The 69,649-nt window shown below is 52.2% G+C and overlaps 3 protein-coding genes and 1 long non-coding RNA gene across 6 annotated transcripts; 1 reads left to right on the forward strand and 3 right to left on the reverse strand.

The window, feature by feature from the left end:
• Window positions 1-3,818: 3,818 nt before the first annotated feature.
• Window positions 3,819-19,514, reverse strand: Kcnn4 (potassium calcium-activated channel subfamily N member 4). 2 transcript variants are annotated; one of them, XM_052169485.1, is made up of 9 exons: window positions 18,883-19,505; window positions 14,664-14,759; window positions 12,139-12,560; window positions 10,651-10,786; window positions 8,089-8,199; window positions 7,295-7,413; window positions 6,987-7,056; window positions 5,093-5,260; window positions 3,819-4,308 (listed from the first exon to the last, which is right to left on the reverse strand). In XM_052169485.1, exons 1-8 carry the CDS (start codon window positions 19,039-19,041, stop codon window positions 5,096-5,098), a joined length of 1,278 nt encoding a protein of 425 aa, XP_052025445.1. In that variant the 5' UTR covers window positions 19,042-19,505; the 3' UTR covers window positions 3,819-4,308; window positions 5,093-5,095. The 2 variants fall into 2 exon arrangements, with proteins under 2 accessions (XP_052025445.1, XP_052025450.1); XM_052169490.1 differs by lacking the exons at window positions 3,819-4,308; window positions 5,093-5,260 and having other exon boundaries at window positions 7,003-7,091; window positions 18,883-19,514.
• A 12,685-nt stretch (window positions 19,515-32,199) lies between these two features.
• Window positions 32,200-36,868, reverse strand: LOC127683135 (uncharacterized). Its single transcript, XR_007977481.1, has 3 exons — window positions 36,476-36,868; window positions 34,435-34,488; window positions 32,200-33,482 (listed from the first exon to the last, which is right to left on the reverse strand). It is a non-coding gene; the product is annotated as an uncharacterized LOC127683135 (long non-coding RNA).
• Window positions 36,869-37,726: 858 nt separating this feature from the next.
• On the reverse strand, window positions 37,727-41,506 carry Lypd5 (LY6/PLAUR domain containing 5). Of its 2 annotated transcripts, XM_052169500.1 has the most exons (5): window positions 41,428-41,506; window positions 41,214-41,342; window positions 40,234-40,410; window positions 39,804-39,950; window positions 37,727-39,478 (listed from the first exon to the last, which is right to left on the reverse strand). In XM_052169500.1, exons 1-5 carry the CDS (start codon window positions 41,471-41,473, stop codon window positions 39,219-39,221), a joined length of 759 nt encoding a protein of 252 aa, XP_052025460.1. In that variant the 5' UTR covers window positions 41,474-41,506; the 3' UTR covers window positions 37,727-39,218. The 2 variants fall into 2 exon arrangements, with proteins under 2 accessions (XP_052025460.1, XP_052025457.1); XM_052169497.1 differs by having other exon boundaries at window positions 41,214-41,506.
• A 19,176-nt stretch (window positions 41,507-60,682) lies between these two features.
• LOC127683140 (calcineurin B homologous protein 3-like) lies at window positions 60,683-61,458 on the forward strand. Its single transcript, XM_052180126.1, has one exon. It carries the CDS (start codon window positions 60,683-60,685, stop codon window positions 61,361-61,363), a length of 681 nt encoding a protein of 226 aa, XP_052036086.1. The 3' UTR covers window positions 61,364-61,458.
• The last annotated feature ends 8,191 nt before the right edge of the window (window positions 61,459-69,649 follow it).

Genomic DNA, 69,649 nt, shown 5'->3' on the forward strand with positions numbered 1-69,649 from the left:
GCTGTGTTGCTGTGGATGGGTCCAGGTGTGTGTGTGTGTGTGTGTGTATGTGAGGCTGTGTTGCTGTGGATGGGTCCAGGTGTGTGTGTGTGTGTGTACACGGGGCTGTGTTGCTGTGGGTGGTGTCCAGGAGTCGGCACGTGCTGCAGAAGCACTGTACCATTGAGCTGCTTCCCCACCCCCATCTCCACATCTGATTTCTCTGAAGGCAGGGGTGCTCCCCGCTACCCAGATACATAAAATGTGTTTCTTTGGGGGACATGTACTGAGGCCCCTGGTGTGCTGGGACCTTCGACACTGAGAGCGTTGTGGAGAGCCGGCTGGACTCCAAGCACAGTGGTCATCTTCAGCAGAGCATCTCTGAGCACGTGCTGAAGGCCCTGGAGATTGGCCCCCTGTCTGTCCCCTCATAGAGGGGGGCTTGGAGACGCTCATCAGACCCTTGCCCAGAATTCCAGCCCCCCTGCACCCCTGGCCGGCTGGATGCACACGGCCCAGTGGCCCCAGGAGTACACAGACAAAGGGGTGCTCTGTCTGTGGGGTTGGGGGAAGCCTTCATCCAAGCTGGGGTTAGACCCCCCAAGTGGCATGGCTGCTTTGGGGTTACCCACGCGCTACAGTAAGCCCCCACTCAGGCTCTGTAATAAACCCAGTGAACTCAGGGTTCCCCAGTTGGACCTGGGTGGACTCGCGCCGTGGTTTATCATTGGCACCCTGGGATGGGGACGGGGAGGCGCTTGTTCCCGGCTCCCTAGTTAAAGAGATCCAGAGGCAGAACAAGGAAGAATGGACGACACTAACATATAGTCTAATGGCTGAGCGAGTGCTTGGGATGCAGTGGGATGCAGACCACATCCCAGTTCCTCCCCTCGTAGCACAGGCTGGCCCTTAGCTTATGATCCTCCTCCCCCAGGCCCCTAAGTTCTGGGGTTACAGGCATGTACCCCCATCTTCCCCTATCTCTTTGCTATGGCGTTGACAGGTGTTTCTGACTTCTGAAAATTTTTGTCTGGTGTCAGAGAACTTGAACTCGGGGCAGGGCACAAACTAAGCAAGCACTCTGCCACTGAGTTACAACTCCGGCCTGTGCAGATTTATTCATCTTTCTGTGAGTCAGTTAACTCACGTGGCAAACTCAAGCCTCTAATGCACCCTCTTTCCCTCCGTTTGTGAGTCATATAAAGAGCTCAGCGAGGTGTTTGGCCAATCAATACCCAATCAATATTATGGCAGGACAGGATACTAAGGAGGGCTTCCTGGAGGAGGGGGCATCTAAGCCCCTAAAGGAGGATTAGCCAGCTGACTGTGATCTGGAGGGGAGCAGTGGTTCCCAAGGAACGGCTAGACAGGACATGGCCCTAGGCCCGAGGGCTTCTCTCGGGGGACATCTTTGGAACCTCTCCAGTCTCTTTCTGGAACCACTGCGTGGCCTGCAGGTGAGCCGGCAATCAGAGGAAGGTCAGCGGAGGCAGTGGGTGGTGGACCCCGATTTAGCCCAGGGGCGAGACTGACAGGACTTGTAGGGAAATCCAAAGATAGCTCAGCCAGAATGACTCGAAGCCTGGGTTTCCCCTCCCAAGCCAGGATGAATCAGCCTGGGTAGCAGGAATGCAGACCTGGGTCCCAGGCCCCAGGCCTGGTCTCTGACTCACTCGGGGCAGGGCTGGCGGGCAGAACAGCCAGGGGACAGGCCGGCTGGGAAGCTGGCCTCTGCAGCCGGATGTGTGGCTTCCTGGCTGGAACCTTGGAGCGGGCCTGCATGCCCTGCACACTCAGTTTCTAGATCTGTGAAATAGGGAAGTTGAGGCCTGGGGGGTGGTGGGGGTGGTGGTGGTGACTGGGCTGGCAAGAGAGTCCGTGAGCAAAGACGTTTGTCACCAAGAGCTTTGACCCCTGGGACTGACATAGGAGAGAGAAAGAATTGACTGTGGCAGTTGTCTTCTGACCTCCACATGTGCCCATGGTACACCTGGGCACACGTGTGTGTGCAAACACACACACACACACAGTATTAAAAAAAAAAAAAAGATTGCTTAGCCAGAGGTGGCACATGACAGTAATCCTAATACTCAGGAGGCTGAGGCCCAAGGATTGAGTTCAAGGCTAACCTGGACTACAAAGTACCAGGGTAGCCTGGGCTACATAATGACCCTGTCTCAAGTACAACAGCAGAGCTGGGGAGATCCCTCAGCTGGCGTGGGGATCAAGCATGAGCCGTGGGCCCCTGAACCCATGTGAGAGCACCCAGGCTGCGCGTGCCCGAGAAGGCTAGCACAGGCTAATGTCTGCTGCTCTCCGACCACGCATACTGCATGGGAGCTGAACCCAGCGACGCCCCCGCACACCGTTGATCTCAGCACTTGGGAGGCAGAGGCAGGCGGATCTGTCGGGTTCGAGCCTGGCCGGGTTTACATATGGAGTTCCAGGAGAGCCTGGTGAGACCCTGCCTCAGAAAAGATGAAAAAAAAATGGGGGAACAGAGTCCTAGGTTGACACTCAAGCTTGACTCGGGGCCTCAAGAACATACACAGACACATAAACCAAACCAAAGCATTACAAAATAAAAAGAGAGTCTCAAAACGCTGGGCACACAGTAGGTCCTCTGACAGTCCGGGGACCCAGCCGGCTCCGTGTGTGTGTGTGTGTGTGTGTGTGTGTGAGAGAGAGAGAGAGAGAGAGAGAGAGAGAGAGAGATGGATGGGAGAAGTTATGAAGGGTGTGCAGCCTCACACACCATGATCAACACGGGTCCAAACGGTCCCTCGAGCTCGGGACGATACTAACCGCTGATCCGCCCCCCTCGTCACGCCCAGTGGCACTGTGTTTTCATACATCATCACAGTGGTTCCATGGACACACAACATTTCACGAGTGAAGTGGAATGTTCAGAGAAATGGAGCCTAGGTCACACAGCAAGTAGAGGGTAGAATGAAGAAATGAAGATCTCCACGCCCGGCTGCCTGAATTCAAACCCTTTGCTCTGGCTTCAGACCCAGCAGGAAGTTGATTTCAACCATCCCGATGTTATAAAGCCGGGCGGGCACTTCAGGGGACTTGGCTTTTTTTTTTTTTTTCCCCGAGACAGGGTTTCTCTGTGTAGCCCTGGCTGTCCTGGAACTCACTCTGTAGACCAGGCTGGCCTCGAACTCAGAAATCCGCCTGCCTCTGCCTCCCAGAGTGTTGAGATTACAGGCGTGCACCACCACCGCCCGACTCTTTTCTTTTTTACCGCGTATTTATTTGTGGGCGGTGAGTGGGGCCTGCCACTCCACACATATCAGAGGGTAACTTGTGGGAGTCAGGTCTCTCCCTTTACCCACCTGCTGGTCCTGGGGACTGAACTCCAGTTGTCAGGCTTGGCTGCAAGTTCCTGTACCCACTGAGCCGTAGTGCCAACCCATTTTGTTGTTTTTTGAGGCAGCATCTCATGTGACTGAGGCTGGCCTTTAACTCCTAATCCTGCCTCCACCTTGTAAATAAGTGTTGGGATTATAGGTGAGGCTAGCCCCAAACTCAAGTTCTTCCTGCCTTCCACTGGTTTTGTTTTTGTTTGGCTGTTTTGAGGCCAGGTTTTAGTATGTACACCTAGCTGTCCTGGAGTTCACTAGGTAGACTAGACTGGCATTGGACTGACAGAGATCCTCCTGCCTCTGCCTCCCTAGTCCATCTGGTAACCCAGCCTCCTGAGTAGTGTGAACATATGGGTAAGCATATGCCACCAGACTCCTCTACAGCTGGGGAAACTGAGGCTCGGGACAGGGCAAGTGCCTCCCGCAGCAAGATCGGAAGGATTTGGGTGTTTGGAAAGAAACGGCAGCTTCTGACTTTGTTTACCATTTATTACAAAGTACAGGGCGGAACGGTGTGCGGCACCCGCACCCTCCTCCCGCGCAGTCTCCGGATCCGGGGGAAGCGGCGTCTTCCCTGGCGTCCACCAGGGGGCAGCACCTCCCACCGCTCGGACCTGGTTCCTTCAGCGAGGCCGGCCCGCGGTTAACTGAAGTTTCCTAGCATCCTGGACCCCAGGCACGTCCTCCTCCAACAGAGATCGAGGGGTCGCGAACAGCAGCACAGCAGAAAGGGCTTCTGATGAGGGCCTATGTGTAGTGGTGACCACGTTTCCATTGCCGTGGGAGGTCCAAGCCAGTGTCCACTCACGGCTGCTACCACCAGAGTCCGTGCATTTCAACGTGGATCACTTGGGTCCTGGCATCTTGAGGTGATTTATTGTGGGGCTTGGTCGGAATTGGCAGGGAGCACGTCGTTGAGCTCAGTCCTTGGGTACATAGCCTGATTCTTTGGTGAATCCTGAGGAGAGGGTAGATCGGTAACTGGCTAGAAATCATAGGAGCAGGGATGCCGGAGGCGGAGAATGTCCGGAGGTGGGAAGACAGAAGGGGCCACAGCCAGGCGAGGAGAGACAGGTGTGCAGAGGGACAGAGAGCAATCCAAAACAGGGAGAGGGCTGGGAAGCCGGAAGCCACTAGTTAGGGGACAGAGTAGAGCCCCACCTAGGATCCCCCAGGGAGGAGCTGGGGGCGTGGCTCAGTGGTAGAGCCCCGCCTAGAATTCCCCAGTGAGGGGCTGGGGGCGTGGCTCAGTGGTAGAGCCCCGCCTAGAATTCCCCAGTGAGGGGCTGGGGGCGTGGCTCAGTGGTAGAGCCCCGCCTAAAATCCCCCAGTGAGGGGCTGGGGGCGTGGCTCAGTGGTAGAGCCCCTGCCTAGCATCCCCCAGGGAGGAGCTGGGGGCGTGGCTCAGTGGTAGAGGCCCTGCCTAGAATCCCCCAGGGAGGGGCTGGGGGGCGTGGCTCAGTGGTAGAGCCCCTGCCTAGAATACACAAGGCCCTAGATTCCTAGATTCCTTCGTCAGTCCTTTGTCCACGCCCCCTCGCACAAAAGCGTGAGAAATGAGGCTGACAAGTGCAGAAGGAATCGCTCCCCTTTTTCCCAGCCCTGAACTCAGGAGTTCTAAGAGGTGAGACAGCTTCAGAGAAAGGGCGGCCGTATCTATAAGCAACAGCCGCACCAGGCAGCGGCCATGGGTGCCTGTCTCTTCCTCGGGATTTTTCCTGGCCCGCTCCCTGCCCCCTCACCAGCTATGTGGCCTCCTGGCTGGGTTCTTGTAACTGCTGCTGCTGCAGAGCCGCGCCGAGCAGCTCGGTCAGGGCATCCAGCTTTCCTGCCAGCCCGTCGATTCTCTTCTCCAAGGCCCGGTGCGAGGTGCTGAGACCCAGCTGCAGGTCGCACAGGATCATGTGCATCTGAGTGGGAGAGGGACACCGGAGTGAGACCTCGAGGAGCGCTGCCTGCTCCTCCGAGTGGGAGAGCAGAACACGGCCGAGCGCTCTCTGGCCCTGGAGATCTGTTCATTTTTTTAAGGGTGTGTGGGGCAAAGTCTGTTGTAGCCCAAGCTGGAGCTGAATGTACTGTGTTACTGGAGTTACAGACAGATGACAGCTGCCTTCGGGAGCTGGGAACCCAACCTGAGTCGGCTGCGAGAGCAGGAGGGGGTCTTAACTGCTGAATCATCTCTTTAGCCTGAATTCCTGATCTTCCTGCCTCTGCCTCCCAAATGCTGGGATTATAAGCATTGCACTGCCAAGCCTGGTTTTTGCAAGGCTGGGGACTGCAAGCGCTCATCTCCAAACTTGTCTGTGAGCTTGCTGTGGGAACCTTGGGATTCTGCGCTCAGACCCTATAACCTCCATCCACAGCGGCCCAAATGCCGGCTGATCAGAGCCACCCTGTTTCCTGAGACGTGTCATGTCCTGTGGGGACCTGTGTCTGTGACTATGTTTACCGTGGCCTTAGTGCCAACGGTGGCTGTTTGAACTGTGCTGGGCTAACAAGAAAAGGCCACCACATAAAGAAGGGTCCACGTGAGCCAGGCCAAAGGGGCATGACGTCACCAGCGCTGGTGGAGGCGATGGCTCTGAGCCTTAGCCGGGAGGGGACCCCTCTGCCCTCCGGGACCCGCTTCACAACAGCGCCAGGAACTGGCTTTTGCTGAAACAGTTTCATCACCTGTCGCGGTGTCCCTTAATTTTTTAAAGTTGGGTTTGCTGTCAGTGTTTGAGCTGCTCTGTTAGTTTGCCCGGTTTTATTTGCATAAGAGTCGCACCTGGAAGGAAATATATATCCGTCCACATGTAAGTGATAAAGATAATTTGAAACCAAACATTGGCGCTCTTTGGTGGTTTTCTTTTTTTCCTTTCTTTTTCTTAAGTCTAAAAGGGGGGGGGGTGCTGGCGTCTTCCAAGCGTGGGAGGTTTTTTCCTCTGTCTGGTAACCCTTCCTGCACACCTGTGCCTTTCACCTCCCCACGGTGACCCCCCCCTTTCATCCAGTCAGTTTGTTTTAAAAACAAATCCTTTACTATTGTACGTGCAAAGATTAGGGGAGAGGGGCCCGTGACTGGAGGTCGCAGAACAACGTTGTGGGGTCCACTTTCCAGTTTCTTCTACCTTTATTGTGGGTTCTGGGAATACAACTCAGGTCACTAATCCTTTTCACTGGGCCTTCGGGTGGGGCTACTCGGTTTTTGTTTGTTCGTTTGTTTTTCTTGAGACAGGGTTTCTCTGTGTAGCCCTGGCTATCCTGGAACTCACTCTGTAGACCAGGCTGACCAGGAACTCAGAAATCCACTGCCTCTCTGCCTCAGGAGTGCTAGGATTAAAGGTGTGTGCCACCACTGCCAGCATTTTATTTTATTTTATTTATTTTATTTTACTTTATTTTATTTTATTTTATTTTATTTTATTTTATTTTATTTTATTTTATTTTATTTTATTTTTGAGCTAGGGTCTCAGGTAGCCCAGGCTGGTCTTGAACCCACAATCCATCCACTTCCCCAGTATTGGGAATCCAGGCCTGGGCTACCCTGTCTAGGTCTGCGAGTCCCTCCTTCACAGGTTCATGTCCCTGTCTTCCATCCTCAGTCCCATCTCTTGCCCCTTCCCCAAGACCCCCTCCCCAGGGCCCTGGTACCTTGGAGATGTCCACCATGGAATTCACTTGCTCCCGGAGCTTCCGGTGTTTCAGCCGTACCTGGCGGAACCTGCGGGGAGGTGGGCTCAGTTCTAAGCTTGGTCCCTGGGTAAGTCAGAGGGTAGGGGTGAGGGGAGGAGAGCTAGGACACAAACGAGCAGTCTGCCTCAGAGCAGGAGCCCACCCCCCGCCCCCCGCCCCCGGGGAATCCAGGGCCATTAACACCCAGTCGGGTCCGTCTTGGGCAGGCCTGGGCACACACACATGAGCTGGGCAGAGAGGTGACAGGGACACGGGGAGGCCCTCACGTGTGGATGGCAGCCAGCATCTTGCGCTGGTGCCTGCGGGCCGCTCGGGAGTCCTTCCTTCGAGTGTGTTTGTAGTACATCCAGGCTTCCTGCAGCAGCCGCGCGGCTGACTCCTTCATCTGGCGGGGCGGGGCGGGGCGAGGCGGGGCGACAGAGTGTCAGGGGAGAGAGGTGCCCGGGATCTCTAAAACCTGGCTTAGAAGTGGGGGCACTGGATTTTTTCATTTAAGGTCTTGCTATGTAGACCAGGTTGGCCTCAAATTCCCTGCCATCAGACTGTCTAATCCTCCTAAGTAATGGGCTACACGCGTGAACCATCACGCTCTAAGGGGACCTGGCCTTTTTTGTTTTTTGTTTTTGTTTTTTTGCTTTTTGGTTTTTTCGAGACAGGGTTTCTCTGTGTAGCCCTGGCTGTCCTGGAACTCACTCTGTAGACCAGGCTGGCCTCGAACTCAGAGATCCGCCTGCCTCTGCTTCCCAGAGTGCTGGGATTACAGGCGTGCGCCACCACCGCCCGGCTCCTGGCTTTTTTTTTTTTTTTTTTTTTTTTTTTTTAATACGGGGCAGTCTCCTGCATCCCAGCTGGCCTCGGACTCCCTACATAGCCGAGGATTACCTTGAACCCCTGATCCTGATCCTCCTGCCTCCGTCTTCTGAATGTTGAGATTACAGGGCCACACCACCATGCCCGGTTTACGCGGTGCTTGGGGTTGAACTCAGGGCCCTATGCAAGCTGGGGGGAGGCTCTAACCACTGAGCTACAGCCCCGGTCTGCGTCCCGTGCCCGGTCTCACCTCTTTGGCGTAATGGATGTCCATCATGAAGTTGTGCACGTGTTTCTCCGCCTTGTTGAACTCCAGCTTCCGGGCCACCACCGCCACTAGGAGAGCCGTACAGCAGACCCCCTGTGGGCACACCAAGCGAGGCGTGTGATTCCGTAGGACTCAGATGAGACGGTGCCATCAGGGCATCAGCCACACAGGGCAGGTACAGCCACCGTCAACGGGACTATCGGGCTGGCCTGAGTTCACTGTGTGACCAAGAATGGCCTCAAACTTCTGATCTGCTGCCTCCACCTCCAAAGTGCTGGCGGTAGAGCCACTTATCATGATGCCCAGTTAATAACTGGGGACCCAAAACAGGTCTTCACGAATGCTGGACAAGCCAAATTCCCAGCCCTGTTTGTCTTGGGGTGTGGACAGAGTCTTTCTATGTAGCCCAGGCTACCCCCAAACCTGCATCAATCCTCCAGTTCTGGATTCACAGGCATGCTCCCCCCCCCCCGCCCCCGCAGCTCAAACGCCTCTTTCCTTAAATAACTGATTAGCAGATGAGAGGACAGCCTCTCTAGGGGACAGATATGTCCTCCCAGTATCTGTGAAAACGCCACCAGTTGCCACTGGAAAACATCAGAGCAGAGACTGGCACAGAGGACCAGTCTGCTCCACAGTTAGGCTCTGTGACAGACACCTATAGACCCAGTACCAGGGGACAGCACTGAGGCAGGAGGATCAGCCTTTGTTCTATGGCAGGCTTGGGGCCAGCCTGGGCTACATGAGCCCTTTGTCCACTCCCTCCCCCCAAAAACAAACAACATGGAAATGTTATTGAGATGACTCTGAGGACAAGAGGCACTTGCCACCAGGCCTGGTGATCTGTGATGTGTCCCCGTCCGCATCCAAACCTCTCAGGGTAGAGGAGGAAACCCACTCTCTAAAAGTTGCCCTTGAGCCGGGCAGTGTTGGCTCACGCCTGTAATCCCAGCACTTGGGAGGCAGAGGCAGGTGGATTTCTGAGTTTAAAGCCAGCCTGGTCTACAGAGTGAGTTCCAGGACAGCCAGGGCTACACAGAGAAACCCTGTCTCGGAAAAACCAAATCCAAAAAAACAAAAAACAAAAAACAAACAAACAAACAAACAAAAAGTTGCCCTTGGACTCAATGTGAGGGCCCTGACATGCAGGCTACCCCCAAATAAATAACTAAATATAATGTAAAAGTATTAAAAAGATGCTATTATCTCGAGCCGTGGAGGCTCTGAGCCAGGCAGTGTGTGCGTGTGCGTGCGCGTGCACGTGTGTCTACTGATCATGTCTCATACTTTCCGTTTCTCTTTCTGTCAAGCAGACACAGTCCTGAGGGGCCCCGAGGGGCTCAGGAACGTTTTTTTCTGGCTTTTCTGTCCACCTACTGTGTGCGTAACCAACCTGCCTCCTGCCACGCCATCGCTCCCCCATGGCTTACGGGACCCAGCATGTCCTGGGGCCGCATCAGGGCTGGGAGGGAGCTGGTGGCTTAGGTCCCCTGTGGGAAGGCCTAGGCCAAGGCACTTGGGGCTGGGGCTCAAGAGGGAGAAGGAGCTGGGTGGAAGGAGCTGGATGGTGGGGGTGGGGTCTGTAGTAGGAAGGAGGGTGATTGTGATTGTAGGGCGGACAGAGCCTGGAGGTAGGAGGCTCTGCCTGAAGGGCTCAGGAGCAAGGGTGGCAACAGCGGACTGCAGAAATGCGTGGGATCCATGACAACAACTGCCCCCAGCCCCCACTTCCTCCCAGAGAGCTCAGGGGCTGGGGTCGGAACAGATGTGTAGCCCCGCCCCACCGCCGCCCCCGCCCCGCCCCCTCTCTGCTGTTTTTACTGAACGCCGCCTGTGCTTCCTGTTTGAACCCTTGACTTGATGTTGCTCACTTGCCCTTTCAACAACCCCATAAGGAGGATGCTGGGACTGCACCCACTTTGCAAATGGGGCCACCTAGGTCCAGAAACATCACGTAAGGTTTGCCCGAACTCCGAAGCCAGCAAGGGACGAAGTGGGGCTTGAGTCTATGAAGCCTGGTCCCCCAAACATACTCCGTACGGTGACTTTCCACCCAGCTCTCCCTAGGGGAGGAGGGGAGACTGGATCCTTGGACTCAGGAAGAAATGGGACTGGGAAATCGGGGCCTGGGTTTGAGGAAATGAACCCTGGGTTCTAGGAAAGACCAAGAGACAGCAGTCTCAAAATAGGTCATGTGCGGTACGCAGCCGGCCTGAAAGGCCAAGCAGGAGTACCGAGGGTTTAAGGCCAGCCTGGAGTACATTGGAGGCTTGAGGCTAGCCTAGGATACAAGCCCCTTACTTAAAGGAGGAGGAGGAGGAGAGAGGAAGGAGAAACGGGAGGGAAGGAGGAAGATGAAGGGGAGAGAGAAATGGGACTGATATCTGGGTCTTGAATAAAGAATGAAGCTGGGGGGGGGGGCGGCGTCTAGATACCCACATTTCTCAGGGATGTCACGGAGGACCCGTGTTGGCCCCTGGTGTCCTGAACCACGGATAGCAGCAGTGGCCAGGAGAGAGTCTTGGGGGGCGGGGCAGTACTCACCATGACTCCAGTGCACAAGCAGACAATCTTGCCCCACATGGTGCCAGGAACCACGTCCCCGTAGCCGATGGTCAGGAACGTGATCGGGATGAGCCACAGTGTGTCCGTGAGGTGCCCCGTGGCATTGACAGCCTGCCTATGGGCAAAGAGAGCTTAGTTCTGAAGCCCCAGCCTGGGGGGGCTGTGGGTGAGGTTTACCCCCAATACTGTGCCTCTTCCTGAAACATCTGGATAGAAAGCCAGAAATTCTGCCCCTGTCTCTGCTGTGTGGCCTCTCTCAGATGCTCAACCACTCTGGGCTGCAAAGTGTAAATCTAGGCTTGGCAGGTCCTGGAGCGGTATTTCTCAACCTGTGGGTCGCGACCCCCTGGGGTGTTGCAAATAATCTTTTAACAGAGGCTGCATGTCAGATATCCCGCGTATCAGATGTTTACATCACAATTCATAACAGTAGCAAAATTACAGCTCCGAAGAGCAACAGTTATAAATTTCTGGCTGTTGGGTCACCACAGAATGAGGAACTGTACTAAAGGGTCGCAGTGTTATGGAGGATGAGAATTCCAGAGCCTGTTTGAGTTCAGCTGGACTCAAGAGTGTGCGGGTGAGGGCTAAGACGGGGCTGCGATCCGGCCTGAAGTTCACTTGGCAGGAGCTGTGCAGAGGAAGCTCCACCTTTATCTAACTCCCACAGAGAGGCTTCAAGTGATAGATCAGGATCAAAATGATTGACGTCTCTTTAAAAAAAAAAAAAAAGGCCCGTGTGGAGTAGGACACAGTAATCCTGGCATTCTGGAGGGCGAGGTGCTGGGGTGTTGGACTCAGCCCTGTGCTCCAAGAGGTTTGGTTTTGTTGCCCCAAGGCCCTGTTACCAGCTCTCAAGCGACAGGCTGGATTTCTTGGTGAGACCCTGAGGATCTCAGGGAATCCAGTAGCTTCCCCTCCCCCATCCGTTTACAGTTGCTAAGCAACAGCTAGGTCCTGCAGGGATTTCCCCCAGCAAAGCGGTTCCAAAAGTCTGCTTTCCAGACTCGGCAAGCACTTACTGTACCCGCTAATTTGGAAAAGCTGTTTCTTTCAATGAGGCAAGTTACTAGGATTGGTCCTAATACCAGAGTCTGTTCTGGGCTCACTATGGGAGCTGGAAAAGTGGGTTTGCCTGGGCTTGGTCTCTGTCTGTCTGTCTGTCTGTCTGTCTCTCTCTCTGTCTCTCTCTCTCTCTCTCTCTCTCTCTCTCTCTCTCTCTCTCCCTCCCTCCCTCTTCCCCTCTCTCTCCCCCATCCCTGCCAACCTTTGTGTGTGTGTGTGTCTGTGTGTGTGTGTTTTAGGTGGCTCAGCAGTTGGGAACCACCTCAAGGACTCGCGATTTCCCAGCCTAGAATATATGAAAGTGTGAGCCTGCCCTGAGGTTGGCTGGCCCCCAGCCTTGCAGCCTGCACCACCATATCTAGCAGACTCTGGTGTCTCCTCTCTGTGCTCCAGACCCCTCACCTCTCAGCCACTGACAGCACCCAAGCTGTGGTGAGCCAGAGGCCCAGCGTGAGGCCCAGCAGCAGGCGACCCGGGTGCGTGTTCATGTATAGCTTGGCCACGAACCAGTGGCGGAAGCGGACTTGGTTGAGCGCCCCGATGCTGCGGTAGGACGCGTTGAGCAGGACCCCGCTGCGTAGCAGCACCGCGCGGGGCACCAGGTAGAGCCGCAGCAGCATGGCCAGCGACAGCAACGCCTCGCCTTCGCCCAGGAAGCCCGGCCAGGGCTGCGCGTCCGTGGCCTCCCCCGCCAGGGCGCAGTGCGGGCTCCGTAGGGGCACCGGGTGCACCCCGCACACCAGCAGCTCCAGCAGGATCTGCGCCACCTGCCGCCGGGTCAGCGCCACGCGCCAGTCCCGGAGCCCGTTGTCAGTCATGAACAGCTGCAGGGAAGGGACAGACAAGCGGAGAGAGGTCAGGTGCTGGGCAGACGGTGGCACACCCGGTCTGCGCCCTGAGATAAGATGTGGGGGACGCCCTGGGCCTGGAAAGGGTGGGACAGAGATAGCTGTGCGGGACGTGGGGCTGGGAAGGAAGTAGGCGGGATCCTGGCAAGTTATCTCTCCATATTCTCCACTTTCTCCAACTCTCCTGGCTAGTTCCGGCGCACTTCGCACTTAGGGAAGGAGGACTCCACGATCTGAGTGCCTCTTGTATGCACCGACAAGTTCTATAAGCTATGATTTGTAGCGGCTGAGACAGAACCATCGACCTCCCAGGGCTTATGTGCCCATCCCTGAGGGTTCTGCCCCTTACGGCTCTGGGGTAACGCTGCTGGCAAAAATAATAGTCAGAGCCTGTGGGATGGCTTAGTGAATAAAGGCATTTGCCACCAAGCCTGACTCCCCGTACCACCCCTAGCATCCACGTTGTAGGAGAACTGACTTCCGCGCGTACACGGTGGCGCCAGGTAATTTATGACCTAGGCTAGGCTCAAATGAATGCTCTACCTGCCTTACACTCCCAAGTGCTGAAACTACAGGTGGTTGCCACCACACTTAGCTCCGTTTATGCAGCATTTGGACACCCTAGAGACTGCTCTGTTCCCTGTACATGTGACTCAATACATGCTCATACACAAAGATTCATGTACTAGCGCTCCCAACTTAGAAATCGGGAAATTGAGGCCTGGGTCTCACAACAGGGCCCTTGAGCACTGGGCACAGAGCATGAACTGCTCTCGGTGAGGTTGGTTTGTTTCAATGAGAAGGTAAAAACCACTCTTCAGTATGCTAGAAAAACACTCTACCACTGAGCCACGCCCCCAGCCCCTCACTGGAGGATTCTAGGCAGGGGCTCTACCACTGAGCCACGCCCCCAGCTCTCACTGGGTGATTCTAGGGAGGGGCTCTACCACTGAGCCACGCCCCCAGTTCCTCCCTGGGGGATTCTAGGCAGGGGTGTTACCACTGAGCCACGCCCCCAGCCCTTTCACTGGGGGATTCTAGGCAGGGACTCTACCACTGAGCCACGCCCCCAGCTCCTCACTGGGGGATTCTAGGCAGGGGCTCTACCACTGAGTCTCGCCCCCAGCCCCTCCCTGGGGGGTTCTAGGCAAGGCTCTACCACTGAGCCACGCCCCCAGCCCCTCACTGGGGGATTCTAGGCGGGGGCTCTACCACTGAGCTACATCTCCAGATCTCTACCCTATATTACTGTGTCCCTACCTATTGAAATCACAAGTCATCTAACGCTTAGCATCCCACAGTAGTGCCAGCTCCTCACGTGAGATTATTTTTCCCTCCTCTAGACTTAACAGCGCTTTCCTAGCCATCTCTGAACGCTGGCCTCACTGAGACACAATGCCGGTCCTACTTCCATTTCTCTAGATCTTTTCCCATATAAGACAGTGATTCTCAGCCATGTACAGTAACACCCTAGGATGCGCTTGGCACCAAAGAGGCACTCAGTTAAATACACATTCTTTGGGCTTCTGAGATGGCTTGGTGAGCCAAGGTTTGATTCCTAAAAAACTCACGTGGTAGAAGGGGAAAACTGACTTGTATAATTTGTCTTCTGACTTCCAAGTGTGCCCCCATGAATGAATGAATGAATGAATGAATGAATGAATAAATAAATAAATAAATAAATACATGTTAAAAATTTTAAGTACACATTCATATTCTCATTAATAGCAGTTGTAAAGAAATTAGGCATGTAACTCAGTGGTAGAGCCCCTGCCTAGAATCCCCCAGTGAGGGGCTGGAGGCGTGGCTCAGTGCAAGGTCCTGACTTCAATCCCCAAGACCAAAATTAATTTTTAAAATGTAAGTGGTCTCGGGACTGGGAGCTGGGAGGGCAAGCATTGCCCCATCTCTTATGTGGGCAAGGAAACATGTGGGGGCTGCACTGGAGGATGGATCAGCTACGCCAGGGTCTGCCTGTCTGCCTGTGGCTCGTCCCATCCCAGCGGACAAGGGCGCTGCGTCTCAGGGAAGGAGAACGAGGACACAGAGAGGGCAACGCCGAGGGTGGGGCCAGCTTACCTGGACCTCCTTGGCATGGAAGACCACAATAAGACAGAGGAGGAAGGCAGTGGACAGGGTGATCAGACACTTAACCAGGAGCAGGTACAGCACCCACTGTGGGGGAACAAAAGACGGTCAGCCGGTGCTTCCAGTCCGCCCACCCCACCCCTCCCTTCAGAAACGCCGCCTCTACATTCCCCACCACCTGGCTCTGGAACCAGGCCCTCATGACAGGGTATCTCAAAGCCGTTCTCGGGTTTAGTGTGTAGGTCGTACGTGTGATCCCTGCCCTCAGTAGGCTGAGACAGGAGGATTTCTAATTTGGGGTCTACTTGGTTTATATATCAAAACCCTGTCTCATGGACATAGTCTAGCCAGACAGTGTCGAGTCTCAGATCCTCAGTACCCGCTACTCCCCAACCACTGGGGAGCCTTGAAACTCACATCCTCTCCCTTTCCCTATGAAAAGTAGTTCCTCATTTGTGTATGCATGTGATGCCTAGGAAAAGACTTCCAGCTTCCAGAGGATGCCCCTTCCCTCTCCAGCAGGCAGTGCCTGCCCCGAACCCCAATTCCAGAGACGACACGAGAACCCCAAGTCCCTCGAGCCTCCTAGAGCCTCATCCTGCCCTTCTCTAATCTGGGTAATGAGCCCCAAGACGCCCTCGGGCCCAGCTCCCCAGAGGGGAGGTCCTCAGTCCTGCTTCGTGAGCCCCTTCTTCCCTTCTCCTACCACTTCCCCTGGCTGCGCGCCCAGGGCACACGGGGCGGAAGTTCAGGGCTTGCATAAAACACCAGAAGTATTTTTTTTTTTTTGATTTGTTTTGTTATTTTTCCTCTCTTTGTGTGGCAATGCCTCGGAGGGATCTAGAATTTAAGGAGGAAGGAGGAAGGATTTAGAGAGTTGCGGGTGAGAACTGCTGAGCTCCTAAGATGGGCCGATGCCCGCGGGAGATGCTGGCCCAGGGCAGGGCTCGCCCGGGCTCCCTCGGTGAACCCTGCACCTGTTCCTCCGCAGCCCTCTGCCAGCTTCCCTGGCTGGGCCCGCGCCAGCACCCCGCCTCTGAGCAGGGGAAGAGGGCCAGTTTCCTGCCCCCCGGGGGGAGGGGCTCCCCCACCCGTCTGAACAATGGCGCTGTTGTCCCCAGCCCTCCCCTCCCCCGTCATCCTTCACCCTTCCTCAGTTCCCCGTTCTTCTTTTCAGTTTGTCTCAGCCTCTACCTCGGCAGGCACCAGCCACTGTCCCACAATGCAGTTCATTTCTCCTAAGGCGGGGGATGTGTGTGGGGTCCCCTTTTACAATTCTACACCCAGACTGGGGTCTCTTACTTCCTTCTCTCTGAGAGTTCCATCTGCTTCTAGACCTCCCAAGTGCTAGGGACAGAGGCATGCTTCATCACAGTCCAGTGCGGGAGATGGAACTGGGGGCTTTGCCCATGCTAAGCAAGTACTCCACCGAATGAGCTCCTGCCCGGCTCTGGTGTGTGAGTGTGTGTGTGTGAGTGTGTGTGTGAGTGTGTGTGTGTGTGTGTGTGTGTGTGTGTGTGTAGGGGGTTCATGCATGCACGGCCTTTCTGTCCTCTATGTGCATCTCTCTCTCTCTCTTTTTTTTTTTTGGATTTGGTTTTTCCGAGACAGGGTTTCTCTGTGTAGCCCTGGCTGTCCTGGAACTCACTCTGTAGACCAGGCTGGCCTCGAACTCAGAAATCCACCTGCTTCTGCCTCCCAGAGTGCTGGGATTACAGGCGTGCGCCACCACTGCCCAGCCTTCAGTCACATATTAAAGATATCTATCTATCTATCTATCTATCTATCTATCTATCTATCTATCTATCTATCTACCTACCTATCATCTACCTATTTTCTTGAGACAGGGTCTCAAGATTTATTTATTCATTGTTTTTTTTTTTTTTTTTTTTTGGTTTTTTTGGTTTTTTTTCGAGACAGGGTTTCTCTGTGTAGCCCTGGCTGTCCTGGACCTCACTCTGTAGACCAGGCTGGCCTCGAACTCAGAAATCCGCCTGTCTCTGCCTCCCAGAGTGCTGGGATTACAGGTGTACGCCACCACCGCCCCGGCTATGTGCATCTCTTAAACTGGGGTTTCTCAGTGGCTCTGGAGTCTCTCTCTCTCTCTCTCTCTCTCTCTCTCTCTCTCTCTCTCTCTCCTTCCTTTCCCCCTCCCTTCCTTCCTCCGTCTGTCTTTCCCTCCCCAAGTCTCTGTCCACCCCTTCTTCTACACTTCACCTCTTCCAAAGAGCTGTCTCTTCCTTCCCACAGTCTTGGCACCCGCCCTCCTCCTGAGGAGCAGGTGTCTTCCTTCGGTGAAAAACAAGTGTTAGATTGAGATGGAGTTGGAGAGGGAGGGGGTGTGGAGGTCACCAAGGCGGCCATTGGAAGGGGCTTAGGGTGGGGGCGGGGCACACTTGGAAGAGCGCTTGCCTAGCACGCAGAGCATTAGGTTTGACCCTAGTTCTTCTGTAATCCCTGCACTCGGGGAAGTGGAGGCAGGAGGATCAGAAGTACATGGTCATCCTCAGCTCCATAGCCAGTTCAAGGCCAGCCTCGGCTACCAGAGGCCTTGTCTCAAACAAACATAGCAAGAGCTGCGAGGGTGCTTATGGCTGTGTTTGGACAGATGGGGAAACTGAGGCTCGGAGAGTGGTATCTGTTCCTTCAAGAATCACAGTTGGAGGAAAGGGTCTGGGCAGGTAGTGAAAAAGGTGATATGAGGGCTAAGAAAGACCCCCCCCTGGTTCCTTCCCCTCTGCCAGGACTCCCAGGTTCACACCTCCTCTGCTGGGTGCGGCGCGCAGGAGCGTGGGAGCGCCGGGCAGGCCCCAGCCATGTTTCCTGTTGGCACGGCACTGGACAGCCCCACCCCCTCGCAGTAGCTGCCCTCTCCTTGGCCACTTGGCTGAAGGAAGCTGGCCTGCCCTGACCCTCCGTGTGGCTGCTGGTCACTGCACAGCGGCTGTTGTCCACCCCCAATCCTCAAATGCAGGCCTGAGCCCTGGGCCCAGAAGTTCTCCCAAAGGACACGCCCACAGCCCCTGCCCCAGCTTTTCTGTTGAACAAGTGTGCCACAGACCCAACCTTGCCCTCCATCTCTCTTACACCACGAGCCTGACCAGGGTTGGAATATCTATCCTCAGGACTTGCTGAGACCTGTTCCAGCCCTGCCTGTACGCCCATCTTCCAGAGATTGATCGATAGCTCTCTTGAGTGTGTTCTCCCTTCCCCCACCTTGCTTGGATTTATTTCTGTTTTCGAGATAAGGTCTTGGGTAGCTCAGGCTAGCCCCCAACTCAGTATGTAGCCTAGGCTGGGCCTAACCTTCTGATCCTCTTGCCTTCCACTTCCCCAGTGCTTGGGTCCCAGGCCTGGTGAGGTTTTTTGAGGTTCCTCCTGCAGACTCTTGAGTCTGAACCCCAAGTCTCCTGTTCCACAGGGACAAAGGGGTTCAAGCCACGGTAAACCAGTACCGGCGAGTGGATGGCAGGTGCTTTCTGGGGGTAATGCGCTTCTGGATGGTAGAGGTGGGGTGGAGGCTCCCCTCCCCACGGCTCCTCTGTCGGTTACCTCAAGGCACTGCCTGGTGGCGCTGGGCAAATGGCAGAGGCTAGATAAGGAGCCGCCTAATGACAAGGCCTTTCTCCCCGCCTCTCTTCACCAGAGCTGGGCTATCCAGGGTCAGCCGGCCCCCAAGGGTCTGATAACACTTACCCAAGGGCTAGCACTGAGAACTGTCTCCCTTCCGTGCGGGGGTCGGGGGAAGGGTTATGATACCACACTAGCTCAGGTTTAGGGGTGCAAACCCCCCATCTGCCTCCCCCACACCAGGGGCCAGCCCCAGCCCTCTTCCCTTAGAGCTTAAGAAGTGTTAAGACTTCAGATCCCTTCCTTAGACCCAGGAGTGTAAGACCTCAGTTCTCCGCCTTTAGACCCGAGCGAGAGTCCAGACCAGCTCTCTTCTCCCACTCCCAGGGGTGCAGACTGCAGCCCCCCTCCCTCACACCCAGGGGTGTAAGACCCCCCACCTCTCTCATGTCCGGGGGTGTAAGACCTGCCAACTCTCCTCTCTCCTTCACACCCAGGGGTCCAGGCTCCAGCCCCCCTGCCCCACACGCAGGGGTCCAGACTGCAGCCCCCTCCCTCGCGCCCCGAGGTGCAGACCCCAGCCCCTCCCCCGCGCCAGGCTCCCTGTCCCTTCCCTGCTCTGCGGAAGGGCTCCACTCACCTTGCAGCCCAGGAACCACAGCATCTCAGCGTGCAGGACCATGAGTGCGATGCCGGTTCCCGCCAGCACCAGCGCCCAGCCCGCGACTCTCTTCTCCTGCTCCAGCAGGCGCTTTCTCCGTCTCAGGGCCCCCAGGCCAGACAGCAGCTCCCCGCCCATGGCCCCTGAGGTCTTGGGGCTCAGCCAGCTTCCTGCCCAGGGTCCCCCACCTCTCAATACGCAAATGGCAGCCAGCTTTGCTTCCAGGCCAGCGGCCTGTTGCGCTCACTCTGGCTGCCACTTTGGCTGGAAGGCACAGCCTAGCCCTGTGCCCTCTGGGGAGTGGTAACTGCAGCAGGCAGGGCAGGGCGGGGAGGGACGGGGAGGTCCCTGGGTCGGGGGAGGCTGCCCATCCCACCCCCTTTCTGAGACTAAGGAGGGGCCAGGGTGTGTCTCGTGGCCCCGGGCAAGGAAGAAGAGTCCATCCACGTGGGCAAAGACACACTCTGACACAATAGGTTGTGACTCTTCAACGGTTTGCACCCTGTGGTACACACCTACAACCCACCACACCCAGACACCGCAGAGCGCCCCGCGACAGACCGGAGATGGAGTCCAACACACCGCCACACACCACACAACCTCCACAGAAGTGACTCACACTCCCGAAAGTTCAGAAACCCACAGCCACACCCAGACACCACACACACACACACACACACACACACACACACACACACACACGGTGTGACACACGCCAGCACTTAGCAGGGCAGTAGCGTCCCGTTGCACACAGGGCCACCCAAAGGTTGAGCTCACTCAGCCACACACAGCATTCAAAGTGGGGCGGGGGAGGGGCGGGCAAGTCGGGCACAGCGATTGAAAGCGAGCGCTGCTCTCCAGAGGAGTCTGACTTCTGTTTCCTGCACCTACTTGTTCAAAACCACCTGCGACTTCAACTCCAGGAGGTCTGACACCACTTTTCTGGTCTCTGCGGGCTTCCCGACACCTGTGGCTTATGGTCACAGGTATAAATAAAAAATAAATCTGAAATAATAATTTTCAAATGGGGCTAGGGATGGAGTGTAGTCATTAGCTTGACTTCTTTGGATCACAGAAGCCCCGAGGTGGATCCCAGCACAGCGTTAGTGGGCAGTGGTGCATGCCTGAATCTTGGCCCTAGGAAGCTGGAGTAGGAGGATCAGCGGGTCTCAGTCCTTGTTGTTGTGTTTTTCCTCGAGACAGGGTTTCTCTATGTAGCCCTGACTGTCCTGGAACTCGCTCTGTAGACCAGGCTGGCCTCGAACTCAGAAATCTGCCCGCCTCTGCCTCCCAGAGTGCTGGGATTAAAGGCGTGCGCCACCACCACCCGGCTAGTCACTGTTAACTATGAGTTCAAGGTCAGCCTGGGCCACATGAGACCCTTTTTCCAAAACCCAAAACCAAGTAAAACCCTATAATATTCTACAATGCAAAGAACTAAGCGTCAACGACCACACTGACCATGTACCAGGAACGACACAGATACACAGTGGGCCTGGACACACTAATTTGTTAGAGTCACCCGACACGACACACACTTGTCATCAGACACACAAGGGGGCGTGGACGTGAAGCAGAGAGACACCTGATATGTGCAAACCCCTGGGGTGGCAGACGCTGTCGCCGCACCTAAAGAACAGGAAATGCACGATAGCTCGCATCATTGTGTGTGGGACTCAAACACACACCCCTGACATTGATCCTGACACACATTGGTGCACTTGACGCTCAGCATAGCACATGATTCAAACGAGAGAACAGTCTATGCAAGTGTGCAAATGGCTTCTACCCAAAGCCGGACATTCTAGGACATTCTAGCCACACCAGACACAGTCCAGGATGATATATCATTTGGAGGGGTTGGGGTTGGATTCAGACCCACAAGAATGCCAACGTCCAGATTAGCACACCACCAATGCAAAGTCACACACAATACCCGTACACATTATACTCCAACGTGCATGCCACACACACATTGAAGAGAAAGACCCTCAGTGTGGCCATATCCTGATACGAGTAACAAGGCCATTTCACCGAGTCAGACAGGGTGGTACACTCACATTTACACACTCACACACACATTACATACACACTGGGAAGATAGTCAGTTGGTAAAGTGTTTGTGCACAAGTGTGAGGATCTGAGTTCGAATCCCAAGCACATTTGTAAAAAGTCAGGTGCAGGGCTTTTTAGCAAGTAATAGCCCACGTTCCTCTTGCAGAGGACCCTGGTTTAGTGTCCAGCATCAATACTGGGTGGCTTACAATAGCCTGTAACTGCAGTGAATCCAGTGCCCCGCCCCCCTGGCTTCCACTGGCACCTGCACACACATGCCACGCGCACACACATACACTTGCATGCACACATGCTTACACGCATTTATGCATGCACATATACTCAAGCACAAATAAGACTAAAATGAAACAAGTAGTTTTTAAAACGTTAGATGCACAGGCACACACCCGCGACACCCCAGCCCCGGGCGGGGAGGTGATGTAGTCAGATGGCGGAGGCATTATAGTCGAATCAGTGAGTTCCTGCTGGTGTGAAAGACCCAGTTTCCAAAAAAAAAGAGGGGCAGGACTAGTGACAAGACTCACGAGGTTTAAGGGCACCAACTGCCAACCCTGAGGATCTGAGCTGAATTCCCAGAACCCGCGTGGTGGAAGGAGGGAACGGACCCCTGCAGGTCGTCCTCTGACTTTCTTATGTGTACAGTGGTGTGCACACACAGTGCATGAAAATATAAGGTGCAGAGCAATTGAGGAAGATAGCCTTATATCAACCTCTGATCTCCACAGATGAGCACACCCTGTGCACCTTACTCCAACACAGAACACACACACACACACATGCACGCATGCACACACACACATGCACGCATGCACACACATGCACGCATGCACACACATGCACGCATGCACACACATGCACGCATGCACACACACACACACGCATGCGCGCGCACACACACACACACACACACACACACGCACACGCGCGCGCGCGCACACACACGCACACACACACCACCTCACGAGAGACAGAACAAAGGCACACGGGTGAACGTGTGACTCTGGAAATGAGATGTTGTGTGATAAAGAGATCCGAACGGGGACACACAACGAAGAAAGCAAAGCAGACACATGAGTCTAGACACCATGTACCAGGGCCTTACGAGTTCCCACGTGCACCACACAAGACACAACAGGGACACCAAGACAGGTCGTGAAGGGATCTGGTGACATGGTGCTTCACCTCACGGTCCCCAGGCGCAGAGAAACGCTCAGTCACAAGTCTGTCCCACCCTGTGTCCCGTGACATTGAGGACTATGCACCCTCCAGCCACAGGGAAATGAGATACCCGTGGACAGATGAGTCTGGCACCAAAGCAGCCCACACAGACACACCCGGAGACTCCCAACCACACACACACACACACACACACACACACACACGCCCAGTGACAGAAACACACCCCGTGGGGGTGCCCCACCCCATGGCACACATGATGATCCTACTCAGTGACACATGGCTGGAGAAGGATGGAGACACACCCAGTCACACCCGGACACCACACGTGTGTCTACTTGGAGAAAATGCTGCAGTCCGGGACTCCTCATGCTGCAACCCAGGCATCCCTGCCTGCATGCTGCCTGGAACCTGAGCCATCTTGTGTCCTCCTCCCCAGGGACATCTCTCAGCCTTGCACACAACTCTGTATTAGTATCTCCCTCGCTTTATGACTTCATGGACATTTTATTTTATTTTTCACTATTGGAATGGAACGTAGTGTAGTCTGTGTGCTAGACGTGTGCTCACCACTGGGACATACTGGGGCCCCTCACTGGGGGATTGTAGGCGGGGCTCTACCACTGAGCCACGCCTCCAGCCCCTCACTGGGGGATTCTAGGCAGGGGCTCTACCACTGAGCCACGCCCCCAGCCCCTCACTGGGGGATTGTAGGCGGGGCTCTACCACTGAGCCACGCCCCCAGGCCCTCACTAGGGTATTCTAGGCAGGGGCTCTACCACTGAGCCACGCCCCCAGCCCCTCACTGGGGGATTGTAGGCGGGGCTCTACCACTGAGACACGTCCCCAGCCCCTCACTGGGGGATTCCAGGCAGGGGCTCTACCACTGAGCCACGCCCCCAGCCCCTCACTGGGGGATTGTAGGCGGGGCTCTACCACTGAGACACGTCCCCAGCCCCTCACTGGTGGATTCTAGGCGGGAGCTCTACCACTGAGCCACACCCGCAGTCTTGCCTTTTTCCCCTCATCTTTCCTGTCTGTGTTTCTCTCCTATGGCTTCTGTCTCTAGCCTCCATCTCTGTGCACTCGCCCGGTGTCTCAATGTCCTTTCTGCTTCCAGTCCTCTCCGGTCCTCTGTGTCCCCATCTCTTCTTCTTTCTGCCTTTGTGGCCCTTGTCCGTCTGTCTGTCTCTATCTGTGATCCCTGCTGTGTTGTTCCATTCACTCTCCTTTTTCTGCCTCCTCCGTTCTTCTGTGGTCACCATCTTCTGTTGTTTCCGCTTTCTTCAGCCTAGTTCTGTCTGGCTCTGAGCTCCCGTTCTTTCTTTTTCTGTCTCATTCTCTCCTCGCCTATTTGCTTCTCTCCCCCCACCCCCTCTCCTGCACCCCGTCTGGCATCACCGGCACAGGTGTAGACAGCAGGTTACTTCCATCTCCATCTTAGCCGCACAGAGGAGCTGAGAGCCGTGTGGCCACGTACAGGAACGGACGAGGGCCACAGATGAGTCAAAAGCCAAGAGCAGCTCAAAGCACTCGACTGCACAGCTTCTGGGCCCCAGTTCAGGGACTTCTGAGAAATGTACACAGAGACGAATATCAAGGGGGGAGGGAGAGAGAGAGAGAAAGAGAGAAAGAGAGAAAGAGAGAGAATGGCTGAGAAATCACAGAGTATCCAGGAATCAGGTATGGTATCAAACATCTGTAATTTCAGAAAACTGGAGGCTGAGTCATGGTAATGAAGAGGTTGAGTCCAATCAAGGATGTGGAGTTACTTCCTGTCTCAAAAAACAAAAACAAAAACAAAATACAAAAAAAAAAAAAAAAAAGAAAGAAACTAAACCACAACACAGGTTTTGGAGGCGGAGGTTAAAAAAATAAATAAAAAAAGCTGGGTGTGTGTGGGGCTGGAGAGATGTCTCAGCAGTTAAGAGCACTGACTGCTCTTCCAGAGGTTCTGAGTTCAAATCCCAGCAATCACACGGTGGCTCACAAACATTTGTAATGGGATCTGATGCCCTCTTCTGGTGTGTCTGAAGACAGCTACAGTGTATTATATATAATAAATAAATAAATCTTAAAAAAAAAAAGAAAATGTATTCAAGAAATAAAAAGAAAAAGAAAAAAAGGCTCAGGTTGTGGCTCAGTGGTAGAGCCCTGCCTAGAATCCCCCCCCCCCCCCCCGTGAGGGGCTGGGGGCGTGGCTCAGTGGTAGAGCCCCTGCCTAGAATCCCCCAGGGAGGGGCTGGGGGCGTGGCTCAGCGGTAGAGCCCCTGCCTAGAATCCCCCAGTGAGGGGCTGGGGGCGTGGCTCAGTGGTAGAGCCCCTGCCTAGAATCCCCCAGGGAGGGGCTGGGGGCGTGGCTCAGCGGTAGAGCCCCTGCCTAGAATTCCCCAGTGAGGGGCTGGGGGCATGGCTCAGTGGTAGAGCCCCTGCCTAGAATCCCCCAGTGAGGGGCTGGGGGCGTGGCTCAGTGGTGGAGCCCCTGCCTAGGGTCCCCCAGTGAGGGGCTGGGGGTGTGGCTCCGTGGTAGAGCCCCTGCCTAGAATCCCCCAGGGAGGGGCTGGGGGGCGTGGCTCAGTGGTAGACCACTAGCTTAAGGCTCTGGATCCTATCTGTAGCACAAAAAGCAAAACAACAAAAAATAGACCCTAAAACACAAAAAATTTAAGAGAAAGAAAATACACAGAAGTGAAGAAAACATCTGAAATCCAGACATGGACATTGGACAGAAATTTTGCCTCCAAATATCCTGACGATAACTGCATATCTGGGACGTTTGGACGTGGGAGATGCCCCCGTGGCACCCCTGAGTAATGGTCATGGGAAATGGACACTGAACCCTATACTGAAGCTACAGGCAGTTGAAAGAGTCCCGTTTTCTGACTCTTTCCAGCCCTGGGAGGGGCTGAACTAAGAGGTGGGAGTGACTCAGGCCCCAAAGCTTCCTGTGAGTCAGCCTTGAGTTCAGTACTGAAACCCTGAGGGGGCAGGAGGGAGACAGGGTCTTTGGAGAAAGAGTAAGAGGACTGCAGAACATAAAATCAGGGTGCAGAGCTAGTTTAAGGGAGGAGGGCTGGGGTCTGGACCCTGGGGCCTGAGGGAGGAGGCTGGCACTTGGACCCCTGGCTCTAAGATGAGAAGTCTGGGCCTGCACTCCTGGGTCTGAAGGAGGAAGATTGGGGCCTGGAGTCCTGGATCTGAGGGAGGAGGTTGGTGCTTAGACTCTTGGGTCTGAGGGAGGAGGCTGGCACCTGGACCTGGATCCAAGGGAAGTCTGGCTCCTGGAGCCCTGGGTTCAAGGTGAGAAGGGGGCTAGGTCCCACAGTTCTATCCAGGAAGAGTGGAAGAGCTGATTCAAAATCCCCAGGACATTTCTTTGGCGGTTTCCCAGATGCCCCACCTTTATCCCAGACCTATCTCCGGGCCTGGAAGAGACCCAGGAGCCTCGGGGCCCAGCCGGAAGGGGCCAAGGACAAAGGGTTGTTTAACTGGCTGGTGTTGAAGGGAAGAGGGGAAGAGGGTGTCTTAGGCGGAAAGGTCAGTTGTTGCCCAGGGCATGTGCTGAGACTGGCAAGCTGAGCCCCAGGGAAGACACCCTGAAAGGCCGAGGCTGGTGGCAGGCAGCACAGCACACAGCACACTAAAGCCAGCTCTGCGACTTGGCTCACGGAGGCGGCAAGGTTTGGAAGACTCCCACCTGGTGGTCATTTCGGAAACTGCAGGCACTCTGTGGTTTTTGTAACAGAAGTTTCTTGTAGACATATATTGTGCACCTACTGAATATCTGATATCGTTCTAAGAGCAGGAGATAATACGAGAAACAAAACAGACAACTCTGCCCTGGAGGCACTTTCGGGCCGTGGGAAAGAGCGCTCAAGATTCCATCCATCTTAGTGTCTGGTGTTTTTGCCCGTTCCAAGATTTCCTCCTGTCTCCTCCTCTTAGTCTCTGAGCACATGCATTTGGTATTTTACATTGCAGCGTTCAGCCTCGTCCCTTCTTTCCCTCCCTCTTCTTCCTTTCTGTCCTCCTTTACCCCATAGTTTGCCCTTCCCCAAATCCATACTGTTCTTGATTTTAAGCATACATTGATGCCGGGCGGTGGCGGCACACATCTTTAATCCCAGAACTTGGGAGACAGCGGCCGGTGGATCTCTGTGAATTCGAGGCCAGCCTGGTCCACAGAACAAGTTCCAGGACAGCCAGGAAAACAACCAACCAACCAACCAACCAACCAAAAAAACCCAACATACATTACTGACTGGTTGGTTTTGGGGTGTACACGGGCATGTACACGCACTCCACAGCAAGTGTGTGGCGGTCAGCGGACAGCTTTCCTGAGAGATCAGAGCATGGTTCTCTCCTTCTCCCATATGCGTCCCGTGGGTCAAACTCAGGTCCTCTGGCTTGGCAGTAAGAGCCTTTACATTCCAGCGAGCTCACCGGCTTTCTGTTTGCCCATTCCAAAACTTCAAAACTTCTTCTTTGGTTTATTTGTTTTTCACCTTTTTTTTTTTTTTTGGAGACAAGGTCTCTCTCTACATAGCCCTGGCTGTCCTGGAACTCTCTGTGTAGACCAGGCTGGCCTCGAACTCACAGAGATCCAGCTGCCTCTGCCTCCCCAGTGCTGGGATTAAGAGTGTGCACCACTATGCCCAGCTGAAATTCTGTTTAACATGTTTGGATCATATTTACCCCTCCCTCTTTCCAGTCCCACCCCCACTTCCCACCCAATTGTGTGAGTGTCTCTCCCACACCCTCAGCATCAAGTCCTGTTTCTGTTGTCCAGAAACTCTCGGTTGTGTGGTCTTCCACTGGAGCGTGGTGGTACACCAGACGCTCCTCTCAGACCTTTCCTCCCCCAGCAGCTAACAACCGTCAGTAGCTCCTCTGCTGGGTACTGGACTTTGTGCTCAGTTCTGCTCTTCAGGCTGGGATTTATTCTCTTTTGTGCTGACAAGCTGTGTGTTCTCTCCCGCCCCCTTCCCTGTGGGTGTTTGAGCCAGGGCTCTCCTACAAATCCCTGACAACCACAATCCTTCCATCTCAGGCTCACACGTGCTGCAATGTCTGGTGTGCACTGCCACATCCGCCTCCAGTCGTGACCACTGTGAGTTCACATGTGCAGTGCTTATGCTCTTTCCACAGTGATCCCTGGACCTCTGGAGAAACGGATATTATAGGTATGCTCCGTTTAGGAGCATGAAATTAAAACTTTTAAAATTTGGGTATGTGTGTGTATGTGTTCTCCCCCTCCTTCCCTCCCTCCCTTCCTCCCTCCTTCCCTCCCTCCCTCCTTCCCTTCCCCCTTCTCTCCCTCCCTCCCTCCCTCCCTCCTCTCTCTCTCTCTCTCTCTCTCTCTCTCTCTCTCTCTCTCTCTCTCTCTTTCTCTCTCTCCCTCCCTCCCTCCCTCCCTCCCCCCTCTCCACAGAGGCCAGAAGGGGGCGCTGGATTCCTTGGAGTTAGAGTTACAGCATTGTGATTTGCCCAGTGTAGGTATTGAGATTGGATCTTTGGTTCTCTGATTACAACTTGACTTTTGGCTACTTCCTGGGCTCCCTTTTTTTCTACCACCCTACTTCACCCCTATCCCACCCAGCCCCCCAACATAGGTAGGAGAGAAAGAAGGTTAGATGGGAAAGAGGGTGTCAATATCATTAGACTGCTTCCTGCTGATTAGAGGCATCAAGTTCCTTGGGCAGGTTTGATATTCATTATTAGGATATCTTCCAACCAGCAACCAGTAAGAGCAGCAGCAGCAGCCAGGGGAGCAACTGCAGCCAGAGGAGCAGCTGCAGCCAGGGGAGCAGCAGCATCCAGGGGAGCAGCACAGCCAGAGGAGCACCATCCAGGGGATCAGCAGCAGACAGGGTAGCAGCTGCAGCCAGGGGAGCAGCAGTCAGGGGAGCAGCCGCAGCTAGGGGAGAAGCAGCCAGGGGAGCAGCCACAGCCAGGGGAGCAGCAGCAGCCAGGGGAGCAGCTGCAGCCAGGGGAGCAGCTGCAGCCAAGGGAGCAGCTGCAGCCAGGGGAGCAGCTGCAGCCAGGAGAGCAACAGCAGCCAGGGGAGCAGCCGCAGCCAGGGGAGCAGCCGCAGCCAGGGGAGCAGCACAGCCAGGGAAGCAGCTGCAGTCAGGGGAGCAGCAGCAGCCAGGGGAGCAGCAGCAGCCAGGGGAGCAGCCGCAGCCAGGGGAGCAGCGCAGCCAGGGAAGTAGCAGCAGCCAGGGGAGCAGTGCAGCCAGAGGAGCAGCATCCAGGGGAGCAGCAGTATCCAGGGGAGCAGCAGCAGCCAGGGGAGCAGCAGCAGCCAGGGGAGCAGCAGCAGCCATGGGAGCAGCAGCAGTCAGGGGAGCAGCAGCCAGGGGAGCAGCCACAGCCAGGGGAGCAGCCACAGTCAGGGGAGCAGCCACAGCCAGGGGAGCAGCTGCAACCATGGGAACAGCATCATCCAGGGGAGCAGCATAGCCAGAGGAGCAGCAGCCAGGGGAGCTGCAGCAGCCAGGGGAGCAGCAGGCAGGGGAGCAGCTACAGCCAGGGGAGCAGCATCCAGGGGAGCAGCATCATCCAGGGGAGCAGCATCATCCAGGGGAGCATCATCATCCAGGGGAGCAGCATCAGCCAGGGGAGCAGCAGCAGCCAGGGGAGCAGCAGCAGCCAGGGGAGCAGCAGCAGCCAGGGGAGCAGCAGCAGCCAGGGGAGCAGCAGCAGCCAGGGGAGCAGTAGCTATAATAGCCTCTCTCAGTGCTTTGGTATTTTTATATCCACTCAAGAGTCCCCAGAATTCCAAACATAGCACAATTACAGAAACTGTCTGGAGCTGGCCCCTACCAGAACACAAGGCAAATCATAGTTAACTCTTTAAATTTTTTTTTTTCGAGACAGGGTTTCTCTGTGTAGCCCTGGCTGTCCTGGAACTCACTCTGTAGAACCGCCTGCCTCTGCCTCCCAAGTGCTGGGATTACAGGCGTGCGTCACCACAGCCCGGCCGTAGTTAACTTTTGTCGACAAATTGAAGCAGCCCCATATCCCACGCCTGGGGTTAAAATAAAAACACATCCCTACAACATTTCTGCACTTAAAGAAACCAAAATTCTCACTATATCTGATAGATCAATAAATATTCTTTTAAAAAAAGATTTATTTATTTTGTTTATACAAGTGCACTGTAGCTGTCTTCAGACACACCAGCAGAGGGCGTCAGATCCCATTGTGGATGGTTGTGAACCACCATGTGGTTGGTGGGAATTGAACTCAGGACCTCTGGAAGAGCAGTGAGTGCTCTTAACCGCGGAGCCATCTCTCCAGCCCCCAATAAGTACTCTTAGCCAATGATTCGCCTCACCAGGCCTTTTCTAGTGTTTTGGACATAAGTTCTCCTGTAGCTCAGACTGGCCTTGAACTCATCATGTAGCCAAGGATAATTATGAACTTCTGATCCTCCTATCTTCAGATGTCACATAGATTATAGGCATGTGCAGACCCCATCCCTCCCATGCCTCTCCTTCCTGTGGGTGTTTGAGCCAGGGCTTTCTGTTGTATCCCTTAAAGGCCACAATCCTTCTGCCTGAGCTTCTCATAAGCTCTGCAATATCTGGTGTGCACTGCTACATCTGCCTCCTACAGACATGACATTACATCTGACTACACACACACACACACACACACACACTCACTCTCTCTCCCACACACACACAACATGGGGGGGTGTGTCTCACTATGTAGCCCCAACTGGTCTCAAACTCACAGAGATCTGCATGCCTCTACCTCGCAAGTGCTGGCATTAAAGATACGTGTCACCAAGTGAAACCCCTGGCTCTGGTCTTGGCATGTCACTGGCTTTGTTTCTCCATGGAAATTTCCACACAAGTAGTGTTGTTTAGAGGCAGACCTGCCTGTAGTCTAGCTGCCATCCCTAATAGGATGTCCCTCTGAGCCCTGTAGAGAGGTCTGGTTCTTATGTCACGGAGTGGCTTGGGGTGGATGAGAGCCCTCAGCTCAGCACCTGTGGCCCAGAGTCACTGCTACCCAGGTCTCCTTTGCTGTATCACTGTTCAGTTCTTCTGCCAGGCAATGGTCTGGCTATCCTCTTTGTATCTGACTGGTTTTTTTTTTTTCTTGTGTGGGGAAAAGTTTGGTGCTTGCTAAGAGCACAAGGAATTCCTGTTTCTGTCCTCCCAGATGTTAAAGCCACCACATCGCAAGAAAGCTTAAGATCGTCTCACACAGAGGGACATTGGAGGAGAGTCCAGATATTGTAAGCAAAAGATTCAGGTGGCAGAATACAGCCTTCTAAGTGACTCCAGGAGAAACCAACAGAAGAGTCCGGGTATGTTTGTGAAGGAGTATGTGCACATGGGTGTAGGTACCAGAAGAGGCCAGAAGGGGGCCCCAGATCATACAGCACTGGAGTCAGAGGCCATTGAAATCTACTGGATGTGGGTTCAAGGCATCAAACGCTGGTCCTCTGCAAGAGCACTGTGAACTCTTAGCCATTTCTCTGGTCCCAGCCAATATTCTTTTGCCCCAGTCTTTCTTGGTCAACCTCTGCTTTTCTCTTACATGTTCCTGCTTCTTCCCGTCTGCCTCTGTGTGCTGCCTCCTGTCAAAATTCCTCTCACCACAACCCTTGGCTTATTTTCGCTGATCTACAAACAACACCAAACTCTTTTTGGCCTCAGGTTCTTGACATGTGCCTGTCTTCTTGAGTTGGACGAGTGTCCTCCAATCTCCTTGCTCGCGACATCTGGATTCCCCTCTGATGTCCCTCTCTGTGGGATGAGCTTAAGCTTTCTAGCAGTGTGGTGGCTTTGAGACCTGGGAGGGCGGAAACAGAAATTCCTTGTGGGCCTAGCAAGCGTCAGGTTCTTCCCACTGTGAGTCACTCATTTCTATATTGTATTCAACTCTCTGCTCAGACATAATCTGTCTGTTTGTCGGTCCGTCCGTCCGTCTGTCTCTCGCTGTCTCTCTCTGCTAGAGGCGGGATCTAGGATGTTATGCAAGCTAGACAAGCAGCCCGCCACTAAGCTACACACAGCATCCCATCTTCCTTGATCGCTTCTTCATGCCTAGTCTCTGCTGTGGCAGTCACTGCCAACTCGGAGACACCAGCCCTCTCCTCCCACTGCATGAGCCCTTGAACCAAACCCAGATCTTCTCGAAGCATTTGCCCTTACCCCCTGAGCCATCTGGCTGGCCCATCGTGGCCGATTTCAACTGTAACCTGTGCATGTATGTGTGACGGTTGTCGCGGTGGCCCAGTGATGCCTGTAAAAATGATATTTTACAGACAGAGGCGGAAAAAAATGTCTCCTGGGAAGAACGGAACTCTCTGGAAGCTGTGGAAGCTGATAATCTCACCTGGCAATTTACTGTACTCTCTTACTTTCTGGCTATTTAAGATGAGCCCTTAGTTCCCAAGTAGCAGTCTGCCCTGACTTCCTCCTTTTCTCTTCTCACCGGGGATTCCTAAGGCCTGGCTGATAATCCGGTCTTTGAAGTCGACTCACCCCCGGTTTAGAATTTCAGTGCCTTGCCTCACAGTTGTTTACATAATTACTACCTTCCAACTACATGCAGGTTTTTATGGCTGTGCGTATGTATATGAGGATGGCTCGGGCACTCCAGTACTGAAAGCATTGATTTACTCAGGAAGTTTTTTGTTTCACAAGATAAAAGGCTAAATGTTAGATAAGGATTTCTCACAAGAACTTGTTAAGATCCAGGTGGTATAAGAAACTTCAAACTCTTTGAAGGTTTACTGTAAACTATGAGTGACTTTGTATTCTAATCAGGAAGTTTGATGGCATCTGTAAATTGATCCTCTGTATCTGTTTCTTGAGAAACTTTGTTCCTGATGTTGCATTTCCTTGTACCAAATGGCTATGATAATTGTGCCTGCCCCACTGGCTACATCTTTTGAAATGGTAATACCAACTCTTCCTGTATAAAAATCCTTGCCTTATGGCTCCAAAATACATTCAGTTCAAACCGCCTCTGTCTGTGCGTGGTTTGTTCTGTCTGTCATCTCAGCCGGACCTGTGCCTTCCTGGACCAGAGGACCCTAGATATCCCTAAGCAGACCCACTGTCTGTAACAACGGTGTTTTCAGAGAGGACAGGCTGAGAAGGGTACAGAAGCACCCCGAGGGATAACTTGTGCTCTGGGAGCCTCGAACGAACAACCTTGGGGGGAGGGGAGCCCGTAGAGAGCCGTCGTTCACCTCTGTCTCTGTCGTCCGACCCACTCAGAACTGAAGAGGCATCCCAATGCTACCACCGTGCTTTCTGCCATGCTTGCGCCATTACGGACCGAGAGGCAGAATTAATCTTCCTTCTCACAAGGTGATTCTCTCTGGTGTGCCATCCCAAGGAAACAGGAACTAACACAGCATCCACTCTGGTCACCCTGCCTCTCAGACAGGCCTTGTCGTTACATGGGGTCAATGCTAAAGTAAAATGATCTTACCTCCCTTTTAGTGTTTGTGTTTGTTTTATATGTACGGGTGTTTGTCTGCATGCATGTCTGTGCATCACGAGTGTTCCTGGTGCCCACGGAGATCAGAAGAGGCCGTCAGACCCCCCCCCCAGAACTGGAGTTACAGGCTGTTGTGAGCAGCTATGTTGGTGCTGGGAATGAAAGCCAGATCCTCTGCAAGAACAGCCTGCTCTCCCAACCACAGAGCCACCTCTCCAGGCTGTGTGTCTGTCTGTCTGTCTGTCTGTCTGTCTCTCGCTGTGAACTTATGTTCCCATTTGCCTACTTGATAATGATACGATCCTTGCTATCCACATGGTACAAAACAATGTTTGCTGCACTGGAAACGTGCTGCATAATTGTTTCTGAGACAGGGTCCCAGGCTGGCCTTGAACTTACTACGCAGCCAAGCTGACCTTGAACTCTTTCTCCTGTTGCCTCCACATTCCGAGTGTTGAGATCGCAGACACGCACTGTTACATCCGGTTTATCTGCCGCTGAGGATGGGGTCCACCTTCCCATAAATGCTAAGCGAGTGCTCTACCGACCAAGCGGATGCCTCAGCACTCCATAGATGCGTGTCAAAGGAATGCCCGCGCTCTGTGAGACTGACTGGATCTTCCGACCAGCTCACTCCATACCATCCTACAGGAAGGAGGGACGCCATGTCTCCATTTCCCCAGTACTTGCCCTGACTCCTCTAGCTGGTGAGGTACTGTCTGTGGTCCTGATAATGACGGCTCTGTCCTTGGTCCTGACTCTGGGACTTCACTCCTGGGACAACAGAGCGGGTGGGAACATCTTGGGGGAGGGACAGGGTCCTGCTTAGATGCCAACATTGATGCACCGTGTCCCTGCGGGAAGACAGACATGCGTGAGAAAGGCACAGGCCCCTGTGAACACTCCGTCTATCCCCTGTCTATCTATGAACACACGCTGTGTGTGTGTTGATCTAGCCCGGTCTTTCTTGGCGTCCAGAGGGGCTCGGTGCCATCCCACTCCAGGAAGACTCATGGATTCTCACTGTCTTAGTAAAACGCCTTAGGTCTTAGCAGTTATTAGCACCAGCCCCACTCTTCATCCACTCATCCTTCCATCCATTCATTTATTGTATAGATGTGCACATGTGTTAGCTTATGTGTGAGTATGTGATTGTGTGTGTTCACATGTGTAATCCTGTGTGTGGAGGCTAAAGATCAAACTTGGGTGTTATTCCTTGATGGCCATCTATTTTAGTTTCGTGTGTGTGTGTGTGTACATCTTGCAGGAGTTGCTTCTTTCTTGTAGGTCTTGAAGTTTGATAGCAGTAACCTTTTCCCATGGAATCATTTCATCAGCCCAGGTTTTATCTTTTGAGGCGTGCACTGCCCATGGATTCGTCAGGTCAGCTAGTCTGCCTGGCCTTGAACCTCCTTGAATTTGCCTGTTTCTGTCTCCACAGTGCTGAGATTACAAATGTGTGTCATCAAGTCAACTTTATTTATTTATTTATTTATTTATTTATTTATTTATTTATTTATTCATTCATTCATTCATCTACGTTTCCTGAATTAGGGTTTATTTGTGTAGCCTTGGCTCTGTAGACCAGGCTGGCCTTTCTCCCCTCCCCCATAAATATAAGTACTTCAGGTCCTTATGCTTCCAAAAAAACCCCCACTTTACCACTGTAATATCTTTCCAGTCTTCATTCATTCATTTGAAGGTGTGTAGCTTGGAGTGAGTGAGATATTTCTGCAGGTAAAGGCACTTGTCAGCAAGCCTGACCCCTGGAACCCACAAATTGGAAAAAGAAAGTCAACTCTCTACCTCTTAAACATTGTCCTTCGGCCTTAGACCACGGCGTGCATGCGCCGCTCCACCCTACAAGGTAAATAAATGAACATAAGTAAAAATTAAAATGAAAAAGTAAGTCCTTAGGGCTAGCCTCAACCTCATGATACTCTCTCTGTGTTTGAGATAACGTCTTGCCATGCAGCCTAGACTTGCCTTAAGCTCGTGGGTGATCTTAAGGGTTCCCCTACTGAACAGGGAATCACAGGTATCTTTCTTTTCACCTGAGATCACGTGCTTGTAGTTCCTGAAAAGGCCACAAGGGGGCAGCAGACACCATGGAGATGGCGGCTCAAGCGGTTGCCAGCTGATGCGGGTGCTCAGAGCGGAGCTTTGGCCCTCTGAGACTCAGATCCTCAGCTGCTGAGCCACCTCTCCAGCCTCTGCTATCGTTCCGGCAATGCTATTTCTCATGACTCACACACCATGTGTACAGAAAACGCATAGCACATAGAGATTCACACTCTGGGAAAGTGGATGCGGGAGGATCAGGGGTTCAAAGTCACCCTCCGCTGGGCCACATGAAACCTTGTCTCAAGCGACAGCCAAAGCTCAGTAACATGAGCAAAACAATTCCTGCGCGAACGATTCCAACAGCAGTCGACCTAACACGGACCGGGGGATCTCAGAGACCCCCAGCTCTACATGAAGAAGAGCCACAGACGATTTACAAAGGCTCAGAGAGGGAGCCTGAGCCGTCACAGGGACGCAGGCAGCACCACTGAGTGGGCTCGGCAGTGGCCATCGATCTTGTGTATTCACCATATAACAGGGGCGGTGAGGGAGGAGGAGCCCCTCGAACTTGGAAAGGACCTGGAAGGGGTGGGCGGGGCTAGAGGGAAGGGAAATCACGTAATTATTTTGTAATTAAATGTACAGTGCAGTAGTTTGTTGTTGTCTTGGTTTTTGAGACAGGGCTTCTCTAGGTAACTCTGGCTGTCCTGAAACTCACCCTGTAGACCAGGCTGGCCTTGAACTCAGAGAATTCTGTCTGCCTCTGCCTCCCCAGAGTTGACATTAAAGGTGTGTGCCACCATTACTTTTAAAAAGACACAAAGATCTTTGAAGTAAGAATACAGTTGATTTTGCATCCCCTGCCTCTGCCACTCTCAGAGAGGATACAGCTCCCCTGCAGGGCTGTTTGCATCCCACTGGTCCTCCCCACTGGTCCTCCCCACTGGTCCTCCCCACTGGTCCTCCCCCACCTCCACAGGAGAATGCTGTCTTAGAACAAAGGCAGCTGGCTCTGACCCCACAGCTTTTCCTTTCCCCCCTGGTCTTCATTAGGCAACCCTTGACTGTGGAGACTTGGAAGAGAGTCACCCTTGATGCCCTCTGTCCCCACTTTGGTCTGGTCTCCTGTCTCTATTTGGGTTTCACAGCTTGGCTTTTGTCATGCTCCCCTCTGTCTATAAATCCATCCATGGCTCCCGCTGGTTTTTGGACATCTCACTCAGACGGAATATTCTAGGCCTTTCAGGCCCAACCCACCCTTTCCATGCTCAGTTTCCTCACCTTTATATATCAACACATCCCAACTTTTAAAAGTTCATTTGTTTATTTTTATGGTGCAAGTGTGAGCGTGTGCATATGTGACATGCTACATGCGTGGAGGTCAGAGGACAGCTTTAGGGAGTCTGTTCTCTCCTTCCACTGTTTGGGATCCAGGGATTGAACCCAGGCGATCAGGTTTTGTGGCAAGCACCTTTAGTCACTGAGCCCTCTTGCGAACCCTAAAACCTCCTCCCTTACTGTTTTGTCACAAAGGAGTCTTCTCAGGCATCCGTGCCATCAAAACTGTCCCCCCAGTTCCTTTCTGCGCTCCCCTTACTGGAGCACACTCCACTTTTCTTTTTCTTTTTGTTTGTTTTGAGACAAGGTTTTATGTAGCTCAGGCTAGACACTATGTACCAGACTTAGACCTGGAACTCCTGATAGTCTTCCTCCACCCCTGGAGTACCCGGATACGGGTTGTGCACCCCCCCCCTCCGTTGACTCACACCCCAATTTCACCAACCGTGAGTTTCCAGGTCTGTGACTGTATCTTTCCGAATCAGAAGGGCGGGGCTGGGTCTGACTAATTGCCGCGGCCGGGGACACACCAGCCCGGAAGAACAGGTTCCAAATGGTTGTTGGATGCCTCTTCCAGTCTGTCTGTTTCTTCCGATTCTGGCCTCTGCCCCGTGTTCTCATCTAATGAATGCTTTGAGCCTCCTTTGCATAGACTGCTCCCTTTGCCTGGGGTGGCCCTCCCACTGAGCCTTCCCTCCTGCAATTAGCATCCTCCTAATTCCTCAGGACCTGGCCTCCGTCCATCTCCTCTGATGCACTGTGTGATGTGATGTCAACTTGTCAGAATCTCGAGTCACCCAGGTGACAGGCTTCTGGGCACTCCTATGAGGGAGGCTCCCTGTTGATTTAACTGAGACAGGAAGGCTGACCTAAGCGCAGGAAGGAGGAAGTGAACTGGGCATGCGCCATGCGCCGCTGCTCCCCTCCGTGTCTGACGGCGGAGACAGGTGCCCAGCCGCCTCCTGCTCCAGCTCCGTGTCTGACGGCGGAGACAGGTGCCCAGCCGCCTCCTGCTCCTGCCTCCGTGTCTGACGGCGGAGACAGGTGCCCAGCCGCCTCCTACTCCTGCTCCTGCCTCCGTGACTTCCCCTTTGGTGTGGACGGTACCTTGCCCTGATGGAATGGCTGGAAAATGAAAGTAGCCTTTCCCTCCCCAAATCACTCTGATTTTAATCAGAGTTTTATCCCAGAAACAGAAAACACTAAACGCCACACAGTTCGGCTTACCTCGTCATAGGTGTATCTTTTAAATTTTGATTTGTGGTCATCTATTGGAACACTTCGCCATTTTTTTTCTTACACTTGCAAGGTTTTCCCGCTGGGGGTGAGATATGCAGGGCCTCACATATGTTAGACAAGTCCCCCAGGACTGAGCCAAGCCTCCAGTCCCTTGCTGGGGGATTCCCAACCCTTTGTATTTTTAAATTTTGACACAGAGAGGTTACTTCTGCTGGCCTTGAATTCAAGGCCAGCTTCCCAGTGGTTGGGCGTACACAGGTTCACGGCGCCTCCTCCGGCTCAATCCTTCGCGTCGAATGCGCTGCCCAGCACCCAAAGCTGCCGTGAGGCCGCGGAGATCAGGCTTCCCTCTGCTCTGTTCCGTGTGCCCAGGAGATAATCCCCAGAGACGAGCCAGCTTTGTCCCCTTGCAGCCCCTCCACCTGCCCCTGTCCCATCAAGAAAGTTCGTACACGTTTAAAACTTTTTTACTGCAAATAACATACACGTGGAAAGACGAGAAAAGGCGGGTGTGATGGGTCCCACACGCAATCCCAGCATCTGTCTGATAGGTCGAGGGGATCAGTTCAGTATGATCCAAGGTTATGCAAATGAGTTGAGGCTAGCCTGAGCTACGTGAGACCTTTTCTCTCAAAGCAAAACAACAACAAAAAGTTTAATGGGGGTAAAAAAGCAAAAATGGATCGCTGAGATCTTAGCTCCCATAACTCAATGTCTAGACCTCCAAACGCCCCCATAGTTCCTCTTCTGGGCACTTATTCCAAAAGATAATCACTCTTCTCTTTTCTAATTGCTCACACTAACTGTTAGCGACTTTCATGCATTGTTTGAACGGAATCACGTGACCTGTTCTACTGTGTGTCTTAACAACTTTGCTCAACACTGTTTTTGTGAGACTCTTTCAAGGCCACTGCGGACAACTGTCAGCTGTCATTTTCCACTGCTGCATAGTACTCCATTGTGTGGCTAGATTACATACTCCTCATTCCATTTGGCTATTCATACTTATTTGGGTTGTTTCCAGTTTGTAGTTATTAGGAACTGCCCTTCTGGTCTATATAGTTTGGGGGAGCATATGACCCAATTTCTGTTAGGGTGATAGGCCCAAGAAGGACTGCAGAGTTATACTATAGATTTCAATTCTGCTTTAGAAAGAGAGACTGAAAGGTGGTGGGTGGGTGTGTGTCCCTCCCCCCCTTCTTTCTTTTGAAACAGGGTCTCCCTATGTAGTCTTGGCTTTCCTGGAATTCACTTTGTAGTTCAAGCTGACTTCAAACTCAGACCTGTCTCTGCCTCTGTGGCGCTGAGATAAAAGGTGTGTGCCACCGTGCCTGAAAGGGTATCACATTGTAGTCCAGGCTGTACCTGAACTTGCAGTGTTGTCCAGCTTGGCCTTAAAGTAGTGATCCTCCTGCCTCAGCCTCTTGGGTACTGGGATGATAGGTTGGGATTACCATGATCCTTGCTAGAAGTGGATTTTTTTTTAGTGTGTGTGTGTGTGTATGGTTTTTTTGAGACAGGGTTTCTCTGTGTAGCCCTGGCTATCCTGGAACTCACTCTGTAGACCAGGCTGGCCTCGAACTCAGAAATCCACCTGCCTCTGCCTCCCAAGTGCTGGGATTAAAGGCGTGAGCCACCACCGCCCGGCTAGAAGTGGGTTTTTAAGGTGAGTGGTTTGGTTTGCTGTGAGGGGTCACAGAAGGCTGTGTATTGAAGGCTTGGTGACCAGGGGATGGCACTATTGAAAGCTGGCTGGACCTCATTCAATGCCCTGGATAGATGGGGCTTCAAGAAGTGGGGCTGGTGGCAGTAAGGAGGGACAGAGAAGGGAAGGGAAGAGAGCTGTGACTGGAGGGACAGGAGTGCAGCTCTTATTTTCATGTCATTTTTAAGGGAGCCCACACCCGGGGCTGGAGTGATGAGATGCGGAACGATCCTGGAGGCACTGTCTATGCAGGGAGCCCGACGGACGCCCCCAGAGCGACGGCCAGTAGCGGAGCGGCGATCAGCAGGGACAGGATTCGGGGAGCTTGGGAAGGGGCCGAGGACATGGCTCCAGGGAGGGTCTGTGTCACCGAGGCCCTGTTGCAGAGGTGACCCTCGCAGCAGTAACCCTGCAGGTCAATGGACGTCCAGGGGCTGGTGGTACCCATGGTGGTGCAGGAGGGGCGGTGGCAGGTCCGTATGTACACGGGCACCGAGAAGTTGCCTGGGTGGACAGTGAGGAGGGGTCAGGCCTTGGTCCTGACACATCTCAGGTCTCTTTGGAACCAGGACCACATCCTTCCGTGCAGACAAGCCTCCCCCCTCAGACCAGAGCTAAGCCTCCTTCCTGACATGCATGCCTCCCCCCTCAGGCTACAACAGGCCTTTCCCCTTAGATCAGAGACTCGTCTCCTTCAGACTAGAACCGTACCTCTTCCCTCAGACCTCAGTCTTGCCTCCTCCCTCAGACCAAAACCATAGAGAACCATGCCTCTCCGGTACCTCTGCCCTTAAACCTTCAGCGCCACGCCACCATCCCAGCCCCTCACCAATGGTCATCCGGCCGTTGCCCTGAAAACAGGCGCTCTGGTCCTGGTGGCACTGGACGCGTCGGGATTTCTCAGGGGAACAGTCTTCAGGGTGGGTCCCCAAGCAGGCATAGCACTCGGTGCCACTGAGCGTCGGTGGGTTAGGCGCTTGGAGAAGACAGTACATGCGGCTCAGAGCCTTGCTTCTGTCTGGCAGTGCAGGCTGCGCAGTGTACCTGCTCACGCCAAAGTGGAGCCTGGCATCCTTCAGTCAGAGCCCCGCTCAGCGGAGACCACGCCCCTGCTCCCTCCAGCCCCACCCCTGGCGTCTCCAGCCCGGAGCTCTCCAGCCGCATTCCAGACTCCTTCCACCCCGCCCCCGGCCTCTCCAGTCCCGCCCCCAACCTCTCTAGCACCACCCCCATCTCTCTAGCCACGCCCCCGAGCTTACCTTGGCTCAGGTTGGGGAGGGCGTCGTGAGTCTTGAGGTCGGTGTTGCAGTAGTCAGTGGCGCAACCACGGACCACCGCGTAGTCGGGAGGCAGAGCATCCTGGTTGGTCTGCATGGGGCCGGTGGTGGGGCCTGTCCAGCATCCCTTCTGGACCATTGTCACCAGGCTGCGGTAACCTGGGCGGGAGAGTTCCAGGCCTGGAGTGAGCCTTCCCTCCCTACTTCTGCTATCCGGAGACTTTTTCATTTTGTCTTCCTATCCTTCCCTTCCCTTCCCTTCCCTTCCCTTCCCTTCCCTTCCCTTCCCTTCCCTTCCCTTCCCTTCCCTTCCCTTCCCTTCCCTTCCCTTCCCTTCCCTTCCCTTCCCAATTCTCCTCCTCTCCTTGATTTAAAAGGACTTTGTTTTAGTTTATATGTAAGAGCGATTTGCCTGTGTGTGATGCACGAGGCCAGAAGAGGGCGTTCGATCCCCACCTCTGCAGATGGTTGTGATCCATGGTACAAGTGCTGGGACCCAAACCTGGGTCCCCTGGAAGAGCAGCCAGTGGTATTAACCACCGAGCCATCTCTCCAGCCCTGTTCATTTTTCTGAGACGGGGTCTTATGTAGCTCAGGCTGGCCTAAAGCTTGTGTAGCCAAGGATGACCTTGAACTTGTAATTCTCTTGTCTCTACCTTCCAAGTGCTTGGATTAGAGACTTGTGCCACCATGACTCTCTTTTCCTCTGACAAGGTCTTGCCTTGTAGCCCAGGCTGGCCACAAATACACAGAGTGTGATACTCCGGAGTGCCGGGGTCTTGAGTGTGGACCTCCACGTCCAGTCATTGCCTCCTCCTCCATCCCTACGTTTCTCCACCTTCCCCTATCTCTCTCCTCTTCTATGGACTACGTTTCTCTTCCTCTCTCTTCTCCATCCCTCTGTTCCCTGTCTCCTCTTTATCTCTCGGGCTGCGATCCCTTTGCTGCGCTCTGGTCCTCACCCGTATCCAGTGACAAGACCACCTCAGAGCAGCCGTGAGGACAGGAGACGCTGGGGAGCTTCACGGCGCTGAGGTCGAAGGGCCCGAAGTAGGTGTGCTCGAAGCTGTAGCACTGCAGGGCGTGGGAGCCTGGGAGAAGGGCGGGGTGCGTCAGCAGGTCAGGGGGAGCTATCCCAGGACCTAGGGCTCCGCGCAGAGTGGGACAGGTACACACCAAGCTGCGGTGTCCCATGCCACCGCAAGAGAATAATGTTGGCCATGGGTGAGCCTGGCGCCACCAAGGTCCTGGAAGACCTCAGCCATTTACATAAAGGCTTGAGTGATTGCTTCCTGTCCCGCCCATCCCCCAACATCTGCACCTGTGGCAGGAAGAGGGTAGGGTAACACACACCCAGCCAGAAGGGCTGGCACAAGTTTGTACCTACTAAATGCATGCGGATCAGGATGGCCCAGCAGCCAAGGGTGCTAGGCTCCAAGCCTTATTTCATGAGTTCAAGCTCCCGGACACACACACACACACACACACACACACACACACACAGCCTTTTTTTTTTTTTTTTTTTTTTTTTTTGAGACAGGGTTTCTCTGTGTAGCCCTGGCTGTCCTGGAACTCACCCTGTAAACCAGGCTGGCCTTGAACTCTCATCAATCCCCCTGCCCCTGCCTCCCAAGTGCTGGGATTAAAGGCGTGCACCACCACTGCCCTGCCTGGCAGCACATTTTTTTTAAGAACTTGAAAGTGGTGGGAGAGAAAACCACATACAAAAGAGAGAGCAGTTAGGAATGGGGAGGCCGGGGAGCTGGCTGGGGTGGGGTGGGAGCCTAAGGCTTGTCCTCTGAGTGTGAGGGCTAGGATTAGACCCCAGGTGTGGTGGCCCACCTGTCACCCAGTGTAAGGGTGGCAGACAGAGGTGGTCCCCAGAGCAAGCGAGTCAGCACAGTCTGAGCTCAAATGAGACCCACCTTTCCTCCCTCCCTTGACTTGGCAGAGAGAGAGAGAGAGGAAGATGCCTGGCTTCAACCTCTACGAAGGTACCTACACAACACACACACACACACACACACACACACACACACACACACAAACATACAACACATACAGACACACACAAACACACACATACGCACACATACACACACATACACAAACATACAACACATACAGACACACACAAACACACACACAGACACACACATACACACACAAACACACACAGAGACACACACAAACACACAACATACAAACACACACAAACACACACAGAGACACACACATACACATACACACACACATACACACACAAACATACACAGAGACACACACAAACACACAACATAAACAAACACACACAAACACACACACAGACACACACAAACACACACATATACACACACATACACACACATACACACACAAACACACACAGAGACACACACAAACACACAACATACAAACACACACAAACACACACAGAGACACACACATACACATACACACACACATACACACACAAACATACACAGAGACACACACAAACACACAACATACACAAACACACACAAACACACGCACATACACACAAAAACACACAAACACACACACATAAACACACACACACATACACACACATACACACAAACACACACATACACACAAATGCACACACATACACACAAATGCACACACATGCACACACATGCACACACAAACACACAGACATACACAAACATACACACACATACACACACACAAACACACAGACACACACACACACACACACACACGGCAAAAAGAATGAGGAAAACAAATGACCTCATCAAAGTAGTTTAGAAGTCATATATGGATACAGGATATTTAGAAACATGGAAATAAATAGGCAGAAAGAAGACAAATAGATGTGGCGTGCAAGCCACAGGGATAGCACAGGGACAGTGGGCATGTGTGTGGAAAGTTACACACACATCTTTTTTTCTTTTCTTTTTTTCCAAAAGAAGTGAAGGAGAGAAACTGACAGTCAAAGAACTTTTTGTTTTTGAGACAGAGTCTTATGTAGCCTAGGCTAGCCTGGAACTCACAGTGCAGCTGAGGCTGGTGGAGCGCTGGGGTGACAGCCTGCAGCACGCAAAAACATTTAAAAATTTCATGTGGCTGTCAAGTATGGTTGTGCATGCCTTTAATCCCGGCACTCAGGATGCAGAGACAGGTGGATCTCTGTGAGTTTGAGGCTAGCCTGGTCTACGTTGAAAGTTGCAGGCCAGCCAGGCTAAACAGTGAGATCCTGTCTCAAAATCAAAGACTTTCTGACTGCATTTTATTTATTGTGTTGTAGAGGGATGAGAGTGACACCCCCAGAACATATGTGGCGGTCGGAGGACAAGTTTTACCATGTGGGTCCTGGGGCTCAAACTTAGATTGCCAGGCTTGGTATCAAGCACCTATACACACACACACACACACACACACACACACACACACACACTTCTTAGATACTGAAATCTGGTGCAGAGAAGCACAGAGTTGTCAACCTGAGGACACACAGATACCAAACTACATCCAATGATGAACAAATACACACTAACTAAGCCTTGTGCAAGAAGGGCTTGCTTAATATGCTTCTAATTTTTCCTCCACGGCCCATCCATACTCAAGTGAGTGAGTCCTGCAGAAGAGGGCTCAAAGATGGAGCTAAGGTCCTTGCCAGCTCTGGGGAGAGCCCCGATTGCTCCCCAGAAATGTCCTCAATGAGGGAGTGGGAGGGAGAGAAAGGAAGACCTGTGTCAGAGGAGATGACAGTGTGGGGGTGCAGAGGGGTTGGGAATGGGAGCCCCATGGTCTCCACCATCCCAAGAGGCAAGACAACAAGGTTCCAGCCCTCCTTCCCCAGACCAAGGAGTCTAGATCCCAGCCCTCCTCCCTCAGACCCAGGGGTCCAAACCCAGCCCTCCTCCCTCAGATCCAGGAGTCTATACCCCAGCCCTCCTCCCTCAGACCCAGGAGTCTATACCCCAGCCCTCCTCCCTCAGACCCAGGAGTCTATAGCCCAGCCCTCCTCCCTCAGACCCAGGAGTCTATACCCCAGCCCTCCTCCCTCAGACCCAGGAGTCTATACCCCAGCCCTCCTCTCTCAGACCCAGGAGTCTATACCCCAGCCCTCCTCTCTCAGACCCAGGAGTCTATACCCCAGCCCTCCTCCCTCAGACCCAGGAGTCTATACCCCAGCCCTCCTCCCTCAGACCCAGGAGTCTATACCCCAGCCCTCCTCCATCAGACCCAGGAGTCTATAACCCAGCTCTTCCTCAGACCCAGGGGTCCAAGCCCAACCCTTCTCCCCCAGACCAGGAATCCTGGCTCAGGCTCTTCCGCCCGCCCGCCCGCCCGTTGGGCTCAGCATAGGCAGGTACCTGTCAGGCAGAGCGCGCTTCCGAGGAAGAAGAGCAGGAAGGCCCCCGGGATCGCCATGGCAGCCTGTGGAGCTGAGATCTGACCCTGAGGACGGCTCCTTCCACTCTGGCTTGCCGTCAGGCTGGTTTTCCCTGCTGATGCCCAGGCATCCTGGCCACCCAGCCTGCCCAGGATTCCAGGATCCTCCACCCCACCCCTCCGCCCTCTTTCACGTGGGCTGTCTCCTTCTAGGTAATCATTGTGGGGCTGCTGGAATAAGAGGGGCGGGGACTCAGACTCCTGGGCCCCCAGGAAGGCATTAAGGCGCCTGCCTGGGGCTTTGACTTTGGGGTGATTTGTATTTTGCAGGTCTGTTGGTATCATCCTTTCTGCATTCTGTGACTGTCGGTGTTTGGTACCCCGGTTCCTGCTCCTTTCCCACCCCCACCCACTACTCTAGCTCTCAGCACCCACGCAGACACGGGTTTGTAATTCTGAGGCTGAATCTCCGGAAGAGACGCCCAGACATCCTCTCTCTCCAGAATCTCTGACCCCATCTGCTGACTCCACGGCCTCTCTTCAGCCCCCAGCATCTCCCCGTTACCCTCTCTGCCTGCCGCTTCTGATCAGGTAGGATGGGCGGTGGTTTCTCTCTCCCGTTGGACTGGGAACACCTCTGCAGCATCCAGGGCATCTATTGTCTGTAACAATAAATGAACGAATGGAGAATGAATGAATGAATGAATGAATGGCCAACAAGAGAGGGAGAGAAATAGAAGACGTCCACCCACAGGATGCAGAATTTCAGGCTGGGCGTGGCTCAGTTGGTAGAGCCCTAGCCCAGCATACATAAAGCCTGGGTTCCAGCCCCAGCATTCCATAAACCAGATATCCGGGCCAGTCGAGCCAGTGCTTGGAAGCAGAGACGGGAGGATCAGATATTCAAGATCGTCCTTCCTACTTACTGAGACCTGAGCCGTATGAGACCCTATCTCAAAACAAACAAGAACAAGCAAAATTTAAAAGGAAGGTTGACAAAGTAACTCAGTGCTTGCCTAGCATCCGGAATGTCCTGGGTTCGAGCCCCAGCACTGCATAAAACTGGGTAAGATGGCCCCGAGGCCAGTCTGGGATACAAGAGATCTTGTCTTACAAAAACAAAAATAGATGCAGAAGAATCGTCAAGATGGCTCTTGTGGGTAAAAGTGCCTGATGGCCTGGGTTCCATCTTCTAGGCCCACGTGGTGGGAGGGAGAAGCAACACCTGCACACTCACACACACACGCACACACACACAGAGAATACGGTTTTTTTATTTGTTTGTTTGTTTTTTAGTTAAAAGGAGATACAAGAAGACACAATCCTTTGTGGACAGATGTAAATGAAGACGCGCAGACAAACTCAGCGGGGAGGAGACACCCTAACAGACCGGATGTGCCCACAGATGGTGTTGATAAACCCTTATTAAATAAATGGAAAACCGCCTGCTCCCACAATACCTATAATTAAAACTGATGGAGATTTGATAGCGAGAAGGCTGTTTGAGAAATTTCCTGAATTAGTGATCGAGCGAGGGCAGGGGGCGGGGAATGATTTGATTGACAAGGCAGACACCATGTCTGTCTGTCAGTTCTCACACCTTCGTCTCTACCAGGGCCACTGAAGAAGAGTTACGGGGGAGCTGGGCAGAGCGGCACAGCTCGTGATCCCAGCACCGGGTGGAGGCAAGGGAGGCAGCGTCAGAACACAGCGGGTCAGAAGCCAGCCGCGCTGTGCTACAGGAGCCTCTGTCTTGAAACGAAAACAAAAAGCATTGGGCTGAGGACGTAGGCCGATCAATGAAGTGTCTGCCGTGCAAGTGTGACCTCTAGGATCCTCACACTTGGTAAAAAGCCAAGAGCAGCACCTCGTGTCCAGTGCTGGACCACCAGTGGCAGGAGGATCCCTGAGGCTTGAAGAGCAGCCAGCCTAGCTGACTGAGTTCCAGGTTCAGTGTCTGGTGACACAGGATGAAAGGGCATGTGCCCTGCCTCCTCCAAGCTCCCTCCTCACACATGCATGCATGCACGCGCGTATGTGCGCACACACACATGCACATGCACATGCGCACACACGTGTACACACATGCACATGCACACACATGCACATGCACACACATGCACACATGCACACACACACACACGCGCGCGCGCGCGCATGCGCGCGCGTGCACACATGCACATGTACACACACAAGGCATGCATACCAAGCCCCTACCCTCCACCCCTTCTACACACTTATATGTTTGTGGGTTTTAAAAACCTATCATCCATCCACCCATCTGTCTATCATCCATCCATCCATCTATCATCTATACATTCATCCGTCCATCTATTATCTATCTGTCCATCTATCTGTCTATCTATCTATCTATCTATCTATCTATCTATCTATCTATGTATCTATGTATCTATCTAGTGTGGATGGGTGTGTGCCTGCACTGTGTGCCTGCAGGGTCTGTGGAGACCAGAAGTCCCCTAGGACTGGAGCTACAGACAGTAGTGAGTCCCCACGTGGGGAGTTGGGAATCAGACCTTCATCCTCTGGAAGAGGAACAGTGCTCTTAACCACTGAGGCTATGTCTTCAGGCCTGACCTTGTTTTTTTTTTTTTTTTTTTTTTTTTTTTCCTTTTTTTCTTTTTAAGGTTTAATTTTATTTGTGTGAGCAGACACATGTGTGCAGATGCCCACATGTGTGCAGGGCCAGAGGAGGGTGCCAGATCCCATGGAGCTGGGACTCGAACCTCTGCAAGAACAACATGAGTGCGTGGCTGGGTCATCTCTCTGGCCCCTGGCCATTTTCTCATTTCAGTTTCTTCCCCAGCCCCTTGGGAGGGAAGGTGAGTTTCCTATTGGCCTCAGTCTAGTTTTCAGGCTAAGAATCTCTCTCTCTCTCTCTCTCTCTCTCCATTCCTCCCTCCCTCCTTCCCTCTCTCCCTCTTTCTCCCCCCTCCCCTCCACCCTGTCCACCTCCCCACCCCCCAACCCCCACCCCCACCCCACCCCCCGCAGGGACCTGGGAACGGTGTCTTTGAAATACAGTCACCAGGGCATTAGCAACCTTCTCTGGCAATCTCTGTGGCTGGATAGGATCCTGATGTTGATAATCCACAATGAGTGGCCACAGCTGGCCTAATGGGAGAGAGAATTTTTTCAGTCTCAGGAAAAACTCCATGTGCTCAGCAGATTCCCTGGAGTAACCTTCCATTGCTGTCTTCCAGACTAAACGCCTCCCACTTTCTACCCTTTGTTTTAAAGGAACTGAGTCCAATTCTAATTGAAGGCAATAGCATTGACATTTTTTATTACATCTATTTACTCTGTGTGTGTGTGTGTGTGTGTGTGTGTGTGTGTGGTGTGTAGTATGTGTTAGTGTATGTTATGTGTGTGTGCATGTGTGTGTGTGCACATTTGTGCAATGATCTCAGGAGGTGCACACACACACACACACACACACACACACACACACACACGCACACACACACGTTCATGTATGCAGAGATCGGCCTGTCTAGGCTGCCTGGCCAGGCAGTCTCAGGCATCCTCCTGTCTCTAGATTTCCAGCACTGGGATCACACGCATACCCAGCACCCTTTTTTACAATGGTTCTGAAGACTGAGCTCAAGCCTTCATGCTTGTGTGGTAAGCACTGTATGCCTCTCCCCAGCGCTGTGTCAGGGTGTTCCTGTGCAGTCCAAGCTGACTGTAAACTCCCGATGCAGCCAAGGACAACTTTGAATTCCTGCCCTCACCTCCCAAGTGCTAGGATTACAGGCTTGCACCAGCAGGCCACAGCAGGTAGGTGCACATTTTCTGAGGGAGACACGGAGCCCTTGTGGGCAGTCTCGCATGGGCTCCTCTGCTCACCTGTCATTGGGTTTCCGTCTCTCCCAGGAGGTCTCACTTCCCAGAACCTGTTTGGCATCCATGTTGTTCATCCTGCTTCTCTGGTCCCTGCCAGGTAGGGTGGATGGAGCCTGGGCCTCTGAGGAGTGGAATCTCGCGTGGAAGTACAGGACACTGGGTTTTGTACTCACTGTGGAAGGTGGCAGAACTGAGGGGTGGAAGCAAGAGAGAGAAGAGGGGAGATGGAGGGGGGGAAGGGAAAGGGAGGAGAGAGCTTATGTGTCTGTGTATGTGGTATTTTGTGTGTGAGACCTTGTGTGATCTTATGCATGTGATCTTATGTGTGTTTATGTGATTTTGTGTGTGCACGAGAGATATTGTGTGTATGTATATATGTGATTTTGTATATGTGTGTATGTGATCTTGTGTGTGTATGTAATCTTGTATGCGTGTGAGTGTGTGTGTATATATGGTGTGTATGTGTGATCTTGTGTGTATGTGTGTATGATATTGTGTGTGTGTGATATTGTGTTCATGATCTTGTGAGTGTTCTTGACTGATAGCCTCAGGTACTTTATGAAGATGTTGAGGTGTCACCTGGGGAGTTCCCCATCATGGGAGACAATGATTACAGGTGGCTGTGATTCCAAAGTGTCCTATTGGGATTCCTAGGGAGTTCACCGCCCTCCCTGTAGCCCTCTGAAAAGGTGAGAGCCCCACCCACACCCCTCGCATTAAATGAGAAGTTTAGGAGGCTGTCAGCCAAACCAAAATAAACCTAATCACCAGGGCTCATGTCACAAGACAAAAGTACAACAAACTCCATTGACCCTGATCCCTGGAATCCTTGAAGAAGAAGGAGAGGATCAACACCCACAGATCATTCTGTGATCTGACACAGGCCAACCTTTGCGAGTTTGAGGCCAGACTGGTCTACAGCCATGGCTACACAGAGATATCCTGTGTTTTAAAAAAAATCATTAAGGAAGAAAAAGAGGACGTGTAGGAGAAGGAAGAGGAGGAGGAGGAGGAGGAGGAGGAGGAGGAGGAGGAGGAGGAGGAGGAGGAGGAGAAGGAGAAGGAGAAGGAGAAGAAGAAGAAGAAGAAGAAGAAGAAGAAGAAGAAGAAGAAGAAGAAGAAGAAGAAGAAGAAGAAGAAGAAGAAGAAATGTAGAGAAACGGAGGAAGGCACCCAGTGTTGACTCTGAGTCCAAATTCACCCACAGCTGGTCCACGTGCATAGAGTGAGACTGTGGGCTGCTGAGCCCTAGTCGGGATGTCTGAACTGAACCGCTTCCTCCGACAGCCCAGGGGTCTCCACAGGAGAGGAGAAGAGCCGGAGAGAGTGGGCATCACCAAGGAAACAGCATTTCCCAGACGCAGCAGGGCAGATACGAACTCACAGTGGTAGGGCAGCAAGCCTAAGGCAGATAAAAATCTCAGCACGGAAAGGGCGAGATGGGCACAGAGCCCCGGCCTTTGCAGCGGAGCCATTAGCGTTTGATAGCTTCTGGGAGAGTGAGAGTCAGTTTTCTTCAACCATGTAACCCCTGGGAAGGCCACCGCGCTCCAAGCACATTTTCAGATGTCTGTTCTCCAGACTGATATTCTCAGATTTAATTTCTGTAAGCAGTTTACCCAATATCATTATATCTACCATCTGTTTCCAGCTTTGCTGTTCACTAGTCAGAACACACACACACACACACACACACACACACACACACACACACACGCACTCACGCACACATAGTGTTGATGCATAGATGTAGGCACATCTTGGAAATCTAGCAATGATTTTTTTTAAATCTTTCTCTCTCTCTCTCTCTCTCTCTCTCTCTCTCTCTCTGTGTGTGTGTGTGTGTGTGTGTGGCACAGTGCACACATGGAGGTCAGAGGACAATCTTGGCTATCCATCCTTGTCTCCCACTCTGTTTGAGACAGAGTCTTTCCTCTGACCCTCACTGCTGGGCAGGCCAGGTGAGGTGGCCAGGGGTCCGGTTTGTCACCACCTCCTGTCTCACCACTGGAGTTCCACATTTACAGGAGTGTGCTTCATGCCTAGCTTTTCGTGGGTCCTGCGGATTTGAACTCAGGTCTCCATGTTTGCACAGCTAGCACTTTATCCACTGAGCCATCTTGCAGGAGCCGGCAATGATTTTACTTTGTTTTGGAGACAGAGTCCTAACTATGAGGCCAGGCGGCCTTCAAGCTGACCGTTCCCAGGACTGGGGTTACATGCTCCACCACACCTAGCAAACAATGACTTTTCGTTGATTTGTTTTACTTACATTATTAATTTATAACAAACTATATACCTATACCTATACATATATGCACATGCTCTCACTTGCACCCAAATGTGTGTGGGAGCCAGAGAATATCTTGAGGGAATTGATTCTTTCTTTCTGCCATGTGGGTTTGGGGGATGGAACTCGTGTCTTTAGATTTGGCTGCAAGCACCTTTACCCACTGAGCCATCTTGTCATCCCCATCCAAGCAATACTTTTTAATTTACTTTGGTCTCACAATTTAGTCCTGGGTGGCCTTGAACTCACAGAGATCCTCCCACCTCCACCTCCTGAACCCTGTGATTAAAGGTGTGTGCCGCCATGAGGGGCTTCAAGCAATGGATTTTTAATAAATGGTTCATTAACCAAAAAATCTTTGTGACTCAGTAACTGAAAAATATTTAGTATTCCTTATTTCAAATGACGCCATTGAGCCGGGCAGTGGTGGCGCATGCCTTTAATCCCAGCACTTGGGAGGCAGAGGCAGGCAGATTTCTGAGCTCGAGGCCAGCCTGGTCTACAGAGTGAGTTCCAGGACAGCCAGGGCTACACAGAGAAACCCCGTCTCGAAAAAACCAAATCCAAAAAAGCAAAACAAAACAAAAAGAAACGATCAAACGATGCCATTAATTTAGTGTGTAGTAACTGTAGTGAGTTTTCAAAAATTAGCCCCCAATTAATCACGTGTGACTTTGCCCACCCAATCTCTGTTCCCATGTGTCATCTGTGGTGAGATTAGCTTTCGAGTACCCGGCTTGACGTCTCGTCGGAAACCAAGCTATGTACACCGTGCGCCAATATTTTCTTTTGTTATCTTCACACACTCGGCTTGGCACGTCAATATTTCCTCCTCGGAGCAGATTTTAATTTTTTTACAATTTAGTGCAGTGGTGTACATATGTTCACACTGTTGTACAAACCAACAATATTTGGAAGATTCTGTCTTGCGGAGGGGGGCGGATTCCAGGCCTATTAGGCAAATTCCACTTCGCCCTCCCTTCCCCTAGGCCCTGGTGTCTTGCCGCAGGCTGGATCATGTATGAAGCACAGCGGTTGCTTTAGCTGGTGATTCTGGGGAATCTAAGAACAGCGCTCGGTTGTATCCCTATCCATGTGTCTTCGCGTGGTGAAAGAAGCAAATGGGAGACAGGTAAGGCGTCTCTCTCTCTTTATTTGCGTGTGCTATTCATGTATACATGCTCGTATGTATGTGGGTGCAAGTGCACACGTATGTGCATACATGCAGAGGCCAGAGGTGGAAACCGTCTCAGTCAAGGGTCATCTTATTCTTGTTAGTGTGTGCATGTGTGATGCACGTGGGCACATCCGTGCCACTGCGCATGTGTGGAGGTCAGATGCGGCATCCGTGCCACTGCGCATGTGTGGAGGTCAGATGCGGCATCCATGCCACTGCGCATGTGTGCATCAGTTGCGGCATCGGCGGCCTTCTTCTGCCCGTATGCGGAGCCTGGGATCGAACCCAGCTCATCATTCTTGTCTGGCGAGTGTGTTTGCAGGCGGAGACATCTCACTGTTTCTCATCTTACAACTCTGAGGTGAGGTCCCTAACTGTTCCTTCCTCCAGGATCCTCCTGTCTCCATGTCCCCAAGGCTGTATTACAGGATCTCCTACCACATCCCACTACGGTGTCCCGATACCAGGTCCAGTTGTTTATGAAGGTGCTTGGGGTTGATCTTTGGTCTTCATGCTGCAAGCCCTTAACCCGCTGAGCCATCTCCACACACACACACACACACACACACACACACACACACACACACACAGACACAGACACACACACACATTATGTATGTATACATATATGTTTTTGTATGTCTATACATGCATATATATGTATGTGCCCCACATGTGCATATGTGGTGCCTCAGGGGCTAGAAGACAGCTTTGATTGAGTTCCCTGGAACCAGAGTTGCACAGCCATCATGTGGGTGTTAGGAACAGAACCTGGGTTTTCTGCCCTAGACCACCGAACTATCTCTCTAGCGCCTGTGTTATTTATTTATTTATTTATTTATTTATTTATTTATTTATTTATTTATTTTGAGATCTCATATAGCCTACGCTGGCCTCAAATCTGCTATGTAGCCAAGGTTGACTTTGAACTCCTGATATTTCTGTTTCCACACCGGGAGTGCTGCGATCAAAGATGCATAAGGGACCACACCTGCCGTATGCAGTGTTGAGGGTCGAACCCAGGCTGTGATGCAGGCCAGGCCACACACTACGAACTAAGCTACATCCCCCGCCCCGCTTTTCTTTAGAAAATCATTGATACCATCACCGGGACCCATCCATTTTTTTTTGTTGTTGTTTTTGAGACAGGGTTTCCTTGTGTAGCCCTGGCTGTCCTGGAACTCACTCTGTAAACCAGGCTGGCCTCGAACTCAGAAATCCGCCTGCCTCTGCCTCCCAAGTGCTAAGATTAAAGGCGTGCCCCACCACTGCCCGGCTACGGGGACCCACCCTGATGACCTCATCTCGACCTCATTACCCTCCAAGGCTCCACTGTCCCTCTCATTCAGTATGAATCTGAAGATGAGGCGCTGACGCCCGAGACTGAGAGAAGGCGGGAAACCGGAAGTACCTGTCAGGAAACCAGCGGGATCCACCTTATCCTACCGCCAAGCCTCACACAGGGGAGCTGTGGATTCCTTCTCCTTTTCCGACCGGCCGGCTATTTTCCACTCAGCCTAGTATTCTCAAGTCCCAGCATCTGTAGGATAGCCTTGTTTTTCTTTTTGAATTGTTGTTTGTTTGTTCGTTCGTTTGAGACAGGGTTTCTCTGTTTCCTGGCTGTCCTGGAACTCTCTGAGTAGCCCTTGCTGTCCTGAGACTCACACACTTTGTGTTTTGATACAAGATCTCATAACTGATGATCCCCTGGCCTCCCGAGGATTGCTGGGATTGCCACCACACCCGGCTTTCTTCTTTTTTAAAGACCGAATACTATTCCGTTGTGTGGACATACCACATCTCCTCTGCTCATCCGTCCGTCCGTCAGTGGACACGTGAGCGGTTGCCAAGGGCCGGCTCTAGTGAGGAAAGCTGTCCTGGAGGAGCGCGGGTGCACAGATGCCCACTCGGGGGACTCCCCAGATTTCTCTTGGATTTACAACAAAAGGTCCTTGTTTGGGGTGTTGTGTACTATTACAAGGGCAAGCTTTCCCTCCTCCTCTTCAGACAGTGCGGGGTCAGTGGCGTGGCGTGTCTGCCACAGGCTGGGTGTGTGTTTGCCCCAGCAAGGCTTGCTTAAGGGGTGGTGATAGGAATCTCAAGAGGCAGGGCAGATGGAAATAACTTGCGCTGTGGAGATTCCACCCTGATGAATGGACTCACACTGGACTCACTCAGCATGAGTCAGGTCCCGTGTCACTGGTTTAGCTCTCACGAGAGTATGGCAGTATTACGACAAGGTTACCCCACGAGCTTCTGCTTCTCCATCGTGCTGTGACACAGACCGGATGGCTGGGGGCGCGGGAGGGGTGCTTGGAAAGACTCTGGTGCTATTCTGGCTCTTTAATCTACCAGCGTGTTTTGGACAAACAAACCTTTCTTCTATGTAAGGTGCTCAGCCTCGAGTATTTTCTTACAGCAATCCGTGAAGATACCATCTGTGTCATCGCAGGGCAGGCGCTCCTGGGAAGTGGACTATGAGGGAGTTGATGAATGGGTGAGACCCTGGGACCAACACCTTCATGAGGGAAGAGAAGAAACTGGATTGAGTAAGGGTAAAGTCAAAGTGTGACTTAGTTTCAACGCTAGGTTCGGTGCATCCCAGGGGAGTCTCCTGTGAGACATGCAGACCCTCGTTTGAGGGAGCTATATCCAAGGGCTCTGACATCAGCAACTAAGAGGTTTTATTTCTGAGAAGTGTGCATGCATGTGTGTGTGCACCGTGTGTGTGTGTGTGTGTGTGTGTGTGTGTGTGTGTGTCTGTGTCTGTGTCTGTCTGTCTGTCTATCTGTCTCTCTCTCTCTCTCTCTGTGTGTGTGTGTGTGTGTGTGTGTGTGTGTGTACAGAACCCATGGGTTACCTGCTGCCATCTTTCCCTTCCAGGCGCCACACACCTTGTTTTGTTTGATTGCTGAGACAGGATTTTGCTATGTGGACCAGGCTGGCCTAGAACTCACTCCATAGCCTGGCCCTGCCTCTGCTACTGTGCCTGGCTCACACGCCTTGATGTCTCCTACAGATTCTCTCAGGCTGGTGAGATGGCTCAGCAGGTAAAACCTGTCACCAAGCCCGATGACCTGACTCCCTTCCCCAGACATGACATGAGAGAAGGAAAGAACTAACTCCCTCCTGTATGTCCACACAATAAATAAATGTAAAAGAATAAAATAAATGTTAAAAATGATAAAAAAAAAAAAAAGCCAAAGCAACCCCCTCCCCAAAGACAGAATCTTTCCCTGAATCTGGTGCTCGGGTGGGACCGGCTGGCTAGTGAGTCCCGGGAGAAAGCCTGCCCCTCCCCTGTGAGGGGACTATAAATGTTCGTCATCACCGTCCCTTTAACACAGTGCCAGGTCCAGAGTGGCCCTGTGCTCGGGGGCTGACAATCCTCAGACTTTTTTCCCTCTTTCTTTCTTTCTTTCTTTCTTTCTTTCTTTCTTTCTTTCTTTCTTTCTTTCTTCCTTCCTTCCTTCCTTCCTTCCTTCCTTCCTTCCTTCCTTCCTTCCTTCCTTCCTTCCTTCCTTCCTTCCTTCCTTTCTTTCTTTCTTTCTTTCTTTCTTTCTTTCTTTCTTTCTTTCTTTCTTTCTTTCTTTCTTTCTTTCTTTCTTTCTTCTTCTTATTTTTTTCTGAGAAAGAGTCTCATCTTATAGTCCAGATTGGCCTGAAATTTGCCCAGGTTGGCTTCTGTCTCATGATCACCTAAACCTCTGACTTCCAAATGCTGGGATGACCGACTTGTACCACTGAGATCCCCTGGAAAGATCTTGGTGTGTAATTACAGTGCCCACCCCCATCTTCTTGGGGGCTTTTGGCTTTTTTTTTTTTTTTCTCTTTGGATTTGGTTTTTTTCGAGACAGGGTTTCTCTGTGTAGCCCTGGCTGTCCTGGAACTCACTCTGTAGACCAGGCTGACCTCGAACTCAGAAATCCGCCTGCCTCTGCCTCCCAAGTGCTGGGATTACAGGCGTGCGCCGCCACCACCCAGTGGCGGCGGCGGCATTTGGCTTTTTAATGGAGCTGGAGAGAAGGTTCAGTGGCTAACAGTACTGGTTATTTTTCCAAAATGGGTTTCCTTTTCCAGCATCTATTCGACAGCTCACAACCACGTGACCTTACAGTTTCAGGGACTCTGGCTCCCTCTTCTGGCCTCCGTGAGTACTGCATGCACATGGTGCTCAGACAAAACACACATAAAATAAGCAAAACTAGAAGAAGAAGCCTAGTGTGGGGGTGTATGTTTTTAGTCCCAGCACTTGGGAGGCAGTATCAGGTAGATCTCAGTGAGTTCGAGGCCAGCCTGGTCTACACAGTGAGTAGTAGGCTAGCCATGGCTACAGTTAATCAATCAATCAATCAATCAATCAATCAATTCCAAGTGTAAGCTGAGCTCACAGCCCCTGACCTACATGAGGTCCCCTGAAGCTCTCTACATTGGCTGCAGGGCTGGAGAATGTCTCAGTCCACACCCCGGGCTCGGGTGATCGCTTCATCTTAGGAGTCGCCCAAAAGTCATGCGGTAAAGACTCAGGGACAGACAACAGCTGAGCTGTTATGAGGAGGTGGTCCTGTCAGCTGGAGCAGCAAATTTCAGGCAGAGAGATGGCTCGATGGGTAAAGGCACCTCTCTCCATGAATGCCCATGTGTACACACACACACACACACACACACACACACACACACACACGCTTCCCAGACAAAACATAAACGCAACAAAACGGGACAGCTCTGAAGACTCACCTCCTACTGCAACAACTTCCCATACTCTCATCCTGATAACTTCTCTTCTTTTTTATGGATGTAGGCGGACTTTGGAACAGAATCTCATATAGCCCAGGCTAGCCCCAGTCTCCCTGTATAGCTGAGGCTAGTCTTGGACTCATGACCCCTACCGTCTCTACCTCCAGAGTGTTGAGATCACTGGCCTGCACCACACCTGACTTGGCAACATCTTGACAGGTGTAAAGTAGAGTTGGCATTTTATCTCGGAGTTTTAACAACTCAAATGTGCAGGTAATGGCTCACGGGGTTACGGTGACAGCTTATTTTTATGCTGAGAAACATCCGCAGCCATCGCAGCACAGCTGACTGGCTGACACACTTTCCACTCACTTGCACATTTTGTCATTCTTTTTTTTTTCTATCTTTTTTGTTTGTTTGTTTTTTTCAAGACAGGGTTTCTCTGTGTAGCTCTGGCTGTCCTGAAACTCACTCTGTAGACCAGGCTGGCCTCGAACTCAGAAATCCGCCTGCCTCTGCCTCCCAAGTGCTGGGATTACAGGTATGCGCCACCACCCCCAGCCATCCCCCCACCCCCTGCACGTTTTGTCGTACTTAATGGTAATTGCATGTTCATTAACATAAGGTGATTCATGCCAAGCAAAAAGACTTGTGGATTTAAATTTCCGGTCTGGTGCAGGGAACAATTACCCAACGTGCTGGGTGTGGTGGTGCCATGTCTACATCCCCAGTTCCCAGGAGGTGGAGGTAGGAAGATCAGGAGTTCCCCGCACCCCGTGAAACCCAGTCTCAGGACAAAGCAAGGGGTGCTGGTGATGTGACTCGGGTTGAGAGCAGGGGCCGCTCTCCCAGAGGGCCCAGTTCTCTTCTCAGCAACCCCACGGCAGCTCACACCTGTCTGTAACCCCAGTTCAATGGACCTGATGTCCTTTTCTGGCTTCTCTGGGTACCAGGCTTGCACATGCATAGACACAGACGCAGGCAGAACACACACACACACACACATAAAAATTAAATAGCTAGTTTTTAAAACCAGTATAAAATACCAAAGGCTAGAGAGGTAGTTTGATGGTTAGAACACAGGCTGCTCTTCTAGAAGACCCGAGTTTAGTGCCCAGTCCCTACATCACAATCGCCTGTACCTCCAGCCTCAGTGGAACCTAAACCTTCAGGCATCTTCGGAAACTGTACATGTCACACACACACACACACACACACACACACAGCTAAGTAAAAGAAAGGATTACAGGAGATGGGCATGGCTGTGTGCACCTTTAATCCCAGCACTGGGGAGGCAGAAGTGGGTGGATCTTTGTGTGTTCGAGGCCAGCCTGGTCTACAGAACTAGTCCCAGGACAGCCAGGGTTACATAGGGAGAAACCCCATCTCAAAAATAATCTTAAAACAAGAAATATCAAATACAGTTCATGTGAGATACCATTGGGATTTGAGGAAGGATCCCCTGTGTCTGGTGAGAAAGCATTTGCTCATGAGGAAGGCAGGGTGTTCTTGGACAACGTAGGAAAGAGGACTTTGGTTGCCTAAAGTTGACTCCTTTTGAAGTGGAATCAGAAAGCCAGCTTCCTCCGTGTAGGACCCAAGACACTTTATCGCCACCTGCTGGCCACAATAGATCATAAACCAGGCTTCCAGATTAGCGACATAGCGAGATTAGTGAAGGAACACACACACACTCACACACACACACACACACACTCACACACACACAACACACAATTTTATTTTATTTCGTTTTGTTTTTTATTTTATTTTATTTTATTTTTTAATGACAGCATCTCATGTAGCCCAGACTGGTCTTGAAAACACTAGGGAGCCGAGAATGGCTTCAGGCACCGCCACGGGCAGTTTCTTTGGCGCCCGGGTCCGGGGTCCAAACCCAGGCCTTTGCGCTCGGCAGGCACTCTCCCAGCTGGTGGCTGTGGTAGATGTGCAGTTTGCTAATTAGAGGATAGGAGAGTTCAAGGCCATCTGAAGGGACGATTGGGACTAGGGGTGTGTCAGAAGATTCTTGACACAGGATCCAGGGAGACCCGGGCTCCGTTCTGCAGCCTATGATACCGTCCCTCCCAGTATCTGCCTTTATCCTGTCTTTTCACTGTATGGAAAAGGACAGATGCCGCTCTCAGGTCCTCAGGTGCTTTCTCAGGTCCCTACCATCTAGGCATGTCACTTCCTAGGCTGACGTGAACTCCAGGGACAGCCCAGGACCCGGATGACGGCAGTGTGGCTCCCTGGGGAGTCTGTGTTTGCCCCGATGGAGAACGCCACAGGAGAACCAAGAACACCACTCAAGGAGGGTATCGACATTACAGGAGCATGGCTGAGGGCTCCCTGAGGGGGATGGCTGGCAGGAGACCCCAGTTCCTCTCAGGCCAGCCTCTTACCTGCCTGCCTGCTCTGCCTGGGTGGGGCAGGAGAGAGAGGACTGCTGGGCTCTGGGGCATCCAATGTGCCTCCCACCTACTGACAATGGCCCTAGCCGTGTCTTGTGAGGGTCTCCTGCAGGTCATCACAGCTTCTGTGATTCCCAGACGTCCATGGCCACACCATGCCCGGAAGGCAGAGTTCCAAAGGGAGTCATGCGCTGTCATTGTCGTTTGGGTCCTCGTGCGAGATCCTGCTAATGGGTGGTGATATGGAAGGGAGCGGAGTACGCTCTCCCTCCCCGTGCAAGGGTGCGTACAGCAGAGCCTTCGTGTGTGGCTTCGAGCGAACTGCCTCAGTAAAGCCTCTGCTATGTTTGGGTTGATGAGCAGGGGCTGAGACGGTTTTGAGACTGTTTGAACCTTGAAGAACTGTCTCCCTGGAAAAGTTTGCACTTGGTCCTCCATGAGATCTTGCAGCTGCGCAAACCTTGGTCCTAACACACTCCCGGCAAACCTGCAGTTCTTACTTTTGATTGTGGAGAAACCATGATGAAACGGAACTGAGATCTGTGTGGGTTGCCTGCTCTCAAGGGCAGGACTGCAAAATAACTTTGGTAGCCGGAACCTTTCCCAGCCCCAATTAACCTTGTATGATGTTTCAATAAAGTAACTGCAGCGAGCTAGCTGGGGTCAGTCTTTTCCAAGAAGGCTGAGCCTTCTGCTCCTTTAGGAAATGAAGGCTTGGCATCTTCATGAGCATCTGTCTCCATTCTTCCTCTCCCCTCCCCTCCCCTCCTCTCCCTTTCCCTCCCCTCCTCTCCCCTCCCCTCCCCTCCTCTCCCCTCCCCTCCTTTTCCCTCCCCTCCCCTCCTTTTCCCTCCCCTCCCCTCCTTTTCCCTCCCCTCCCCTCCCTTCCCCTCCCCTCCTCTCCCCTCTCCTCTCCTCCCCTCCATTCCCCTCCCCTTTTACCTCCCCTCCCCTTTCACCTCCCCTCCCCCTCCTCTCCCTTCCCCCTTCCCCTTCCCCTCTCCTCCCCTCCTCTCTCCTTTCCTCCCCTCCGTTCCCCTCCCCTTTCACCTCCCCTCCCCTTTCACCTCCCCTCCCCCTCCCCTTTCACCTCCCCTCCCCTCTTATCTCCCCTCCCCTCCCCCTCCCCTCCCCTCCCTCTTACCTTCCCCTCCCCTCCCCCTTCCCCTCCCTCTCACCTTCTCTTCCCCTCCCCCTTCCCCTCCCCTCTCCCTTCCCTCCTCCCTTCTTCCTTCCATCTTTTCTTCCTTCCCTTGAATGACTTGAAACTCAACTGTGTAGACCACGTTGTCCTCAGACTCACAGACGTTCTCCTGCCCCTACCTATAACTATAATACCTAATGTGTAATATGTAATATACAACACATATCAAATATGTATTTACTCTGCTTCATTTCACTGAATTTGGGGGAGGAAGGAGCCTTCCGGGATTGTGACGGGCCTGCCCTAACAGAGGTTGCTTTGATGACTTAATAAATCAGAACAGCAGCAAGGTGAGCCGGTCCAGGAGCCCGGGCCCTTCCACTGAGCGCCTGAGGTCGTTCCGAGCGAGCGCACCGGGCACCATGGGCCTCTCACATTCGTCCGAGGAGGAGTGGGACCGCGAAAGCAGGACTGACTTATGGTGGACGCACATCCAGGAGGTGGCCATGAACAAGTACGACTTCACCTGGGAGCAGATGAAGCAGCTGCAACAGAGGTTCCGCTTGCTGAGCGGGGACCAGCCCACCCTCCAGCCAGAGAGCTTCGACAACGTCCTGGACTTGGAGTTCAACCCGATCCGCTCCAGGATCGTCCGCGCCTTCTTCGACAACCGGAACCTGGGCAAAGGGACCAGCGGCCAGGCCGAGGAGATCACCTTCCTGGATTTCCTGACCATCATCTCCTACTTCCGCCCGCTGCAGCAGCCGCGTCTCAAGAAGGAGGAGAGGGAGAAGAACCGCAAAGAGAAGTTGCGTTTCCTCTTCAACATGTACGACCAGGACGGCGATGGGATCATCACCCTGCAAGAGTACCGCCGGGTGGTAGAGGACCTGCTGTCGGCGAACCCGAAGGTGGCGAGGGACAGTGTGCGCCCGATCGCCAACGCCATCGCGCGGGGCGCCTTGAAGGAGGCGTCCAGGGCGTCGGAGCAGCCCGTGAAGGCGGACCAGCCCTACGAGGGCATCACCTTAGAGGACTTCATCAAGACCTGGCAGAGTCTCGAATTGGAGGTCAAGATGCAAGTCAGCTTTCTGAACTTATAAGCCAGGGCCTGGGCTGCCGCACCCCCACTGGAGAAGCTGCCCCTCGAATCCCGCAGACTCCCGCAGCAGCTACGGGGTATGTGGGACTCGATAGGCTCTGAGAATAAACAGGATCAAAACACAAGAGCGGGGTGTGGCTGTGCTTGCCTTGAATCCCAGCATTCGGGAGGCAGAGGCAGGCAGATCTCTGTGAGTTTGAGGCCAGCCTAGTCTCCTGAGTGATTTCCTGGAGCGTCAGAGCTCGCATAGTGAGACTCTGTGTCGTAAATAAATAAATAAATAAATAATAAAAGTACAAATGGCCAGTAAACACGGGGCGGGGGGCTGGGAAGCCCGCAAGCATCTTTAGCCATCAAGGGTTCCATCTAGCACAATGGCTATCGATAAGACAAAGGCTGGATAGGATGCAGGGGCGAGAGGGAGGGAAACATGTACACGCGGTCACGGGTAGGGATGTAAATTTGTTCAGCCTCAATGAAAGTCAATATAGAGGTTTCTCGAAAGCCTAAAACTAGATCCATCATATGGCCCAGTTATACCACTTCTGGGCATATATCCGGAGGACCACGTAGAAGCCGCACATCTGCACAGATTACAGCGTCATTCAGTATAGCCGCCTTACGGAACGAGCCCAAGGGTCCCTCTGCAGACAAACACTACTCATTTGTGGATCCTAGACTTTTATATAGATAGATACATGAAGTCATAGGATGTGAAAGCGCCAGTGAGCCTGGGAGAATGAGCGGAAAGGAAAGGGGTGGGGCCACCGGTCAAAGTACAGGGCGCAGGCGTAAGATGAAACTGTCTCGTAACTCATCCCTGTGCAGCGGACAGACCCGGGGGAAGAGTCCTAGGGCATGCTGTGAGCGCGCGGCTAGCATAATGTCCTCCCACTTGGTGACAGAGCAGATCTGAGCCATTACGACTCTAGCTCTTTCCAAGTAAAAGTTTGTCAAACCTAGCTGTATCAGCTACTCTCCTCATTGCCTGGACAAAATATTTAGCGGGGCGCCTTTAGGGAGGAAGGGCTTGTTTGACTCATAGTTTGAAGGCACAGTCTGTGGTAAAACAGGCCACAATATTTAACTCAGGATTAAGCTATTTTTGTTAGTGGTGTCACTGTGACATGCATTTGAGTGTCACCTCGTAGCCCGAGATGGCCTTGATAGCTAAGGATCGCCTTGTAGCCCCATTCCCACTTCCTAAGAGCTGGAGTTACAGGCATGCGCAAACACATCAGCTGTGGATAGAGAGAATCCACAAGGCCCCGCCCTCAGATGAAGAGCTACTGGCAATCACTGGCTGTTGAGAAGGAGAAACATTTTTCTCCTGGGATGAGGGTCCCCTTCCCTCTCTGCCCCCATAGGTTACCCAGTCCCAAGTGGTCAGCCTTAGACTCAGATACATATATATGATCAACACTGGTGGACTCAGTTGTATTCATATACACATATAAAACAATAACGAAGAAGACATCTTGGATTGGAGAGTTAAGGGGTGGGGGATGGGAGGAACTGGACCAGTCTTGCTCAGGCAGCAAAGCTGTCATGGGTGCAGCTTCCCTGTCATGTCTAAAAGACACTATTTCGAAGCAGGTGTCTTTGTCTTCTGGGTCTTACAATCTTTCTGACCTCGTTTCTGCCATGTTCCCTGAGCCTTGGGTGTAGGGGTTGTGTTGTAAATGTATTACTTGGAGATGGACAGCGCGATCCCGTATACCCTGCTTTCTGAGCAGTGATGGATCTGTGATAGTCTGTCTGCTGCGGCTTCTCCGATGAGGGAGGGGCGGGAGCTTCACTTAGCAGGCCGGGCTCCTGTGCAGGATCCACGTGCATTTGTTATGTTTTCAGTCAGGGTCTCTTTATGCAGCATTCGCTTGCCCGGGACTCAGCAAGTAGACCAGGCTGGCCTCAAACTCAACAGAGATCTACCTGCCTCTGCCTCTCAAGTACCGGGGTTAAAGGTATGTACCACACCTGGCCAGGCTCACTTGAGGGGCCTTGAGAAGAGCTACAACCCTTGACACAAGAGAATCTAGTTTCTTTGTTGCTAAAAAAAACAAAACAAAACAAAAAAAAACATTGTATCCTATATTGTATTTATTGGTTAAAATTTTACAGTTATGCGAATTGAACTGGGCAAGTGCCAGGTCTCTAAGTCCTATCCCTAACCCCTTTCACATTAATGGGAGCACTTGCCGGTCTCTGCAGACCTGGGAGCACTTGCCGGTCTCTGCAGAACTGTCGTTAGCACAGTGCAACCTGAGACTTGTTTAAAGCTCTCCTGCAATAATTTTCTCTTTGTCATTCATTGTAGTTGAGAAAAACATTAAAAGTCTGCCAAATATCCCCTGCAGTTCTAAATTATCCCTAAGGGCTGCTGCTTTGATGAATATTCATGAGTGAAGATAATAAATTTGCGTATGAGGTCGTGCAGATGTGTTGTTTATTTATTTAAATTTGGGGGACAAAGTCTCAAGTATCCCTGGCTGGCCTCGAACTTACCATGTAGCCTTCTGCCTCCTGGCTCAGCCTCCTGAGCACTGGGAGCACAGGGACGCAGTCACAGGCTCGAGGCGTGTGCTCGGAACCGAACTCACAGCTTTCTGCGTGCAGGGCGAGCACTTTGCCAGCTCAGCCGCATCCCCAGTCCCCAGATCTTTGCTTCAGATCAGAGCACACAGACAGGATGCTTCTGTTAGTGGGAGGGATGCTTATCCACACAGTAAGGAGAGCGAGCTGGAAAGCACTGTTTCACCGACACCATCAGAGTCCACCGGGCAGTACCAGAATCGCCAGTATGATCTTGCTGGTTGACTGGCTTGTAGAATGAAAAGCAGAGACAACTCATTGTATGGAGAAACACATTGGTTTCCTATGAAAAAGCCACTTTGGGCTCTGTGAAATCAGCCAACTAGAAAGTGGAGAGTGTTTCTACCAACAACCAAGCATTCAGACATTAAACTGGAATTAAATTTAACACAGTCCAGGGAGGCTAGAAGAAATTGGGGCTTCGTGGGGAAAGGGGTTTCATGCAAGGATGAGGACTAAGTTAGGATTCCCAGCACCCACATAAATCCAGGTATGGCACTGCACACCTGTAATCACAGTGCTCCCGGGATCACAGTGCTCCCAGGATCATAATGCTCCCCAGATCACAGTCCTCCCAGGATCACAGTGCTCCCCAGATCACAATGCTTATCACAGAGCTTCCGAGATCACAGTGCTCCCAGGATCATAGTGCTCCCCAGATCACAGTCCTCCCAGGATCACAGTGCTCCCCAGATCACAATGCTCCCGAGATCACAGTGCTCCCCAGATCACAGTGCTCCCCAGATCACAGTGCTCCCAGGATCATAGTGCTTCCAGCTAGCTGGGAGGCAGAGACAGAAGAATCCCTTGAAGCTCCAGGTCTAGCTTGGCATAGCAGAAGTTAACAGCAAAGAGACCCTGTGCCAACATGAGAGAAGCAAGGACACTTGACAATGGCCTCTGGCCTCCACATGCATGCTGTGGAATTCGTAGACAATGAAGATGCAGGTGAGTGTGAACACACACACACACACACACACGTGCTGTGACATGATGTGCCTATTCTCACAGACATGAAGTTGTACATACACACACCCTACATACACCACACCATATACAAAGATTGAAAAAAAGAAGACAAACTACATGTTGGGGAAGAAAAACGTAGAAAACCTAGGTTAGACCAGGGATCAGCCACAGTTGATGGAAAGGCTGCTTTTGCCAACAGTACTGACTTCTCAGGTGGGCCCACAGATAACCAGCAGGGAACAAAAACCAGACAGAACTAGACGCGTCGCTTGGGCCAGAGTCTTGCTCAGCTCTGTAGGTTGGCATGCCAACCATCCATGGAATGATCACTGAAAACTCTCCTTTCAAGGATGAAGGCTCTGAGATGGTATGGTTTTTTTTTGTTGTTGTTGTTTTTTGTTTTTGTTTTGTTTTGTTTTGTTTTGTTTTTTTGGACATTTTCCAGGGGCAGATTACACCGACAGATTATTACGGTCTGCTTGCTTTTACAGTCTCCTGTTTGAGACCTCTGGAATGGCGTCCAGCAGTCTCCAGTCACTTTCTTAAACCTCCCAGCTGTCTTTTAGGCAGCTCTCCCCATGATGAGGTTGCCGCTGGAAAAGTCATTTTTGGGGAACCAAATCACCACAAACAACAAGAATCCCCATAGCCTTGCAGAACCAGAACAGAAACAATGACAGCCAAGCCACAGTTTGACCCAGAACACTTAATCATGTGCACCTCTAGGCCCTTGTTCCAACCTTTTCCCCCCACATAGTATGTAGCCCTGGGTAGCCTAAGTAGACCAGGCTAGCCTCAATCTAACAGGGATCCACCTGCCTCTGTCTCTGACGTGCTGGGATTAAAGGCATGCAGCACCGTACCTGGACTGTTCTGGTCTTTTTAAAGATTGTGTCCATTGCCCTGACCGCTGCACTCAAGATATTCAGTCCCCCTTCGCATTCCCAACACAGCTGTCTTGAGTAAACTTGTTTTCTGCTTTTCACCATTTTTGCGTTTGATTTCAGAAGTATGTGGCTAGATTTGATTTCTTGGGACACCGAGTCAGGCTTTCTGTGGTTTAGGGCTCGCGTATAGCTGCTTCCTCTGAATTGAGGTTTTCTTTTGTGGAGGGAAGCAGGGGGATTGTGAGATTCAGAAGACAGAGGAAACCTGAAAGATGCAGAAAGCTCGCAAACCACTAGGCTTTCTCAGAGACCACGGTGGCGGCATGAAGGGATGCTGTTTCTGTGTCCTTGCCCAGGGGCACACTTGTCAAAGCCAGTCTGGGGTTGAGGGCCAGGGCCTCGAGGTGTTAAGGTTTCGGCTCATGGGCACCTGGCCTTTTCCCTTGAAGAAACTGTGGTGGTGGCGCACGCCTTTAAACCCAGCACTTGGGAGGCAGAGGCAGGCAGATTTCTGAGTTTGAGGCCAGCCTGGTCTACAGAGTGAGTTCCAGAACAGCCAGAGCTACACAGAGAAACCCTGTCTTGAAAAACCAAAAAAAAAAAAAAAAAAAAAAAAAAAAGAGAGAGAGAGAGAAAGAAAGAAACTGAAGCTATCAGTCCCCAGGTTCTGTGGCACAGTTGCTATATCCTGTGTTCCCTTTGTGTAACGATGTTTGTCTAGCTTTTTGCTGACTTTGACCCAGAGTATGTTGGCTTTCTGCTGACCCCATCTCATTTCTCTTGCAAACTGACTATATGATACTATATATAGTCTTTTGTTTTTTCCCCCCAGAACTCACTCTGGAGACCAGGCTGGCCTCGAACTCAGACATCCACCTGTCTCTGCCTCTGCCTCCCAAGGCCTGCGCCACCACTGCCCAGCGATACCATAGTTCTTAATAAGCTTGGTTTGTGTGAGTCAGAGCTTGCGTAAGAAGTCTTGAGCCCAGTCTTTTTCTCATTTTATTTTCTGATCCCCTGCTATTCCTCTCTGCCAGGGACCTGTCACTGCAGAACAACCTGCTGGCCCAAGTCAGCTCAGAAAGCTCCTGAAACATGCCTCACACAGCCCCTCCCCAGGCTTATACGAGCAACAAGTAGTTGGCAGCAAGAGAAGGCTCTCCCAGAAGCTGCCGTCTTCTGTGAGTCCTTACCTACGCTGGGTGGGCTTTCCAGCGACAGAGTCATCCCTGCCCTTCTCAGTTACCCACTCATGCCAACAACTCCAGCCAACTCACCCGGTCACTAAGCTCCGTCGGGATGAACTTGTCCCTTCAGCCTGCCATCAGCGCCCTGCCTAGGATGATCAGACATTCATTCAGGTGTCTCCAGAAAACCCACAAACAGTTCTGGTAACCATACAATCTTTTTTTGTTTGTTTGTTTGTTTGTTTGTTTGTTTTTGTTTTATTCGAGACAGGGTTTCTCTTTGTAGCCCTGGCTGTCCTGGAGCTCACTCAGCTGGCCTGGGACTCAGAAATCTGCCTGCCTCTGCCTCCCAGAGTGCTGGGATTACAGGCGTGTGCCATCACCACCTGGCTAGCAATACAATCTTTACGCATGGCACGGTTAAGAGATAAACCTAGCAAGGGCCTTTGGATGGCCATCCCCAGGAGAGAGAAGGGCTTGCCTGACAGAAGCTTGCATTCGGTTTAAAGGGTCATTGCTGGGTCAAGTGATTCTGTGGCTCCTGTATCAGAACGTTACGATCACTGAGTCTACGTGCGGGGGAGGGGGGGCTCACCTTCATCCGTCCCTTGGGAGGTAGAGGCAGGAAGATCAGAAGTTCAAACAGAAACTTAAAGTCATCTTTGGCTGCATAGTAGGACTTCCAGACTCTGCATTAAAACAACAACAACAACAACAACAACAACAAAGAACAAATTCCAAAGCACCAACATTGAAGGTTTTTCTCCAACCCCCCTTATTGAAACAAGGCCTCACTCTGTAGCCCAGGTGAGCCTAGAACTCACTATGTAGATCAGGTAGCCTCTGCCTCTCTCAGATGTTGCAATTTCACACACACATGTGCACGTCCACACACGGACTAATGAGCTTTTATCTCAAAGGGAATTATGAGAGTTTATTCTGGAGCCAAATATGAGTTGCTCAGGGGCATATATTCAGTTTATGCTAGACACCATGATCCAGAATAACAGTCTCATCGAGTTATTCGAGTAACAGAATAAAGGACACCATAAATCGGGACACTTCATATGGCAGAAACATGGGGCGGGGGAGGTGTCAGTAAGCCAGGGAAAATTTTCTTTTTTCCTTTTTAAATTTATTTGTTATATCTAAGTACACTGCAGCTGTCTTCAGGGTCTCATTACGGATGGTTGTGAGCCACCATGTGGTCGCTGGGATTTGAACTCAGGACCTTCATAAGAGCAGTCAGTGTTCCTAACCGCTGAGCCTGCTGCAGGCCTCAGATGCTATCAAATGACATTCGGTTGCCAACCTTTAGGTTGGTAGAAGCTAGCTCTCTGTTTGTATGTTCCGAAGAAAAGTCCCACACAGATGATGTAAGCCACAGGCGGTTGTTTAGGAGGCTAAGGGTGCTCAGAAATGGGCTCTGGGCATTCCAGATCCTCTTTCAAACATCCCAACGCCTGCAATGGTTGAAGGTTTAATTAGCCGTCGTGTTTAACTTAGGTGTGGCGCTTTTTTTTTTTTGGTAGGAAACTCAGCTCACACAGGCATATGTCCCCTAGTGCAGATCTGGGCTTGTAGAACAGGGCGGAGCCTAGCTGTCAGCAATGAGTTTGGTAAGTCTCCTAACGGAGCTACCTACTTCATTGGTACTGATTTCATCCATCACTTGTCTTCCGTGTGTTTTCACTGTTACCAGTAGATATTTTTTTCCTTGTGAAAGAAATTACTTTTTTTCTTCCTTTTTCAGATTTGGAGTCAAGATAGGAAATGAAAGGTGTATCTTCAGAATGGGACAATTTTGAAGTAAATCCAGAGGGACAAAAAAGAAAAAAGTCCTTGGCCATGAGACATCCACCTTCAGAAATAATGGGAAGGGCTAAATCAGATCCGGAAGAGCATGGGAACGAATACGTTTACCCCACAGTAAAGAATCCTTAATGGGGAGAAGTCCTCTGTGATAGGGAGCGTGGGAAGGCTGTAGCTGTGACACAAAATGTGAACTGCCTGGGAACTCATAGACAAACACGCTCTGAGAGTAAGGACGGTGGGAAGAACTCTTTAAGTTCTTTAAGAACTCTTACAACTTATTGCTTGGCAGCGATTTCATACCGGTGAAGATGACTCAGGAACTCGGAGTATGGGGAGGCCTTTGTCTCTCCTGATCACATCTGTCACCTGATTAGCAGAAAACTCGTGTAGATTTGAGAAAAAAAAAAAACCTTAGGAATGTAAGGGATGTGGGGAGACCCATTGTGGGGCCTCAAACCTTGCTAAATGTTTCATAAACTGATTCATCCAGGTGAGAATCTCACCAGTATAAAGAAGGTGGGAGAGGCTTCCATTACAGCAACCAACTTCCGCAGCATTGGGAAACCTATTCCCGTGAGAGACCTCATGATTGTGAAACTGTTGGGAACAGCATTTTTTGTTGTCAACTCGATTGCGACGCATCCTGCAGCTCACAGCGGCAAGAAAACCTATGAACGGATTTAAGGAACGTGGGAAGGTCTTTGATTGTGGATCAGGTTTGCACGACATGAAAGAGCCCATGCTGGCAAGAAACATGGTCGTGAATGCAGCTGTGGCTCGGGACTTGTCAGACCACAGAAAATCCACACGAGTGAGAAACTCTATGAATGCCAAGAT

Source organism: Apodemus sylvaticus, chromosome 1 (genome assembly GCF_947179515.1).
Source record: "Apodemus sylvaticus chromosome 1, mApoSyl1.1, whole genome shotgun sequence".
In the NCBI taxonomy this organism is placed as follows: Eukaryota; Metazoa; Chordata; class Mammalia; order Rodentia; family Muridae; genus Apodemus; species Apodemus sylvaticus.

Bases quoted from the DNA above. Each gene is read 5' to 3' on its own strand.
- Kcnn4 (XM_052169485.1), bottom strand. From the start codon at position 19,041: ATGGGCGGGGAGCTGCTGTCTGGCCTGGGGGCCCTGAGACGGAGAAAG. The intron at 14,760-18,882 runs GTGAGTGGAGCC...GTTCCCCCACAG, and splicing joins TGTGGTTCCTGGGCTGCAAG to TGGGTGCTGTACCTGCTCCT. The intron at 7,057-7,294 runs GTGAGGGCCTCC...ACCTCCCCGCAG, and splicing joins ATGCTGGCTGCCATCCACAC to GTTCCGCCAGGTACGGCTGA.
- Lypd5 (XM_052169497.1), bottom strand. From the start codon at position 41,445: ATGGGACACCGCAGCTTGGTGTGTACCTGTCCCACTCTGCGCGGAGCC. The intron at 39,951-40,233 runs GTAAGCTCGGGG...GTCTTCTCCAAG, and splicing joins CCTCCCCAACCTGAGCCAAG to CGCCTAACCCACCGACGCTC. The intron at 39,479-39,803 runs GTGAGGGGCTGG...CTGTCCACCCAG, and splicing joins CAACGGCCGGATGACCATTG to GCAACTTCTCGGTGCCCGTG.
- LOC127683140 (XM_052180126.1), top strand. From the start codon at position 60,683: ATGGGCCTCTCACATTCGTCCGAGGAGGAGTGGGACCGCGAAAGCAGG.